The sequence below is a fragment of the Buteo buteo genome, chromosome 1, assembly GCF_964188355.1.
Source record: "Buteo buteo chromosome 1, bButBut1.hap1.1, whole genome shotgun sequence".
NCBI classification, from domain to species: domain Eukaryota; kingdom Metazoa; phylum Chordata; class Aves; order Accipitriformes; family Accipitridae; genus Buteo; species Buteo buteo.
Window position 1 is genome coordinate 36,489,352 of NC_134171.1, and position 69,756 is coordinate 36,559,107.

General features: G+C 45.5%; 2 protein-coding genes and 1 long non-coding RNA gene across 7 annotated transcripts in view; 2 read left to right on the forward strand and 1 right to left on the reverse strand.

Moving 5' to 3' along the window:
* The window catches only part of EFCAB6 (EF-hand calcium binding domain 6), a 56,056-nt gene extending 38,880 nt beyond the window's left edge, over positions 1–17,176 (forward strand). The window contains exons 6-7 of one of the 3 annotated variants that reach the window (XR_012650369.1): positions 5,993–6,200; positions 15,298–17,176. Coding sequence is in view for 1 of the 3 variants with exons in the window: in XM_075027617.1 (XP_074883718.1) it covers positions 5,993–6,073 (81 nt within the window). In the remaining 2 variants the exon portion in view is untranslated. Of the gene's footprint in view, positions 1–5,992 lie in introns of all 3 variants that reach the window. The other 2 variants (XR_012650371.1, XM_075027617.1) reach the window with 2 other exon arrangements.
* Positions 17,177–22,705: 5,529 nt separating this feature from the next.
* Positions 22,706–24,119, reverse strand: HELT (helt bHLH transcription factor). 2 transcript variants are annotated; one of them, XM_075041712.1, is made up of 4 exons: positions 24,093–24,119; positions 23,635–23,739; positions 23,386–23,482; positions 22,706–23,255 (listed from the first exon to the last, which is right to left on the reverse strand). In XM_075041712.1, exons 1-4 carry the CDS (start codon positions 24,117–24,119, stop codon positions 22,762–22,764), a joined length of 723 nt encoding a protein of 240 aa, XP_074897813.1. In that variant the 3' UTR covers positions 22,706–22,761. The 2 variants fall into 2 exon arrangements, with proteins under 2 accessions (XP_074897813.1, XP_074897802.1); XM_075041701.1 differs by having other exon boundaries at positions 22,706–23,258.
* A 4,909-nt stretch (positions 24,120–29,028) lies between these two features.
* LOC142037362 (uncharacterized) lies at positions 29,029–59,836 on the forward strand. Of its 2 annotated transcripts, XR_012652358.1 has the most exons (5): positions 29,071–29,163; positions 29,374–29,475; positions 32,260–32,340; positions 48,355–48,430; positions 58,808–59,836. It is a non-coding gene; the product is annotated as an uncharacterized LOC142037362 (long non-coding RNA). The 2 variants fall into 2 exon arrangements; XR_012652357.1 differs by having other exon boundaries at positions 29,029–29,475.
* The last annotated feature ends 9,920 nt before the right edge of the window (positions 59,837–69,756 follow it).

Below are 69,756 nucleotides of genomic sequence, written 5' to 3' on the forward strand. Positions count from 1 at the left end.
TTTAATCAGTTACCTTTGGGCCGGTTTTTATTTTCGTGCAGTACTTCCTTTGTGTGAAGCACATCAGCTGTATTTAATGTCGTACCCAGTAATGACTTCTGCAGCCAAACAGCTCTACGAAAGGCACGGTCTTCAGCTAGTGCAGACAACATCCTGGGCCACCAAGAGGTTTCAAGCAGCAGCAAGTGTCCCAAATCCAGCCCAACCCCAGGCATTACCAGACAATACAATATTTATTTAGTGGCCTCTGGCGTTTTTCAAGCCACATAACAAATTTACCCTCTGATTTTTAAACTGACTCTGTGAAGAGGAGACATTTAGCAACATTTTCAGTTGCTTAAAACAAACCAAAGGTGAGCTGGTCATGTTCATCATTGGTCGTCAGTGGTATGCTATTTGATGGGATGTTTGTTGCCATGGTATTAATACCTTGGGGCTAATTCTGCCAGTTTTAATGTTGTTATGGACCATTTATGAAGACAGCCATCGTGCAAAGTAAGAAAGGGTGGCAAAATCTGAAGGCACTATGGGAGTATTTTTGCCTCAAAGGAGCATGTTGATGGGGTAGCATCAGGAAACAGCAATGGCACAGCTGTGGGTTTCTTTCTTACAGGAAGTCCTGCTTCCTTAGTTGGAACGTGTGAAAAGACTTGTAGTTTAAACACTTTACCATTTAAAGTCTCTCTTCACAGTTTACAAAGGAACTAAAATAAAACTCCCATCACCATATCGCATAGCTCATGGACATCAGTGCAAAACCTAGGCAGAAAAAACTATAGAATGCTGGATTATAGGAAAAAGGCTTTGCAGACCAAAAGGAGAAAAAAAACCCAGAACACGAGGATCCACAAGAAATCCAACTGCCGTTTAGGGCTTCTCTCCTGGGCTGCTCCTTGGCTCTCCCTTCACCTCTGGCAGCACTTTAAAAGCTGACATTGGCTTTTTTATGATGCCAGGGTTGTCACCACTTCAACGGGATAAGCATGAAGCTGAGGTTAAAGCTGTGCGATATAGTAACTTTTGCAGATTTTATTGGTAAGATTGGAGGGGAGCCAGCTTCAGCGAAGGGCAGCTCATCTTACAGCCAGAATCCATCACCAGATCCAATGTGTTTATACAGATGGATCCTTCACTGCCTCCTCTTGCCTAACTCATCCAATGACCCTCTGTGCAGAAAAGAGGAGGTCAGCACTGGTCCCTTATGAGAGGACCATGCGTATTGCAGTCCATTAGCCTATTAGTAGGTAGGATAGCCCAAACCCTAAGCATTACACCCTAAACCGCCCACTGCCTTTTTAGGTATATTGGTCACCTTAAACCAAAGACATTTCTAAGAAATAAACATTCTTTTGAGTTTTCAAGGTGCTCTCTGCAAGGTGCAAATCTCTGCAAGATTTGGCAGCTTTTGGTGGTTTTAGTAAATGTTTATCAAAAAGTTCAGTCTGAAGATTTTTTCTTTTGCCTTCATCCTTCCTCATCTTAAAGAAAACAGTAGTTTCTCATGTTACTTCACAACGGTGTTTTTTATAGACCATTTCAGGCGTAAAGAGTGGGACAGGAGGCACAATGTGATTGACATTTCTGTGAGAAGCTCAGAGAGATCAGGGGGTTCTTAGAAAACACAAGGGGAATGACAGTACGGTGAGATTTCATGTGGTACGATGAAGATTTCATATGTTACATACATCTGTTGATGTTATCTTAGTTTGACCTGTCTTGCGATTTCGAAAGAAGAATTCACTTTAGTCTTCCCAGCTTTATCTTTGCTTCTTTTTAGGTTCTGCTCACAGAACCAGCATGTTAGTCACACTCCTTCTACACCATACACTCCTAAACCTCAAGCAAATTTCCAGTGGGACCTGAGTCATCTATAGGCCTTGTGGTGTTTTTTTTCTAAATGGCTGGAATATTTCTTTCCTGCTAAAATGATGAGATTATAAAGAGGTGCTGTTGTGTATTGGCTTTTGATTTCACTTAAAAGTCATGTTTAATCTCTACAGATTGTTGTGGTTTAACCCCAGCCAGCAACTAAGCACCATGCAGCCGCTCACTCGCTCCTCCCTGCTCCCAGCTGGATGGGGGAGAGAATCGGAAAAAAAAGAAGTAAAACTCATGGGTTGAGACAAGAATGGTTTAATAACTAGAGTAAAATAAAATATAATAACAACAACAAAAATATAATAATAATGATGACGATGATGATGGTGACGATGAAAAGGAATATTAAAAAAAAAAAAGAGAGAGAGAGAAATAAAACCCAAAAAAAGACAAGTGATGGTCAGTGCAATTGCTCACCACCTGCTGACCGATGCCCAAGCAGCAGTCTGTCCCTCCCAGCCAACTCCCCCCAGTTTATATCCAGGGCATGACATTCTGTGGTATGGAATATCCCTTTGGCTAGTTCAGGTCACCTGTCCTGGCTCTGCTCCCTCCCAGCTTCTTGTACACCTGCTTGTTGGCAGAGCATGGGAAACTGAAAAATCCTTAACTTAGGATAAGTGCTACTTAGCAACAACTAAAACATCAGTGTGTTATCAACATTATTCTCACACTAAATCCAAAACACACTGTACCAGCTACTAGGAAGAAAATTAACTGTATCCTAGCCAAAACCAGGACACACATGTAAGATTTCTGCAAGGAAATTTCTTGTATTTTGATGACATTAGTACAGAATTACAGCAAGACCACAGCGTTAGGCATTTTTGTCTGTGTTGTGCATAACAGAATGACAAATTCAAGCACGCTTCCTTTTTTATTAAAAAAAAGATGCTGAAAGCAATGGCCAGGAATGCTAACAAGCAAGAAAGAGGACGTTCTATTGAAGTTTTTTTGTGCCTTCTGGCCCTGTGACCTTACCAACCTGTGCTGAGCCACTAGCATCCTGACCATTTTGGTTACTACTGGAGGAAAAAAAGCAAATCCTTTCCTGGCCTTGGAATGGCTCCAAAACAGAGCACAGATTCCCTGCTGAAGGTGACCTGTTTTAAGGGTTTTTTTTCTCCCTGCTAGATTCTGCTTTGCCATTATTAAAACTCCAGAGCGAAGCATTTACTAGCTTTGTCCCTATATTTACAATACCTTTTGACTGAGATGTCTAAGAGCTTTAAACATATGCTTTAAACAGTGGACGGTTGGCGCTGACATTTGTTACAAATCTTTTCAGAGGGCCGTGTGGAATTGTTCTAATCCGGGAAGAGCCACTGACTCGCTGTGTGATCTGACAGAGTGACATATCACTTGACCTCAGCCACAGCAGCTGTAAAACGAGGTGGAAATACAGGGCCTGACAGAAAAGCGGAGGGTGCCTTTCGGCAGAGCTTTCTCGAGCAAGTAAGCTTCAGATCCATGTCTTGGCGTCCTTCTTATTCCTCCCGAAGTCTGTGATGAGTTTTGGATCAAAATTAGGTTTTGCAACATTTCTTACGAATTTTGACGGCGGAAGGACGCGTTACGCAGCCGCGTTGGTTGCTTGCGGTGGAACAAACCGCAAAAGGCTGTTTTTTATAGCTGAGCTGAGAAAGCGCCCTCCGATCGTGTCGGGGTTGTTTGTTTTTTTTTTTTTTCAGGAGAGGAGCAGAGACGTTTCAGACAAAAACATCCCTTCCTTCCTGCCCCTCTGCGAACCCCGGGACAGCTGCAACAGGGCAAGCGCCGGCAGCCGCCCTTGCCCGCAGAAAGGTTTGTCGCCGCTGCCGGACCCTCGCTGGTGCCGCCGCCGCCGCCGCTGCCGCTGCCGCGGGGGCTCCAGAGGGCGCAGCGTCCCCGCGGCAGCCCCGCCGCCCCGCACCGCACCCGGGACCCCGCACCCGGGACCCCGCACCCCCGGTCCCGCCGCCCCCCCCCCGCCCTTAACGGCGGGAGCTGAGGGGTGAGAGGAGAAGGAAATTGTTTTACTCCTGCTTTCTTTGTGAGTTCGGAAAGAAACATCCGAGCTTTTCCCCCCTGCGTCTTTCGGGGCGGGGAAGTGGGGGGGTTGAGCGTTTGGGTTTTGTTGTTTGCTTTGGGTTGTTTTTTTTCTTTTTGGCTAGCTGCTGCAGTACTGGGGAAGGGCTGGGGAAGGTTTGCCATGCCAGCAGGTACAGTGGGACGTGTTTTCTGTGGGATGGCCGTGGGCGCTTTAAGCAGCGGCTGAGCCGCTCCCCTCCTCGGGCGGCCGTGTTCTAACTATGGGAGCGCCCGCAGCCGGCCTGCGCGTGGGGCAGCGACACTCGCCCCTGCCAAATTTTCTGGTGTTGACATCACCAGCGTTCCGCTTTCAGCTAGCTCACGTCTGAGCATAACCTTAAGCAAGAGTCCGTTTCGCTGCCCGTTCAGCACGCTTACATTTAACCTGAAGTTTTCTGCTATTTATGCGTGTGAAACGTCTTCCCCACCTTAGTTGTTCTGTCTGCGTACGGGGCTGGATCTTGAACTGCTAAACATCTGGAAGGCCACCCCTAGGTTACACCTCGATGTCCCCTCTCTGCAGAGAAATCTCTGGTGGGCAAAGGGCCCGTGCTTGGTGGATCTCTTCGCTGTACGCTGCAGAGCCGGGGTTGGGGAGGCAGCTGGCAGAGGCCAGGGAGAACTGGGCTCCAGTGAGCCCTGCTTTGGAGAGTGACTTGGCAAGGCAGAGGAGGGGAGGGAGACTGATGAAACTGTAAGATGGACTTAAGGCTGCTGTAAGATGTTTTAACCCCAAACTGGTTTGAGTCCAATCTTAACAGGAGTTTAGGGGGCAAACTGCAGGGTCCATCCTCAGGTATGTGACATGCCCAGGCGTACAAAAACACACGCTAAGCCAAGCTGAGCTGGAACTAAGTGCACAAAAGCAATCTCATTCCAGCCTATAGCACAGTTTTCATAGCACAGCCTCTGCTAGAGCCGTCTGGCACAGCCACTGGAGCCGACGTCCTGCGTGAACTGTCCTGTCCCACTTGCATTCCTGAGCCGTCGGACAACAGCACGTGGATCAGCAGGCAGCGGTCCGCAGCACATGCCAAGCGAGTTTGTTACAAAAACAGAAACACAATAGATCTTTCCGTTTTCCAGTGTGTCTTCCCCAGTCCTTACCCTTTTTTACTGTCAGTGAAATGTAGAGGCATGGGAGGTGCGGTGTCCCAGTTGGACCTAACCTGTGCACATCTCAGGGTGTTCTGATCTAGTTTTAGTCCAGGCAAAAGCAAACAGTTTTGATTTGAGTCTGCCCAAAGGTTTGAAGCAGTCATATTATAAATGGGATGTGGGTATGGGCCTTTTCCATAATTCTTCTATTCATAATTTGCTTCATCTTATTCTCATACAAATCAAACTAAATCAGCCTGAAGGGCTGAAGCAGTTACAGACCAAGGAGCCTTAGCAGTGGCAGTCCCCAGGAAGATAAGCCTGCCACGTCCCCCTTCTTGCACTACCAGCCATCTTACTATTGCTCTCATTGCCATTGGTGACCTGGTACCTAAGGCGCAGACAGTTGCACTTGGGTGCCTGACTCTACTAATTTCAGCTGCCTCAGCAGTTGATGCATGAGAACTAGAACCACCCTGGGCCAAGAGTACATAGTGTACATCCCACACATAATGCCATCACTACCTTCGGATGGTTTCACCAACTCATACAGTTTAGAATTAGGTATTTAGGAATTACTTCAGTTTCTCTGTGACTGGTAACAACTAGGTTATTATAACTGGACAGTTCTTTAAAAATAAAAATTCATTTTCACCAGCAACCTTTAATTTAATGTACCATGAACACATAAATAAACTAGTTAGTTTCCATTTCCGATTTTCAGACACTTGCACATGAATTGCCAATAAGTGAAGAGCAGTTGAGGTCTATAAAATATTTTTTTCATTTTTATTTCATAATTTCATGCTGGTTTTCTAACGTGGCTTTGAATTACTACTGTGACTTCCTGTGTTTCTGTAAAGAAGGAGAAAGAAATGTTCTCCATCCCAAGGATATGTGATGTCATACCTGCTATTTTTTTTTCTTATTTTTCTATATTTTCTAGATGGGATGCCTCATGAGAAAAGAGTCAAAGATGATGACGGTTCTAGGCAAAACTCTTGAATCATTTAGTCCACCTTTCTGAATTGGGCAAAACACCTTGCTGTGTATTTACACTTGACTTTGAATTAACTCTTGGATGTTTGCAACAACAGCATCTCAGCAGTCAGGGAGACCTTGTGAAACCATTTCCCTTCACTTAGTAGCCTATCGTAAGATTTTTAAAAATTAATCTATAAATTTTCTTGTTTTTTTTTTTCCCCTGGCAGCTTCTAATCTGTATGAAACGTGAAGATGCCCTTTCTTCTAATCAGTAATGTATTTGATTGTATATAAATTGTATTTTCATATGCTTATCCCAGATAAAAGTATAAGAAACAATATGTATATTGTCTCCGGAAGGGGCAGAGTCTCTATAGAAGAATATTACTTCTGTTGCCTTTTTAAGGGGCTCTGTTCTGGTGGTATCCAGGAAAATAATTCCTGCTTCTGTGACTTCTTTTCCTCCATGTCTTCCCTTTAAAGTAAACCAAACCAAATTCTGTAGGACCACTGGGAAATTCTTTGAGAGAAAGGCTGCAATATGCATCTGTGCTAGCCAAACAGGTTTCTAATTCCCAGTTTCATTTACTGAAGGCACCTAAGTAGGGCTGAGCTGCTGGATGTCTGGACTTCTCCCTGCTGTATGTATTTTATCTACTATCATCTCAGACATGGTTCAGAAGACTATATACTGTATAAAAAAGCAGACAGAAGTTGTGACCAACCACACAGTAAGTATACTAGAAGTTCATCCTTCCTCTTGCAAAACATATTTACGGTTGTTTAATATTATAATATTTGAAAAAAGTCCAGAAATGTTGTGAGTTTTTATGACTAAGCAGAGCAGTGTTTCAGGGAATGGATACGCTGCTAGTTCAGAATGCTCTAGTGTCTTGGACCCTCTGACTTTTGAAGCTGGGCACTAACTCAGTGTTTCAGTGAGTAGTACTTGCACGTTTCGAGTGGTAGGGAAAATATAAAGCGTACTTGAAAACACTTCTGTGGTAGCAACTGTGATCATGGACCAGACCCCAAAGGGCAGATTTGCATTGCACTTGCCACCTTGGTGTTTGCCTTGCTGAGTGTCTGATCAGCCAAGCCAAACTTCCTTTACTCGAAGGGGGGTTCTTTGGGTCATTTACTGATGTGTTCATTAGTGCAAACTATCCGTTCAGCTTTGACAGGAATTTTTTAATAATGTCTTTCTTAACATTGTTCTGCTTTTGCACCTCCTTTTATGATCTTCTGCATTTGTCCCCCTTTACATTTAGCCTGTATGCTGAAAACTGTTCTAACAATAGTTACCATCCATTTAAATGAACTTTGTCTGCTTCTTGTTAAGAAGAAATCTTTGTGTTTCAGTAAAATCTGTGGATCTCTTTGGAAAAGTCTTTTGTCAAAAAGACAAAATTTTCATTTGAAAGGTAGCATAATTTTCTGTTTTGTCTCACTTATCACTTACTTAGTCTACCTTTTAATTGCTGAGGTTTTTTTCTCCCTGCAGGAGGTGTAAACATCCACGCACCTAGCTGAACAGAGAAACAGCACACTAATTTCACAGTGACTTTACACCTATTTGCATAGTGAAGGCTGTTATTTGTAAAATGCAAACATCCCAGAAGCCTGTAACAACTAGGCTATAGCTGCTGCACCTTGAACTTGGTGACAGGGCTTCCCCAGCATCTACCTGAACTGCCTCCCTCTGGCTCAGAGAAGAGTCTGGTTTCCTCATGCTACTTTCTGGCTTCTGAAGTTCTACCTTCCTTTTCTAATTTTCCTTCTCTGATATATTTCTAATATCTGTGGATGTTTAATTAACTGTACTTACAAACAGGTATCCCCACGTATGACTTCCCCTGCCTCTTCCTTGAAGGCTAGTGTGAAATCCAGCTGAGAAAATCTCAAGTACCATCCTTTACCTTCTGTGTTGTAAAAACAGAAGGGATTTCAACAGCTTGGCCGCCTGAACTGGGGCGTGCTGAGAAGCTCTAGGCAGAATGGCTCTGTGGATCCAAATCTTAAACCAATGGCAGTGTTAGAATTAAGAAAACTAGTAAGGGAAATTAATAATAATAAGCTGTGATACCTCTTAAATACAAAAGCAATAGATGCTGTGGTCTCTGGTTTACATGCATGAAAACAGAGGCAGGACCTGTGCCTGCACGCATCCTTAGGTGCCATGGCAAAGATGGGACTAGAGCACAGCATTCCTAACTCTGAGCTTAGCATCCTACGTACTCGTCCACACAGTCTCTGAAGTGAGAGTTCTTTTAACAACAGGACACTGAAACAAACACAAAATGTTAGAGAAGCCAGAATTCAGTAACAGTAAGCAATATGAGATCTCTACTTTCTGCTCAGTCTTGTACTCCACATGAAAGGCTACAGAAACTTCTGGTAATTTTATAATCTGTAGTTTGCAGCTGCATCAATAGGACTTGGTAGGTAATGGTGACAAGGGCATTAGTTGATGGGATCCCATTCAAGGCTAAGCTTCAGATTCTTGAAGTTGCTGGAAGAATCTTCTGTTTGGGTTGGGTTGTGTGAATGGGCTCGTTGCCCGTTTAACTGTGCAGAGCTCCAGATACAGCAAGATCTTCCTGTTCTAATTTGCCCATATTTCATTTCTTAGACTTATCATCAATCTAGTGTCTTTGTAATCTACTGTACTGCTACTTCATGAAGCGGTCTGGGCTACCAGATGCCAGAAGACATTAATGAATGGCTGCTGTGCATTCAGAGGGCAATTGCACATGCACAGAGCAAAGGGGAAGGTCTCCTGGGCATCCCTTGGCAAAGCGTACTGATGAGTGCTAGGGCAGTTTAAGCTACCTTTCACCCTTGTCCTCCCTCTGGTCCTGCGCTGAGTCCTGCCTGCAGAACGCAAGTCCGTATTTCCATTCTGCCCTGAGGCAGCTCTTTTCACCTATGTAGGTGGCCAGCCTGTTTCCCAAATAGAAAAAGGACTCACAGCCAGTTTGACCCTCCTGTGTAAAGACATTGGTGAGACATTAAGCAAAACATCCTAATTAGCAGCAAAAAAGGAATTTTAATTCTGCACAATTTGGAAAGTGAACACTGAAGCTCGAAAAAGTGGGAAATAGAGAAATCTTAAAATGAATATGTGGGGAAATAGGTGAGAGAACATAATATTGAAAGTAGAATACTTTCAATATTAGTAATACTGATGGAAATACTAATATTTTATCTAATGACTTTGACACCAAAAGTAGGCAGGTAGTGGTGAAGTTTGCCCATGAGATAAAGCTAAGAAACATTGTCAATATAGCTGAAGTCAGAGACAACATAGAAGGTGAATTGGATAGTCTTGAGGACATGAAATTCAATCATAGTACCAGATCATGCCTTTGCATACTGATAATAAGTATTTCTCTTATGAGCTGGGACTCCATCCATTTGAAACAATGAGCAAGAAGAGGCCTGGCCTGTGCTGCTTGTTCCTGAGAGGACTGAGCTCTCAGTGCTGTGTAATTCTGCTTTTGGCTCCTGTCATTTTAAAAGGCACCGTGGCAGCCTGTGGTGTAAGACCGTAGCTCAGCAGGCTCCCCTGTTACTGTGTGTCACAGGTCTCAGTGGGCTGCAGAAGGTAAGTGGTAGTGTATTAGTGACATGCTGGCATTCGCGTTGACCAAATTCATCCTCACACATTAATGTTCAAGGGAGAAAGGAGGATTTTTCAGCTCCAGGGACAAAGCAGACTTTCTAGATGACCTGTGTTTTTTTGCATGGCCTGGGAAATTCGCTCATTGAACTTTTAATCTGAGGTAATGTTTTAAATTTAGTATTGTTAAAGATGTTTGTTCTTTAAAATACCCTCTGTTTTTCTTTTTAGTAGCCTGTACTCCAAAATGACATAAAGGTGGCTGGTTTTGAGAAGAGGGCCTAAGGATGGCCAAGAGGAGGGAAATACTTTGTGCAAAGCAGAAGTCTGTAAGACAGCGTTCTGCATAAACCTGCCCGTCTGGTTTCAAGATGTGTCTCGTAGGGCAGTTTTACTATCCCCAGCATAGCTACTGATGCTTGTCCCGAAGAAAGATAATCCATTATGACCTGTCCTGCCCAAATATCTACAACCCCTTTCTGGATTTAGTGAAAAACCCTCCTTACCAGCCAACCTTCAAGTGTATCTCTGCAGAAGAACGTAAAACCCAGCAGGACTCCCTTATCACATGGCATTAACTGATGTGATGCTGTCATTTTCGATATGTGTGACTTCTTGCCTCCAACCCCCATGCTGAGGTCTCGTGTTCCTTTTTTCCCCAGGGTCATGTCGTACACAGAGTTCCCACTGTGGCTTTGCTCTGCTGGGTCAAGGGAAACATGAGATGACAATTTTTACCCTTTCCTATTAATGGTTAAATTTGGAGAAGGAAAAACAAGAGGTGTTTGTGGATTTCATCTTCAAGATTGATTTTATAAATCAGGATAAAATGTAAAGACGGACCCTCCTCAGGGCTTTTGACCTCCTGTACCTTTAAGAGAGGGGTAGCGGGATGGCATCTAACAGGCTCTGTAGCTGTCCCAGATTTTAACTGTTTTCTTCTGAATAGCAAGTATGTGATTCAAAGAGTGCCTGGCAAAAGCTTCTTGTATTTTTGCAGTAGCAGCATTGGAAATATTTCATGCATATATAAGATCCAGCATCCACGTAGACTGTTGTTGTTTTCTGCAACTTTTTGTAAGTTTGGGGAAAACTTAATAAGTACTGTTTCTCTTTCTTTCTTTCTTTAAAAAAGACAGGGAGAGAAAGCCTGCATTTTCTGCCATTTCCCAAGAGGCTTTTTATCTGTTTAAACCAACTAGGGATTTTTCACATATTGACATAAGCATTCATTTGCTAATTTGCTGGACATTAAACTGCACAGCATTCTTGAATGAGACTGGAATACTTGGGTACTTAGTGCTGCTCAGACCCCGCATCATTCCCAGTACACATATGGTTTTCCTCCTCTATCTCCTAGATAAAAGTCACTGTTTGATCGCCTTAAGGAAAAGAATGAGTTAAATGGACCAATATTCTAGCCTTGGCTCTAAAACTGGGCCTTTTCAGAAACTCCTCAGCACCTGCAGCAGCTAGGTCATTTGCACATACATAAATAAATAAATTAACAATGAATAAATAATTTAATCCCACCATACAATGCCACCTTGCAGATCTGATCCTTTGCTCCCAGTGAATTTGTCCATTCCTAATTCTTTTTGATAAAGTCCTCAGATACTTGCTGACTGTCAGTCTAATTTTCTTATTGTTTTCGCTTGATTAGTTCTGTATGACCTAAGGTCGCCCTTAAAATCCACATCTCTCGTGAAGACTCCGAAAGGCCTTCTTTTTTTCAAAGGGATGGAAAGTGCCTGCCATTTCTCCGGACAAAAGCCTGGAAGGTTTTCAGTTATTAGCCTCCTGAAGCAGCCCTTTCGCTCACCCAAGCGCAAAAAAAACTCATTAGGGGGCACCTTTCTTTCTGGCTTCTTTAACTGACGCATGTAGGGTTTACGTGTTTCAAGATTTGCAGGTCTTGGATGAATTCGGACAGCCTCCCTTTTAACCCTGCCGGCCTGCAGTTATGCCCACCGCAGATACTCGCCGTAGCTCCGTGCCCTTAACCACCTGGAGATGCTTCGTCTTTTTAAAAGCCGCTTTACACCCCGCTTCGTGGGGAACAGAAGATGCGTCAGCGTGCTGCTGCACTTTGAAGCCACGCTCCCGCGGGGTGTGGGTGGAAAGGCAGGCAAGGCTGCCAGCTGCCGACAGGCTCCACGTTTTGCACTTTGCGATTAAAATAGGAAATCAAAGTTAGTGTCTCGGTCACGCAACCCTTATTACCATCGGAGGGATTTGCAAGGCTAAGGCAGTACAGCCCTGAGAGCCTGCCATGGCTGGGCGGCATTATGCCCTGGCCTGTTTATTCTCCTTCAGGCAGCAAGGTAAATACTCTTCTCATATAGGCTGAGTTGCCTTCCTGAGCCATGCCAGGTGGGCTAGAGAGACTCCCTAAAGATGCGTCTTCCCACACGTCCATCTTGCCCTTTGGAGGGAATGTGCAAAATTGCCGGCTTCTGCGTTCGCTTGGGCTGGCAGAGGTTGTAGATCAGGACAGCACCTGATCTGCCGTACTTAAACAGTGCTGCAAGCAATGCCATACCTGTGGTTACCTTTTAAGAAGAGAAACAGCCTGAAATTGTACTGACAGGTATTACAGTAAGGAGTGTTTCTTGCTTACCTAGGCTCTGGTATATTTGTGAAAGAGACACACCATGTGATTGAAGAGAGGTAGGAGCAAACCAATTATGTTTTCTCTTTCAGAAAAGGGTTGCCTAGTCTCTTTGAAGAGAGACCTCAGTTCAGGCTGGGATCTGAGCCTAAAGAGGAGAAAGATGTGCAGAAACAGAAGGAAAATAAGCAGATCCAAAAAGTGTAGGTGGAAGATAACCTAGACAGGTATAGAAAAATAGGTGTCTTGCTCCTGCAACACTACTTCTCTTTGTCCTGAAGAGCAGCTTGTCTTCCACTGGGCTAGAACTGACTATGATCCTTCTGGGTTAAAATTTGGTAGGGAAGCTCAGGGCTGCAGCTGAGGTCCTACTTCCAAGCATGCATATTTGTGGCCACTAATTGTGGTCCCGGCTGTTTTTAGGTATATTGTCCTTGTTAGGTTGGAAGAATGCACCATTATGACCACTGGTTCTTTTCCTAACTTGCCGGTTCCTCCGAAATCCCCACAATACCAACACTTTACCTCAATGTGGTTTTCCTCTGAAATCTGAGTGAAACAGCCCTCAGTTAAGTAAAGCGAGTCAAGTGCATAAGGCTGAGCTTATGTGCAAATCCTTGCAGGGTCAGCACTGCAAACCGCATTACTCTTTCTGCTGGTATAAATGCTGAGCAGTGATTGGTTGGATATAGCGTAAAATAATGCAGAAGCTATGTGATCTACTCCATAATACAAAGTAATACTTACATTATGGTCTGAAGAATAGCAGAAACAACAAGAAATGAGAAACGAGGGGAATTTTGGACTGCAACCTGGCAGTAATGTGGTGTTTAATCTTGACTTGTGATCCTCTGTCAGTAGGGTCCTGCTCCCTGTTTCTAATCTGCCGACTGAGTAGCTGTCAAAATTCATTCCACTCTTTGTAACCTGGGTAATCTCATCTCCCGGAAAACTTCAGGACTGCAGTGGATCTTGGAGCACATCGTTGGGACCACATAGAAATTGTGATGTTGTGATACATCAATTTCGTAGAGGCTGCTGAAGGCACCAGGAGACAAATCACAAGGAGAAATTGTATCAACATGATAACAGGCAGGATCCTGTTTATAACTTTGCATCAGTTTCCTTCCCTGCTTCAAGCTATGCAGGGGTATCAAAAGCTTCCTGAATAAACACTACCCAGCAATAGAGGACGGGTTGGAAGATTTAGGATGAAATTAACTCCTGGTGTCTCACTCAGGAGATCATGTATCTTCTGCTGATGAGGTAAGACATACGACCTTGGAAATCACAGTAAAAATAAGGTAGAACCATGGTGGATGGTGATGTCCCTGGAGATCAATTCATTATCCCTCATTCAGAGGATTTTCTATCTGAGCAAGCATCATTTTAGCAGTCTGATGTCCGTTGGCATAAAACTATAATCCTTAGAAAAATTTCTGAAGACATCAATGACTTTGCTGGGAGTTTGCTGGTTAAGTACACAGTTATTTGGCTAATAATAGGAATAACTTCCTATTTTTCTTCAAAATAGTCATTATCTATTGTTGTTGCTCATTTTAGTGCCATTACATTTTGTCTTTTGGTGTTTTGAGGGAAGATTTGACATCCAGTCTGAAATAGCAAGGAAACTCTGCAAGCTTGAGAAACTTTAATGATAAATAAGGATGACACATTGGGTTTTCAGGAGTTTGTGAGACATTTGGCTACTCCTCGAGCTCTGCATGTTTTCCCAACACCAAGCATTGTCCATCCAAAAAAGGAGCTGGTAACTTAAGGTTGTGAAAAAGCTCAGCTGTGATTCTGACATCCTGGTGGTTAGGGTGTGGGCAAATGTAATTTATTTCAGTGGGATAAAAATGCTGGTCATGAAACTGTGTTCTAACATGGTGCGCTGTTTCAAAAATGGAATGAAACTGGATGAGTAGGGGGTTCAGCACCAAAATAGCACCTGGCTAAGGATAAGCTTTCTTTTTAAAATGCGTGAAGCACAAGCTTCAGCAGCAAAACTGGCTGATGATGAATCCTACAAAAATAAATCCTTTTCCTAAAAAAGGGATTAAACATTGTCTGTCCTATAATGTGTATATTTGTGATGAAATGCCAATTCCTAACTACATTCATGAGAACACAGCATTATTCTGTTCACTCACATTAGCATCCAGAGCTAGTAAAATTTCACTGACTGTAATGAAGAGGAGAGGAGAAGAGAGGAGAATTGGTTTCCGTTGAAATAATTGGCAACATTTTCCCTTAGCATGCACATGATTAAGAATATTGATTTTCTGATTTTATATGTAGATGTTTTATACATGGAGTTCCTGAAGCCCTTTGCTTCATGTTGGCAAAGGTGGCAGGGGAATAACGTGGCTGCTATTATGCAGGCATCCCGGAGCTAAACCAGTGCCGTGGAGGGGCTCAACTGCCGGGCAGCAATGAGGGTGGGATTCAGCTGCCCTGATTTTTTCCCTACTTGTATATCTGAATCTGACCTATTGATCCTGCATTCCCTTCTGATTCAAAAGGGGAAAGATACATATTTCAAGGAAAATCAGCTCATTTTTAAAGAAGAAACTAAAATCAGTCTGATAAATTGTCCTCTAGAGATGCCTGTTTGTCCCTCTTGACTAGAAAGATTGCTTAGAATGATTAATTCATCCTTAGACCTCTACCTTTGAGACATCTAACGGTTAGTTTTAGTCAGATGCTCATAAATTTCAGTATGTCCTTCTATTATCAGACCACTGAAAAGATTTTTTCCTTTATGGTATGATGTTGCTTATGACAAAATAATTTTTCCAAGTATATGAATGAAAAAATTCCCATTGGTCCCATCCCATCCTTGTATTTCAGCCTGGTAAAGGATGAAACTTGCCAGCATCCTGCCTGTGTGTTTGTGGACCTGCAGGCTCCAAAGCACACCTTATGCCCTGGCCAGCTGTGATGAGATGCTCAAAGGGGTTTTGTGCCCTACCAAATGGTTGTTGTCATTTTCCTGAAATAACTTACCACCTTGATTTTTTTCTGTTTGCAGTTACAGTGCCTGGAAGACTCTTTCAAAGGCCTTTAGGAAGCAGGATGCTGACAGCAAGGGTTACCGCTCTGTTCCAGAATGCCAGTCTCCAAATCCCCATAACTTCCTGATGAAGTTTATCATTCTCTCTCTAAATTTGATCCTAATCTGAAAAGGCAAATTGATTACAAATCCTTTTTGGAAGCAGCTCATAAAAAAGCTAGGCAATTACAGCCAAACCCCCCTTTGCAAACCTGCTATAAATTAACATAGAATAATCCCATGTCTAGAAGAACAGCATTTATATTCTCCCAGCTGCCTGTCCTTCTAGCTATGTCATATACTTCTCACAGGCATGCACGTCTTCTACCTACTTGTTGCTTGCCATATTCAATACTGTAAGTTGCTTTGTGAAGGGGTGGTAGAAGCTCCTTCTGAGAGCATAAGCAAAGCTGGATATAACACAGTTGCTAACTGCATGTAACATACAACAGACTAAGAAAATTAATGCTCCCAAGAAGATTAATTTTCTGAAAAGGAGAGACAAAGGTGCAGCATGGAAAGTTGCAAATAGCTTTGGGGAATTTGAAATATTCGGTGAAGAACAGCATGCCATTTTGCTGCTTGGAACCTCCTCACTGTGGAAAGGAGATCCTTTGACCTCATAGAGCCGGATTAGTTCCTGCATATGCACACAGGTGGAGCTTGGCCTTTCATTTCAGTATAGATTGTTTTGCCTAGTTGTGGGGTTTTTTTCTTGGAGGAATATTTTATGCACTGAGTACCAGAGGCTGTAGGACCTGTTCTGTAGCTGTTCTGTACATGACTTTACTTTCATGACCAGAGTAATTGTGTATTTAGGACCAGGTTAGGTTCTTTACTTTCCATACATCTTTATAAACATGTGGCTGCATAGCTGAATTAATAAAATGAGCATGAGGACCCACTGAAATATGTATCACTTATCTGTTTGGTAAGCTCTCTGCTGAGGCAACTCCATCATGTCTCCTCCTCATGGAAGCAGCTATAGCTTCAGGGATCTCCAGGAAGCTTTGCCCACCTGCACTAGCTAAGGATTTGGTCCACGATATATGCACATAGGTAACAAGCATGTAGGAGTCTCTTGTTTGCTTTAATATACTGGCTTTCCTGCAGAAGGTGATTTGTAACCTGCTGTAAACAGTGGTAGCTTTAATCATCATTTTACTGGTGTTCATAGATCTTTGCTGTCAAAGAGGTTATGGCATTATGCAGCAAAGGATGTACTCTTGCTCTTGCTCTTGCTCTTTTTCCAATTGCTTTCTCTCCTTCTCCAGACATCAGAGAGAATTTACAATACTTTCAGTAATAAAACTCCAAGACATGTTTTTTCTCATTTCTTTAAGAGAGCAGGAGGTACCGTATGAAAAAAGTTTGTGGCATAGAAAAATTATCATTACTTCCTATGATAAAAAGGGGTTTTATAGTAGAATATGCAAGACAGCTTATATTGATTCCCTTAGAACATTCCAATATATTGTTGTCTTATATGTAATATATATTGTCTCAGGGTTTCCTGAGGTTCTTGAAATTTTGTAATCTGTGCTCAGTGAATATCATTGTTCCCTGTTACACTTTTCTCATTTTGAAACTGAAGCTGTGTGGGGTTTCTTCTATAGGTTTTGTTGTTATTGTTTCTTCTACAGATCCCAGTCCTGAAAACCCAACAGTCAATTTGATAGTAAGGGTAAATTATTTCCATCCTACCACCTTTGGCAGAAAAACTCTGTATCCTAATTTTCACACACAGCTATAGTGGCATCACCTGTTGTAGCAAGTAAGGTTGTACAGATGTATCAAATACCTGTCTGTATCAAACCATGAGGTTGCCCTAGGATAAATTAAAGGACATTTTAGTTTGGGGGGAAAAAAGAAAAAAAAAAAAAAGACGACCAATCCTACATCTTAGTCATAAAAGACTGACCTTTAAAGGCTAATCTCTGTGAATTCATCCCTTGGAATGACACTAATGTCGCATGCACGGGATGGTATGAGGATCTAACAAAGACACATTTAAGCAAAGAACAACCAAGCTAGACTAGAAAATATTGAGAAAAAACTAAACTGAATCCAGCTGTACTACAGAAGAGGACCTGTAGAGGCTTCCTCTGTATGTCGTACACAGTAGTATACAGGGTACACGAAGCAGATGGTACACAGGCCACACACACCTCCAGAGGAGGAGAACGGAGGTGCGAAAGCCGTAGTCCCCACTCCATCCTGGAGTGGAGAAAGCACTGCAACCCTGTCACAGCTTCATGCTTGCAACTCTAAATTGGATGCCTCCTTCAACTTGATATTCTGAGATAAACCCTCTCTGGACGGACTACTGTCTGATCTCTCCTTTCAAAGGACTAACCAGGGCACAGTGTTTCCTTCAAAGACAACGGAAGTGGCTTTGTAGGGGCAGAGCAGTTATGAGCAGGCGCTCCCAAAGAGAGACACCCAGTTTTTAGCCTCGGAGACTTCAGCCTTGAGACTCGAACTTCCTAGAAGGATGTCTAAGCCTCAGGCTAGGAACTAAGGGCTGGGAGATGGAGGCGCAGGCCGTTGAATCAGAGCGAAGGCACTTTCTGCCGTAATCCTGGTCTTAGGGTTTCAGTTGGGCTGCACCCTACCCTAAATGCCTGCACCCTTCATGGGACTGAAAGCCTGATTTTGGTGCTGGAATTCACAAGAGACAGAGATGAGCTCAGAGCTCAGGAGCTGCCTGGTTTCCACAAAGCTAGCAGGAGACTGAGGTAGTCTCTAAATAAAGGACCACAAAGTGAGCTGGTGTAAATCCTTCTACATGCTCCGGGTTAAGCCCTCAGCAGGCGTAAAACTAACCTTCATAGTGCTCACCAAAAGCGTAACAACTGAGTCATAGACCCTCTCGTGAATTCCCTGATGCCTTGCAGGACTCCCTTGCTCAAAGGGCCTCATTTTTTAAATTACACAATCATTACATAGACTACGACTGCATTTTGAGGTGTTACATTCTTATAGTAATTAAAAATTAAATTGCCTTCAAACTTTTCAGAGTATATGTGCAAAAGTTTGAATTTCTTGTTAGCAAAAGCATTTTTTTCAGCCTAATTAACTGCATTACTGCTGATGAAATATAATGCACATTTCAATTACTGTAGCTTGAAAATGAATGTTAAACAATCTGTTTCCTGAGTGGAACTGGATTTAATATTCTGAGTTTGAATCTTCCAAACTGCTCCTCTTTCCTCGCATTTGTTGTTTCATCCAAATGTTGTTGGTGTTGCCCTCTCTCACCTTTTGAAAGGAGGTTGCTTTTTTTTTTAACATGCCACTCTGTATGCAGTATGGTATGTGGGTAGGTATCAGAGCTTTAACCTTATATACATATTAAAATGCCTTTCTCACACATCTCACCATAATTATGCGTTCTCTTCAATAGAATCCAGTGTTCTTTTCCTAAAACGGCCTTTACGCAATCTGTGGGCAAGTTTGCTAGAAATAAACATGACGATGTGAGAGGGATGGACTCGTCCAAGGCAGGAGGCAAGTCTGGGATGTCAGATGCTGCATCTCAGCAAATACGCAACCGGCAGCTGGAGGGGTTTTTTTCAGAAGACTGCCTTTGCGAAGGGGTTGCTGGACAAGCAGGCAGCTGCTTTAGCAGCATGTGTCTAATGCACAGACTGTTCCCAAGAGCCACAGGCGAACAAGGTTTCCTCCTCCTTATGCCTGAGTCACTTTATGAAGGGAAAACACCCATCTAGGCTTCCAGGCACTGTTTAACTCTGAGAATGTGGTAGCAGGGCAAGAATCTGATCTGGATAGGGTGGTCATTGTACCCCAGCACCTGAGACCCTCTGCTCTCCTAAGCGCTTCTGGTATGACCCTGGTCAAATCGTGCAGGCTACCCTGGGGTACCGTTGAGCCTGAGGAACAGCAGCAGCGTCCCACAGAGCAGTGGGACAGCAAGACTTACAAACGGGCAGGATCTTTGGGAAAGGGATCATATCCATACCACTAGGAAGCCAGCTATCATGTGCGTCACTACTGGAAGGGATCTGTGATTAAGAGCCTTCAGCAGTGCTGTTCATCCTCCTTCCCTCAGCTGCTTCTTCCCAACCATGGCTCAGCCCTTATAGATGTGCTGATGCAACTGGTTGTGGTCCAATGCTGTGAGCAGGGTTGCTGACCCTAAGTAAAATAAAAATACTGTTTTCTCATTAGCTGGTGACCTGATTGATAAGTTGCCCCCAAAATGACTGTGTTGGCATGAATTCGGGGACTGTGCTCTGTGGCACGGGCTCTGTTTCCAAGGCTGGAGACTCCACAGCGTGGCACTGCCACCAAAGCCCCCAGATCTTTGAATGATGCCTTCAGACTAGTGCAAAACCATGGGAAGAAAGAAGGGTTCTGATCTGTGTTATATATGCTCAAAGTTCATAAACATTTTTTACTTATTTAAATATTAAGAGTGGCACAGTAACACTTCCTTCCAGGCTTTGCTTGTTGCCTGTTTAAAACGTGAATTTTTAAAGTGGAGAGTTTGTGCTCAGGCTACTTGTGTCTCTTTGATCTAATTGATGATGTTTTACTTCCCTGAGAGTGCAAATAAATCCTTATGATAAATTAGGGAGTTGGAGATGTTTTCAATAATGCAATATTACAAAGATTGACAAACTCCTCTACCATCTGAGTAAATGACAAGTGAGAGTCAGTATCAGATACAGAACTGTATGCTCCCATTTTGCTGTCCTTTGATCCCAAAATGATTCTTTGCCTCCAGCATGAAGAAATTACTGAGATGTGACTATGCTGTATAACTATTTTCTGGGCTGAGAAGAATTGCAGTATATGTAGGATTTGGAAAGTGTGAGGAAAAGAGAGGAGTTCAGATAACAGGGAGAAGAAGAGGTGGAAAAGAGGACGTGAAAGCATGGGGAAGGAAGGTGAGGCAAAATGAGGCAAAAGAGATTCGAAGGTCTAAGAAGGAGAAAGATGCTAGCTGAAGGAAAGGAATAGGAAATGATACAGCAAGTCATTCACCATTAGGATTTTCAGGCAAGCAGGTGCATAACAGGGAAGCTATTATTTTTGGGGCTTTGGGAGTTAAAATAGTTTATTTTCAGGAACCCCCCCCCCCATTTGTTCCCGTGCTAGCTGCTGCCAGACACCAGTAAATGGCACTGCCATGTCGCAAGATGAGCACTGCCAGCCCAGACGGGCACCCCACCTGGGACCAGGTACGGCCTTTAACTGTCCCAGCACAGGTGACATCCAGCTCCTACCTCCTCCCACCAGAGCTGGCGGGTGATGCTCAGGGCAGAGCTCAAATAAGTTGTGTCTCCCCCCCCCAAAAAAAAACCCCACAAAGCTACAAATCTCTGCCCTCCAGGCACAGAAATGTAAACCAAAATAAAAACAAATGAGCTCTGCCAAAACACAGGGAGTGCCCGTCCTGGGGGAGCTCCGAGCCCCCCCGCCCCCCCGCAGTTGCCTGTGAGGATCCATGGCTCTCTGCGCCGGTGGGATCCCCTGCACCCGGGGGTGGATCCGAGCTGGGGAGGCAGCTCGGCTCCCATCCCGGGTACCGCTGGCTTTAGCGGATGCCAAAATAATTTGGGGGGCAAAAGCCGGGGTCTGCGGGGCCAGGGGCGGGGGGGGGGGGGGAGTTCAGAGCCCTGCAAGGGGAGAGGGGGGTGGGGGGGACACTTCTATCCTAAAGTCATTGTAAAGCCCAAGAGGGGTTTATCCTGCACAGCTAAATGAAAACGAAAAGGAAAAATCCAGAATAGCAACACTGGAGATACAAAGACTGTCATGGACCAGTGCGAGTTTGCAAAATTGTATGTAAATGACCCCAGTTTTGACCATGGTGGCCCTCTGCTAATCCCAGAGAGAAAATCTACTTAGCAAAGGCAAGTTTTGTTTAATTTGGTTAACAGGGACCGAAATGCTGAATATATTAATAGTTTGTATTTCCAGCAAAACGCTGTGTCTTTAACGCTTCAGTGCCAAAGGGGGTTCACAAGAGCTTAATGCTCACAGAATAAAAATCGTGTAGCATTTTCTCCGTATTCTGCACCTAGCGCTGGTGAAAATGAGTGTAGGATGTGTTTTCGTAATAGGCACCAGCCATTCTGCTGCTGGTGAATGCGGTTGGCTGATCCCATATTGCTCTGTGTACATTGAGCAAGAGAGAGGTTCCCGCTGGATTCACCATCCTAAGGGTGTCCCGAGGAAATGAGGGGTTTTTCCCCCCTCTCTGGCTGACTCATGACATTATCCCGCCGTGTGACCTTTTCCCCACTAATCTGAAATAGCAGCTTTTCCTGTATTTACAGGTTAAATGGAAGATACACATTCTACTTTTTACTCATTGTAATGAAGATCTTTTTGTCTGTCTCCGAATAAAGGCTCGGGTTGGTTTACAAATTGTGGGTCAGCCCATTCCGTGACCTGGGCAAACAACCCGGGTCAAATCTCCTCAAAGCCTCCCCACCCAACTGGAATAAGTTAATTTACCCCTCGGCGGCTCCGGCCCCGCCGGGGACACCCTGGCTGCGGGGGTGGCTGGGGTCCCCCTGCCCTCCTGCCAGAGGGTGCGGGGACACCCACGGGTGCTCGGTTCGGGTGGGACCGATATTGCCCCGTCGGGCAGGGTGGGAGGGAGCCGTGCCACGGCCCCGCGCCGGCAGCGAGTCTCGAAGGGCTGCCCCCCAAGAGCTTTTATTCGGTTTATTCTCGACGCTCTGCACCCCCGCAGCGGCCGCCTCCTCTCTGCGCCCCGGCCCGCGCCTTCCCCCTTATTCCTCCTCCTCCTCCTCCGAACAAGCTGCCTCGCAGAGAAATGCGCCGGCAAAACCCACGGGAGATCCCGGTCCCTTTCGGACGCGTGGCCCTGGGAGCATCCCCCCACGGGCGCGCGGGAGGGCAGCACCCACGTGTTGGGTTTTTTTGGGGTGGGGGCGGGATTGGGGCATCCCCCTCCCGGCGGGGCATCCCCGGGACTGCCTCCCTCCGGCGGCGAGAGGGACCGAGACCCGCCGCGCCGCGCTGCGCCCCGCCTGCCCGCGGTGCCGACCCACGGCCGCGGCGACCGGCGGCCTCCCCGGCCCTCGCGGACCGCGTTTCGCTCGTGGGTTTTGTTGTTTTGGGGGTTTTTTCCTCCCCTGGGTGGCTGGGGGGAGACTCCCACCGCCGCCCGAGGACGCTCCCTCCCGCAGACAAGCAGGGGCGGCGGGTATAAACATTTATTCCGAGGCATCGCTTGTACAGGCACCGCACCCGGAGGCGGGACGAAGAGCCGGGGGGGGCACATCCAGGCCCCCGCGGCAGAGCCGGGCCCCCGCGGGGGGCGGCCGGGGGCTCCCGGCCCTCCGGCACCCCCGGCCCCTCCCTGCCCCCCGGCGGCCTCCCCGTGCGCAACTCGCGGCGTGGCGCGGTCATAAATAGGATTTTCCGGGCGGGGGCGAGTCTCTATAGCATGGAGGGGTGCTGGCCCGGGGGCAGCCCGAAGGCGTTGGGGTGGGAATGGCCGAGGAGGTTGAGGTAGTGGCGGTCCAGCCCCTGCACGGAGGAGAGGAAGGTGCTGCGCTGCTGGCCGGGGCTGGCGAGGGGCACGGCGGCGTTGGGGAGGTGGTAGGGCAGGGAGGGGCTGCGGGCGGCTCCGTGCCAGGGGAAGGGCCCCCCCGAGGGCGGCTGCAGCACGGCCTCGCCGGGGCTGTGGCCGTGCCCGGGGCACTCGGGCCCGGGGTGCAGCTGGTAGGAAAAGTCCGGCTCCGGGAGGGAGCCCAGGGAGGTGAAGAGGGGCTCGGTGACGAAGCGCGCTTTGGACTGGAGGAAGGCCAGGATGCGGGCGTACTTGGTGTCTTTGGTCTCCATCCTCTCCACCGTCGTCAGGTAGTGGACCAGGTTCTTCATGCACTCGTGGTAGCCGTAGTGGAAGTAGTTGGCGAACTCGGAGAGCAGCTCTGCTGGAAAGGAAGGGGGCAGCGGAGCCGAGCTCCTCAGGGTCCGGCCTGGGGGGGCGGGGGTGGGGGCGAGGCGGGGCCGCCCCCACGCCGCGGGTGTCCCGGCGGGGGCCCGCGCCCGCCCACCTACCCTTCTCCCGGCCGCGGGGGAAGTCCGCCGAGTGCAGGGCCCGCAGGTACTGCACCGTCATCTCCAGGATCTCCGCTTTCTCCAGCTTCCCCGAGCTCTGCAACGGGCGGCGGAGAGGGGCATCGCCTCTCCCCTGGGGCTGCGCTGCGCTCCGCCGGGCCGCCCCCCCGCTCCCCGCCGCATCGCGGGGGGGGGGTCGCTCCGCTCCGGGGAGAAGGGCGCAGGGGCTTCCCCCCCCTCCCCACCTACCTGCTTGGCCAGAGCCATGGGCACCGTCTTCCCCAGCTCGGTGAGGCAGCGGTTGATGCGGTCCCTCCTCCGCTTCTCGATCACTTTGTGGGACACCGGCGTCCTCTGCAAAACAGACGGGGCGCGTTAGTGGCGGCGGGTGGGAGGGGGAAAGCAGCCGGATCCGGCCTCGCCGGCCCGGACCCCCACCAGTGCAGCCGGCCCCGACCCCGCTCCGAGCAGCGGCGCCGGGCGCGACGCGGCCCCGGGAGGGATGCTCCGGCGGCCGGTCCTCTCCGCGCAGCCCCGGGGGCTCCCCGTCGGCGCGGGCGGCCCCGGCAGGGCAGGCCTTTTTGGGGTGGGAGGAGGGGGAGAGTGTGGTTGGGGTTTTTTTGGGGGGGTGGGGGGCTTTCTGAAGGGAAGGGCTGTGAGGGGGCCGGGTCCGCAGAGCCGTGCGCGCAAGGCGGGCGGCCACTCACCCTCCGCTCCTTGAGCTTGGAGGCCATGGTGGGCACTGCATCCCCGCTCTCTCCGGGCCCCTTATAAAGCCATCACTTCTTGGGGGGGACCCCGGGGGGCCTCCACGGACCCGCTGATCCCATAGGATTAGGGGCAGGAACGGCGCCGGGGGAATGTATGCATTAAAGATCAGGGTGGAAGGGGGCGAGAAAAGGGACGAGGGTGGGGTTGGTTTTTTGTTGTTTGGGTTTTGTTCCCCCCCCCCTTCTTCTTCCTCTCCCCCCCCCCACCCCCCCGCCCCTTCTCGCCCCCGTCCACGCAGCCGGGGGCGGCCCAGCTGTGTTACCCCACGTGGACCTCGGGGACACACGTGACGGTCCCACAATAGCGGCGGGGATGGGGCCGGGGATGCGGCGAGCGGGGCGCAGGGCGCGGTACCGCGCCCTGCGCCCCGCTCGCCGCATCCCCGGCCCCATCCCCGCCGCCTGCCTGTAAATCCCCGTTCCCCCCCCACCCCCCCTCCCCTTAGCTTCAGCGCTGACTGCATTTTAAAGCCTGTCCAGAGTCATTAAAGTAATTAAGTAAGCCCTTAATAGGCTGTTCCGCCCAGTTCAAGGGAGAACCCTTGGAGACGGAGTGGCCCCGTTTGTTCTCAGGCTTTTCTCACACGACTTGGTGACACGTCCATCTTTATAAGAGATGGCAGCGAGGCTTTTTTTGTTTACACCGCTTTATGCGCCGGGGACACCCCGGCAGGTGTGGGACCGGGGGGCTGGCACACGATATCCTTCCCCCCCCCCCAACTCCGGCCCCGCTTTTTTTTTTTTTGCCTTTTTTTTTTTTTTTTTTCTTCTCCTCTTCTCTTCTTAACGCCGGCCCGGGGAGGCTCTCGCCAGCCTTTGGCACACGACGCTCCTTTTTTGTGTGGTGTGCGCGTCTGTGCGTTGTTGTTTTACCCCCCCTGCTCCCCCCCTCTCCTTTGGAGAGGCTCAATTTGTAGCCTATTATCCTATAGGAAAATGTCCCATTGAAAAGTATGAATAGTTTCATTGGGCCTAAATTTTAATAATGCGGGTCAAAGAAAAGAGGGGCAAATAAAGAGGGGATCGCAGCTGGTCCGAGAGTGCATTATTCGGTGTCACCTGCGAGCGGGATCGCCGACAGACCCCCTATTCATTTGCCTAATTTTGGTCAATTTAACAAACTTCAGGAGAAATTATTGTGGCATTGTTAAGGAGGGTAAAGCTTTCTGATCGAATTAACAGCATGTTTTGATCCGGTAAATGTCATTAAAAAGAAAGAAACAATCGCGTTTAAAGGGGGGCTCCGAGTTAAACGCGCCAAGTGGAGACGCCGGAGCGCAAAGCTCACAAAGGGAGCAAGTAACTGCCACAGGGGAACTTTTGTACGCTCACATTGCTGAGGTTTTTTACACAAAAAGGCATTATTTCATACTTGAATACGTCTAATCCAACAATTGTCTATTTTCTGCAAACATATTTTCACAGCATTGTTAGCTTTCCTCTCCGCGGCCCTCCGCCCGGGCAGCCGCGCTCCGAGCCCGGCGAGCGCACCGAGCCCCCGGCCCGCCCCGCACCGGCCCCGCACCGCCCCCGCCGGGGCCGCCCCGCCGCGCCGCGCCGCGCCGGGGGGGGGGAGCCGCCCGCCCCCGCCGCCCGCCGCTTCCCCCCCCGCGGCAGCGCGGCGGCGGGCGAGGGCCCCCCCGGGCCCTCTCCACGGCCGGCGGTGCGCCTCCGGGGCCGGGGCCGGCACCGGGCCGCCGGGGCCGCCTGCCCCCCCCCCAGCCCCCGCACCGGCGCTGCCGCGGGGCGCCGCCACCCCGGGGGGGGAGAAGGGAAGACCCGGGGGGGGCCGGCCGGTGCCTGATCCTGATCCTGATCCTGCCCGCCCGGGCCACGCCGGCGAGCCCCGGGCAGCGCTGCGGGGACGGCGTTTATTCCGGCCGCGCCAGCTCGGGGAGGTGTCTTCTTCGAAACCTGCGCGTCTCCCCCCGTGTCCCGCACCCGTTCCCCCGTGTGAGTTAAGCGGGGACAACCGTCCCCACCTCGCCTCCCCCCGTGTGTGCACGGCGGAGGGCACCGCCGCTCCCGCCCGCTCGTCTCCCCGGAGGCGGCCGGGGGAAAGGCGCGGGGCCGGCCCTCACCCCGCCGCCGCCGCCGCCGCCGCCGCCCCGGGCCGGCCGGCAGCGCGGAGCGGCTCCGCGGAAGGAGGCGGCAGCGGCCCCGGGGCGCGTCTCCCCCGGGCGGCCCCGGGGCGGGCCGGGCCGCCTGCCCGCCCGGGCGCCCCTGCGTGCGGTGCCGTCGGCCGCATTATTCTTCCAGGAGCCTTGTAGTTTTCGGTATATTCATTCTCGTACAATGGGATTAAACACTAACCGTTATCATCCAAATTAACTAAACTCTGAATAGCAAATGCGGGGGCTTTTATTTCTCCCCCCCTCCTCTTCTGCTCCACGGGCGGAGATGGAGTTGATCCTCTTACTGTCTGTGTTAACCGCCAGCTGCAGGCACCTGCGAGGCAACTTTTTACACGAGGGAAGTTGTTTATTTTCTCGCTGGCTGCTCCCGCACTGCGTCCCCCGCGGGGCCGGGCCGCCCGGCCGGGGCAAACCGGGCCAGCGGCGGGGGGACGCGGGGCGGCCGCGGGGCTGGGCGGCCGTGGCATCCCCGCGCCTACCGCCGCCTCGTCCGCAGGGAGCTGGAGCCAGGGGGGCATCACCCCACACCGCCACGGTCGCACTTTCACCCTCGCAGGGAAGCCAGGAGAAGGCTTTTACAATTTTTTTTAAATTTTTTTTTAAATTAGTTTTTAAGTCCCCGCGAGCGCCGGTTGGATCTCCCTGCGGGAAAGGCGTGCTCTTTGGCAACCCACGGCGGACACCCGCGTCCCCGTCTCCCGCCACCGCTTTTCTGCTCCCGCCCAGGTCCCCCGCCGGCCGCAGCCCCTCCCTCCGGGCGAGGGGCTGGCCGGGGGCCGGGGCGCGGACCCCCCGCCCCGGTAGGCGCGGAGCGGGGGATGAGCACGCCCCGGTGAGCGGTGGGGCCGCGCCCCGGCCCGGCCCGGCCCGGCCCCGCGGTGCGCGGCCGGCGCACGGCTGCTGCGGGACCGGTGGCCGCAGCCGGTGGTTCGCCGCCTCTGGGCAGCGTTTGGCCCCCGTCCCGTCGGCACTGGCCGTGCCGTCCTCTGCCCAGCCAGGGGCTCTGCCGGGGGTGTGTGTGTGTGTCTTTTGGGGGGTGTCAAGCTGCTTTAGAGCAGCATCTAGTTTTGCCTTTTTATGAAAACAGGTCGTCTGCCCGCTTTTTCTTCGCCCCTCTTTTCTTGCCCGGCTCCTATGTCACCTTGGGGTTATAGGCAATTACTTCGCCAAGTAGTTGAAGCTGTGGATATTAGGCTTGCAGCTCATCGGTGCCGCGTGCACGCAAGAAGCCGGCTAAGAGTCTCCCATGGAAAGTGTTGTCCATGCAACGGGTGGCTCGAGTGCAGAAAGACAAGTGTCACAGCGTGGCTGGGGCTGCAGTCGGCCTAGTGCCTGCCACTCTGGTTCCGCGCTCCGAGGAGTGGGACTGGAGGTCCTGCTGTGTAACGCGGGAAGGCAGTCACGCTCCCGGCCGATCTCATGGCTGGTAGGGAATGGGAGAACGCCAAAGGTGCAGCAGGTCCTGCTTGTAGGAGGAGGTAGCTTTATTACTTGGCAGTCCTGGATCTGTGAAGAAGCAGTGATCTGAACCACGAGAGAAGGCATTTCATTTAGTAGCATAACCCTCAGCTGTATGTATCACAGTTCCTGACGCTGTATTGGCTTTTGCTGGGAGTTTGTTTACTCTTGCACTCTCAGTGAGGCTAGGCTGAGCTAGCAAGTTTGGAATAAGAGTTGCCAGTCTTTTCATAGCTGCTAATGCTCTCTGCCTCCAGGTCTGAGGCTGCTTGGTCATCTTGGTCCCTAGCTGCAGAGGTACCTCTTACTCGGCACTACTGTTGCTTCCACTGTAGTCCGCCTCTGTGTCTTCCTCCTCTGTCCCAGTGGAAGGGTCACGCTCCTCTATTTTGCTCGTCTGCCACAAATGGTGGCATCAGCAGGGGCGAGGTGATAACATGACAGGACTTGGGACTCCATCCCCAGGTGGTCCTTCACAGAAGAAGCCTCCTCGCTTGTAGCCACGACTCTCCAGTATTGTTGAGTTGATTACAGGGCACGATCCTCAAAAGCCCAGAGTGCTCTAGGAAGTGCTGTTTGTGCTTCAGTAGATGATGTTCTTCTCATGTGGTGAGATACAGCAATGTATCCTAAAAACTCAAACTTTGATCCTTATCTCAGGAAGTCGTCAAGTATTTCTTGGTGCTTGTGGTGGCAGAGAGGACTCCCAGGTCAGTAGTGCTCCCGTGCTATGTGCTTGTCGTATTCCACCTCTGTGCTTGTCGTATTCCACCTCTGAGGAGGCACGTTTCAGAGTAAGTACGTTTTGTAGCATAATTTCAATATAACACACTTTGTTCTTCAGGATTAAAAGCCTTTCATAAATGTAAAATCTGATCCAGTTTGCTTTTGGATTACTTTGGTTTGTATGGACACCAGTTAGCGGGTTGTTTCATGAAGACTCACTTTCTGTAATTTAACACCTTTTGGCCTTACTGATTTGAACACATGTTGCAATCTGCAGCCCGCGTGTCAGCCTCAGTATCATTACGCTGTGGATGACTGTGGCAGCAGAAGAGGAAGATTAAAAATGGGACACTTGAAAAAGGTCCCACTTTTTTTTAAGGTCTTAACGCAAGTGTTGGTGGATGCACAGATTACCTCAGAATGCTTAAACCCACCCACTCAGCAGCCTGCCTTGGTCATCCCCCAAATGATCCATCCCCAAGGTCACACAGAAGTGGCTGTTGCCTTGCCTGCAGTCTCATTCTTTTACCGCCGAACTGACCATGATCTTTTATTGACCGTCTTTCTGGAGCAGTCCTGTTTGGCAGTCTGTCGGAGAGCACTGTGCAATCTGACAGGGCATCTCCTGTAACAATGCATTAGAAGAGAGAACTGCTGGATGGCACCTGCAGAAGCCAGGGCTTCGAAAGGTAATGATTTTTGGAGTACGGATTATTTGAGAGTCATTCTTTCGCATATGCTTCTGTAATTTGTAATATCTCCTTTCTTGGTTTTTTTTTTTGCCAGACATAAAATTTCAGGCTTATATGTAGTATAGCTGATGTACACAGAATTATATAGGAAAAAATGCTTCACTAATTAAAACCAGATGTTGTTATATCTGTTATATCCATTTACAGAAGCTGATTTACATTGACAGAAGACATGACACAGCTTTTAGCTGTCAAACGTTTGTGTATATATGGCAAAACTTAAGACCGTGCACTGTGTGCTTGTACAAGGTGAGTCCCCCAAAGCAGTGGAGAGGTGTTTGCAATTTTCCTGATGACACCTATCTTCTCAGTCATGTCACCATTGAGACAGGATGTGTTGCTCTTTAAATGACAGCCTGTCAAAACGAGAACTGAGTGCTAAAATTGATTTCAGTGGGATTTAGGTAGTCTTGAATCTTTGGTGAGGTGTAGCTTAGACTCCTTATGACTGAGGTGGTCTAAATAGCTTGAGTTAGTGGCTGCCTGGTGTGAATAAAGGCTGAAAGATTTGCCTCAGAAAGTACAAGGGCTTTTTCAGCAATGACACATATAATGCTGATAAAATGTCTACCCCCTCCTCTCCAGTCTTAGTAAAAATTAAAACCTAAGAAAAGGAAAAACTGAAAAAAGTAAAAACTTTCCCTCAGCATGGCTTCACAGAGGCAAAGTCGTGCTTGATTTGCCTGATAACCTTCTACAATGAGGTGGCTGGTTTGGTGGATGAGGGAAGAGCAGTGGATATTGTCTACCTGGCTTTTGACATCGTGTCCTGTAACATCCTCGTAGAGAAGCCGATGATGTGCGGACTGGATGAGAAGACAGTGAGGTGGATCAAAAACTGGCTGAATTGCCAAGCTCAGAGAGGGATGATCAGTGGCACGAAGTCTAGTGTCCCGTAACTGGTGGTATACCCCGGGGGTCAATACTTGGTCTAGTCACATGTACCATCTTCATTAATGACCTGGATGATGGGGCAGAGTGTACCCTCGGCAAGTTCGCCGATGACACCAGAGTCATGCTGTCATCCAGAGTGATCTCAACAGGCTGGAGAAATGGGCTGTCAGGAACCTCACGAATTTCAGCAAAGAGAAGTGCAAAGTCCTGCACCTGGGGAGGGACAACCCAGTACGTGCTGGGGGGGTGATCGGCTGGAAAGCAGCTTGGCAGAAAAGGACCTGGGGGTCCTGGTGGACACTGAGTTGAACATGAGCCAGCAACATTCCCTTAGGGCAAAGAAGGCTAATGGGATCCTGGACTTGATTAGGAGGAGTGTTGCCAGCAGGTCGGGGGAGGTGATCTGTCCCCTCTACTCAGGACTGGAGAGGCCACACCTGGAGTGCTGGGTCCCGTTCTGGGCTCCCCAGTACAAGACAGAGATGGACATACTGGACAGAGTCCAGCAAAGGGCCACAAGGATGATTAAGGGACTGGAGCACCTCACGTATGAGGAGAGGCTGAGAGAGCTGGGACTGTTCAGTCTGGAGAAGAGAAGGCTGAAGGGAGTCTTATCAATGTGTACAAATATCCGAAGGAAGGGTGTGAAGAAGTTGGAGCCAGGGTCTTCTCAGTGGTGGCCAGTGACAGGACCAAAGGAAGTGGGCACAAACTGAAACACAGGACTTTCTGTCTAAACAAAAGAAAAACTTCTGCTGTGAGGGTGGCCAATTACCAGAACAAGTTGCCCAGAGAGGTTGTAGAGTCTCCATCCTTGGAGATATTCAAAAGCTGTCTGGACATGGTCCTGGGCAACTGGCTCTAGGTGACCCTGCTTGAGCAGGGGGGTTGGACCAGACAATCTCCGGAGGTGCCTGCCAACCTCAGCCACCCTGTGATTCTGTAATTCTGTGAGCTGCCAGTGTGAACTTTCAGTCCTGAAGTAATTCAGTCCCAGTTTGGTCAGGCATAAAATAAATATATTTTATTTTTTTTACGTTACGGAGCAGATTCAGCTCTTTTACTCTATTCCCAGTAGGATGCGATTCATTTAGATTCAGGGCTTCTACACCTGTGTCAAGCAGAATAAATGGGAGGGAAGCATAGCCTTTTTGTTTATTGTACTTCACCACGTGTTGCATTGTAACTCGACTCATTAAAGACTCGTTAACACCCATTATACTTATGACTGCTTTGTAAACAATGCTAATTCAATTGGACTTCAGAGCTTAATTCCCTCTAGAGTCCTTTGTAACTCCTAGCCATGACTTTCTTTCTAGCTGAAGTGGAAAAGGGGACCCCTGTGAGAGGTTTACGGACTCTGCAAAGCCTACTAATTTAGTAATGCCATAGTTCAAGCATCCTATTATTATGAACCCTCAGTACTGAGCTTATTGCGTGGACTAGGAACTTAAAGGACTTCTTTTCAGCAAAGCAATAACCTTTGGGTCAGTCCAGCTTTGCTCTGACTTCCCAGAGATCGAGTGGACTAAACACTACTCCCTGTTACATTGGCTTCCAGAGAATTATTTCAGAAGTGTGCCCTCGTTGCTAACTCTGAGAGATTTAGGATGTTGTGATTGCGTTATGGACAGGCTGTGCCCAGCTTTTTAAGTTTAAATGTTGGGCTTGTAACAGTCATGGCACAAACGCAGAAAAAGAGGCTAGAGGATGGGAACCACCCCTCCATTTCCCTTCCTCTGTAGAAACAGCGAGGTGATATCGCTGGTCTTGCACGTTACACTGATGGTTGGCTTTTGTGAGGTTTAACCAGTGTCAGCTTATGGCAAGCAGGATAAATGTAAGATCTCAGAGACTTTGTGAAGGCAGCTATTGTAAAGTTTATACTGTGAAATAAAAAAGAGAAGAAAGGGACTGATGCCTCCGGGTTCCTGCAGAGTCTGTTGTGTCTTCCAGGCAAGGACTGTGGCCCCATCCAGTTGCCTTTTGCAGCTTCGTTATTGCTGGGCGGGGGGTGGCCTTCCTGCTGGCTCTTTTTCTTGGATGCCGAGGGGTCCTTGTTGCTGAAGGCTGAATCATCACTTGTTTCTCTGAGTGCTGCAGTAGCTTTGAGTAATCTAGTGTCTCGTTTATTCAAAGGGAGAAGAGATGGACACAGCCAGAAAGGGAGGTCTGGGACATGCAGCTGAGAGGCACTGTTCTGTTCGCTGCTGGGAAAAGGTATGTTACAAGAGTTAAAGGCTTTCCACTGCTAACTGCAATTCTGTTCTGTGAAAGTCCTGCCTTTCCGGCGAAGCACTGAAAAGTGTCCTGCTTCTGGAAAGTTTAGGCTGTCCTTCTTCAAGTAATGTTCTTTGTCTTTGAACACTGTCAAGAGCCCTCTCCTGTTTGTGAACTCAAGGCCCGAAGGCAATCCCAGAGTTAATGATAACATGTGAAGATCCCACAGATTTCTCAAAAACAAATGTGATATTAGATTGCATGTCCTGGCTTTAAAATAATCACTTCTTGCATATGCACACCTTTGGTGATAGCAAGGTGAGACCTCTTCTGCTACACAGCAAAACATAACTATTAAATACGAAGACCTCCTTTAAAGGCTGTCAAAGTATTTTGGGTAAGCATCATCCCCTGCTCACCCTGTTCTTTGATTCTTCCCTAGTGCACCACTATCTAAGGTCAGAGAGAGGATAACAGAGCTCTGGTCCAACCTCGTAGGGCCGTTCTTCTGCCAAAACTGGGTAGATCTGACATAGGGGTATCAGATTGTGACCAAATATTTCTCTGATAAATCCCCCTTTATGGGTGAAGTTAAGGGTATATTGAAACCCCAGCATTCATAAGTCATGAGTCAAGCCCCCCAAACTGTTAAGATGAGTGAAAAGTCAGGAGCTTAAAATTGTCAGCAATAATAATAATAATAATAAGCCATCAGAAAGTGGGTTATTTCTGTGGTTGTCTGTTGTTGTTTTTTCCTTCTCCAGCCTTTATGGCTCAGGTTTTCAAGCATTGCCCATAACCGTTAGAATAGAAAAGTAATTTTTATGAAATCCGGGGATCCTGAAGCAGAAGTATAAATGACCAAATACCATTAGAACTGCTAAATGAAAACAGGATGTTTTTAGGAACACTAGAAAGGGTATCTGTGCTAGATACGGTGCCACTGCTTTTAATTGCATCTGGCTCATTTTCTAAACTAACTACACCAGGCCAGGAAGAAGTACCCATGTCCCCTCTGGCTTTAATGCCATGTCTGTCCCCATGGAGCATTTGATGGAAGGTTACTCCACATGCCATAAGAGTGTGTAGCCACCTCACACTGGTCTCAGGGTCCATTCGTCCTTTATATTCATACCCCACCCCCTTGATGGCAGAGACAGGAGTGTGGCCGGGCACCCAGCCTGTTGTGAAGCTTCGGGCATTAGTTACTGCTTTTTCTAATATATTCTGTTTTGGGATGCAGTTGGGAAAACGAAGCATGAAAGTGCCAGTGCCAGAAAGGAGAGCGGGGAAGAGTTTGTCAGTGCCAAGCATTGGAATCACATACTCCGTTCGACTGATCTGGCATTGTTTCGCCGAAGCAATTGTATATGTGGCCTTGATATAAAAAGTACTATTTTCTGCACTGTTATATACATATATGAAGGTTGATCTAAAATGCAGATTGGAATGTCGTCACCGTGCCCCATGGCAACGTGTGGCTGACAAGACAGGAGGCAGCGGAGAATTAGTCCCACGGCTTGCTCCTGGCATTTGCAAGGTAGAAACGTCCCGATTCATCCACAGCCTGTCTGTGGTGCTAAAGGCAGGCCCCATTAGATAAAAATACAGCATGTCCTGTATTACTTGTCACCAGGAACTTTTGAAAAATAGCTTAATGCCGAGGGGTATGAACACTCTTAGCAAACAGGAAGGTTTCTTTTTCCCCTTCCAACACTTGAGCATCTTCACTAAGGAGGCTGCGCAGCCCTTTCCTGGTGTGTAAACCTTCAAAGCTTTGTGAGAAACTCTGGGGAGATTAAGGGTTGGCTACTGCCCTCTAGTGATCTTCACCATCATCTAAGGTTTCTAACTCGCCTTTTCTTTTTTCTAATCGAGTTGCTAAAAATTAACTTTGTGTGTGATCAGATGCATGAAATTCTGTGTTATGAACCAGTGCCTGATTCTCGAGATCTCAGGATTTACACCAGGTGACAGTATGCACTGTCCCTAGTGTGGACACCAGCTGATGTGTCTGTAAAAATACAGTTAATGCAATCCAAGCATGCTATGTTAGGCATTTATATTATCACCCGAGTTAGTTCTTTCCCAATTCCTTACCAATTGATATATCTTGCTTTGAATAAGCTTATTGATAGATTTGTTCCTCAAATAAAAACATCACAGCATTTTAAATACCACCTTTTCATAATAAGCTACTCACCCTCCTTTCAAAATAACAATAATCATGATAACAATGACTACTATTGGGAAACGTTATAGCATATAAATCGTTGAGAAACAGAATATTTGGTTCAAGCACTAGTTACGTAGTAGGTTGCGTACTTCTTCGCTCAAGTTATTGATTCAAAATGCTAGGTTTCCTGACTAAGTTCTCATCAAGTTTTTCCTAATGCAAGTGCTGTCTGAGCAGAGTTGTGCTGTTGGCATTAGAGGGCAGTCTTGAGGGTTTAGTTGGGTTTTTGCGTCACAGTCTGGCTAGGATCTAATTTAAAGCAGGCTAGCACACGGCTATTTTTGCTCTTTTACGCAGGCTGAATGCAGTACAGTCAATTAAGAAAAACTGTCTCATTAAGTCTAGTGCCTGGCTGTGTTGCTCATCAGTGAACGTCAACAACCACGGGTTAGGGACAGCTGAGTAGTTCTGCAGGTAGACGGGCTGCAATTATGACACCCACGAAGCAACAAGCGTGTTGATCTAATTGGCCTATGTAATACGCACACAAGGAAAGACAGTCACCTTTACCTTTATCCTGGAAGACTAATTGAGTGGTTAACAGCTTTGACTTGTTTCCAGCAACACAACTTAGTGAAATGAATGAGCTTAAATTCTCTCCGGAGTGACACAGACCACTCCAGGTTTTGATTCAGGCACATGAGACCGTCACCACACATAGGAACTGTGCAGCTTATTTGCTCTGTCATGCCTTTCTCGCTCTTGCTTCTAGGCCAATGAACACTGCTCACCATCATCTTTAGGTACAACAGCTTCATATTTAATCACTTTTCCTTCAGAATTATGTAGGGCGAAGGTTACAAAAGTTCTTGGCGTCTGCCATATGATGTAGGAGGAAATCATCAGCAGCAGAGTCTCTTGTGTAATCTACTGGTATTTTTGGAGATATGTTTGGGTAATAAAATGTTCGCTTTATCTACTGATCAGACTGCTTCCTATAGAGTAAAAATCGCCTGTTGTAAAAAAATGTCTTTGAGGCAACTTTATAAAATCAAACCTTACAAAGGCAAGAGGATAATTTGCAAATCCTGAATTTACATGACGAATAAGGATACATTCTGGAGCAAATTGAAAGCAAATGACTTTTCCTGAACATGAGATTGTCAGAGGACAGTGATTCACGATTCAGCTGAGGGAAGGGGAAGAGTAAAAAAATATGGGTGGAAAAAATAGTGAGCTAGGGGAGAGCACGTTTCAGATCTTGAATCACTTCTGTAAAAGCCATGCTGACGGCTACTCTGTTTTTTGAGGATTGTTCCAAATTCAACATCAGTTATCTTGAAATGATCTTGAATGGTCCTAAAAATAGCTTGGTACTGGAGATGCCAATTTTTCCAGTAGTTTCCCTAAGACGTCAGCAAATTATTGGCTATGAGAAGCAATGCTCTACCCTCATCTCCATGGGAAGACTATGTTTGTCTGCTGCAATACAGTGCTTTAGAAAACTGCATCCTCTCAACTTCTATGATTTTCAGCGTGTCCTAGATATCTTTGAAGATAACGCCATTTATGGCTGACAAATGCAGAGGCAGGAAAGTCTCATGTCCTCTAACCTGACAGCTGGGCCGTTCAAAAAGGTGAACAGGGATCTCGCCAAGTGCTGTGCCAACAGAGCAGATTTTTCCAGGTAATGGAGTAAAGTGGCAGCTTTAGGGTAACTTCAGGATCCCTATAATCTGGCTAAACCTGAGTCAGGCTGCTTTTTCCCCCCTGGTCTCCTGACAGCCTCCTTCCCCTGCTGCAGCACAGATCTGTGCAGAAGGAACCTGACAAGAGTTTTTCCCACTCATAACAGAATGATACTGATTCCAGCAAAAGCCAGGAATCTGGAAAAAAACAATTTCCACTAAAACCAGCCCATGGCAATGCCTTCTGATACTAGATAGAGAGGAAACTCTTAGGTATCTTTGGGAGTGCAGCATTTGAAATGTGAAAATCCTGGTCCCTGTTGGACAAATAGCTGCTCCAGATGCATCAGTCAGCCTGCAGCATGCGTAACAGCTCTGAGAGCAATGAGAAAGTCCAAGGAGAATTGTCCCAAACCTGTGGAAACCTAATAAATGGCAGCCCAACGGAAGCAATAGACTCTGCTGCTGCCTGAGCACATCCCATGCTATCATTTCTGTGGAGGCACTTGCAGGTGTTTGGCATACAAGTCAAATGTACAGGACCAGCGTACTGCCCTTCAAAAGAGCGTGCGCTGCCTCCTAAAACCACACAGTGGAAGGAGGGAAAGAGTTCATCTCAGGGAACAGCATCTTAGCAGCTTTCTCCGGTGTTACAACTGGTTTCTTCCTTCCTTTGGAGACTGTGGTCTGCAGAGCCCCATGTTTCTTCAGGCTGTCTTCAGATGGCATTCCCTCTGCCCTGCTCCTGTTGCCAATGTGGACCGCCTGGGAAGAGAGAACCTTACAGTGATTAATAAGCGGCAAAAATTAATTGACTCTAATCCTTGCACCTGAATCGTCACAAGTTATCCCTTCTGCCTAGTTTGACAACTGGCGATCCCATGTGAAGAAACCGGGTGAGGAAGGAGTCCTGTCGCAGCAGGTCGGATTTACGGGTCTGGGCTGGGTTGCACAAGCTCCCACTTCACCGGAGATGGGGGGAGGCAATGGGACCCACCAGCAGCTCACCCCTCTGCTCTGGCGAGCAGGCTCCTCCTCTCAGCTAACGGAATAGCAAGGGAGAAGGGTGATGAGAGATAAAAATTAAAGCTGGGAGAGTAACTGGTGATTAAACAGTGAAGGTTTTTCTCTCGCGTCTGCTAAGCACTGGGCTGTGTAACAGCAGTTTGTATGTAAATGGTGAACTTGCCTGTCTGCTTGGTAGGTGCTAGCTGCTTGCTAGCTTCTCTTAGCACAGCGTCCCAATCTGAGGAAACTACCAAACCACTGCAGATCAGCAGAGAGGAAACGTTGCATTTTATTAACAAGGCATTCAGGGAAATTTTGACAACCGTTTTATACTGATGGAGTAAATCATGTTTAGCACCATTCACAGGTACATAGGATACCCAGTGGCAGCTGAAGAAGGATAAGAGGTGGACTGGGAAGAGAAGATCATCAAGTCTCCCAAGAAGACTATTTTCCTAGCATCTTTCTGTCATTTTCCATTCACTTTCTGTCCTCTCTTCTGTGCTTTGGAATCCCTCCCTCCACCTCTTCATCCTCTTACCCGTGGCTGGGATGTATGCAAGCAGTCTTCTGCATATTGCCATTTCCTCTTGCCAGTGTTTTCAGGGAGCTGGAAGTCACAACCTCCCCTGTTTGTGTTGGATCTGTGATCAAAAACCTATAGCAAACACATATTCGCTTGATCATTAGGGATGCTGGCTGTGGAAAGGCCATGTCGTAGAAACAGGTTATTAACTCAGCATGCCCCTTTGCAGGTTGTTTTTACTTACAGCGTGTTCACCTGTGTCTATCTGAGAAGAGTTTGGTTTGAAATAATAATGGGAAAACGTGTGGCTGTCTGCTATGATGGTACTGAAGAGTGAATGCGCAGTGAAGAGCACTGGCAAGCAGCACAGACAGGTCTGCAAGAGATGCATTTCAGTGCATTTGCTGTGTAAAACAGGAGCACTGCTTGTGGGTTCAATTCTGTTCTTAATCCCCATGTGTCGGTATAAAGTCAACTGCAAAATAAACAGAATTTGACATAAAATCAGAAGGGGAACGTGAAGTAACGTTGACCTGTTTTTCCTTTTTGAGATATTTCTGTGGTGTGCATCAGCTGATTTTTCTCACAGAACTTCAAACTAGCTGAAAGCTAAAAGCATTAATGAAACTGCAAGTGAAATTAGGAGAGTGCAGGGCTTTTTTTTTCCTTTTGGTACCTCCATCTGTAATAAAAGTATCTTAAAGTATCTTTATTTAAAATGCCATGTTAGCCTGATGACATTGCTCTGTAGGATGGGAAGGAGACTGTCAAGAAATACATTGATGAACTAATAGATTGATGATCACTAAGGGGCTATGAAGCAGGATTAAATACCTAGGATATTAATTTTATATTCAAGGAAATCAAGGAAAAAAATCTGTGCTGTCCTCTTGACCATTGTCACAGGAGTAGGGGACAGGAGAAGTGGGTCCAGGATGTACATGAGAGGCTGGATGGACACAACTGTACCTGATGGCACCTGGAATGGGGTTGTTTAAATTAAAACTGTGCTGCATTTATTAAGCAGGGATTTTCATCCACAGTTTTGTAAATCCCTGCATTGTAAGTTCTGTTACTTGGATCCTCACCTAACCTTGGCCTATGGATGTTTTCCTTTTTATAGGATAAACACAAATTCCAGCTTTTCATTACACCATATGTGTAGACTAAATACACTGACCAAGTCATTCCACTACTGATGTCAGCACTGGAGCCTTTAGGTGTATTTTGATCATGGTCGAGAGAAGTCCTTTACTGTGATCAGCAATGTCAGCCATTTAAAAGATATATACTGAGTACCTTTCCAGAAGTACAGACTGATTCAATACACATTATGTGCTAGTCTGTATTGGCAGGGGCAACCCCAGTGTTGTCTTTTCAGGCGGGGTTTCTGGTTCTATATTTATGGTCTTTTTTACTCTTTCTGTGTGAGCCGGCCTTGCCGCTGCTTGCCTCTCTCTCGCTGCTTCTCAAACCATTCCCAAGCTGTTGCAGAGACCGTCTTACGCATCACCCTAGTCATGGCGTTCACTTTTACAATGTAAATGTGTGTGTGGGTTATTATTATATTATCGTTTGAGACTTTCTCTGTGTGGGGATGTTGTCTGGGTGCCCCTCTACTGTCTACAGAGGAGTACTTGGGCTCGGCAGCTGATACTGCAGGCGCTGGCGCAGGGGTGTAGGGGCTGCACTGTACAGGGCAATGAGCAGCAGGAGGCAAGGGGCCATGGCTACTGTCCCTCGTGGTCCTGGGTGTTCTCTTTCAGAGCAAAACTAATTTTATTTCACAATCACTGTGCCTTTTAACTCCAAAACAGCCCATATGAGCCTATTGGAGTCATTCCATTAGCACCAGAGGGCATTAAATTATGTCTGTGATGGCACTCAAAGCCTCTGTTTTCACTTGTTGGCAGTGAAAGCCTATTTAATGTTTTTTCTTTACACTTGCCTGTTCGTCTTCTTGATTTTCTAAATACGGAGTTAAAACACTGAAGTGTCAATACAAACTTTCTCTGTTAATGATGATACTGATTTTTGCATTGAATAAATATTTATTTCCAGGAAAAATGCAACTTTATTTTTTAAGGCAGCTAACGTCCAAAGAAGGCTGTGGTTTTTCAGATGTGTATGGAATCAACAGGTTAAATTCACCTCTGCTGTATTGCTTCTGAACTTAGTGAATTTGCATTAGGGATAAATTTGAGCAAACATTTCCAGACAGCTGTTGATCTGTTCTGATCTTTAACCTCAGTGTTACAAAAGCTCTAAAATAGGTCTTGGGGATCTGTTTGGTAACAGAGAGAGATTTCTTCTTTGTTCACAGCTACTGAGTACATAAAAGACTGCCTGAGCTGCAAAAATACCTTCTAATGCTTATGTTCAAGCACACGCAATTGCCAGATAGGTGCCAGAAGGAGAAAGATCCGTAACAGATCCGAAAGCCCAGGAATGTATACCACGCAGCCTGGATGGTGCAGGGAGCCCACAGCTAGCACCAGCTGGGAAGCTGGGATGTATGTTCTGCAGTGCCCTATGGAGGCACCAGCTCCTGTCTGGGAAGCAATAGAGCCTGTTGGCCGGGTCGGGCATCTCAGTGTCGTGCTGTATGGCATAGTCGGGACATACCTGGGAACATTTAACGTGGTACCACTCAGGGACAGCAATGCAGAAGACCAGCTCGTGGTCTTTTGGAAGTGTTGTTGCAAATATTCAACTGGGTTTTTTTTGTTTTTGTGAGGCTATGGGCGTCCAGGAAAGAAAAAGAAGCAGCTTTCATTCATCACTTTTGATACAGACATTCTTCACTGGACGTTGTTGTCTTGTTTACCAAACCATGGGACATACCTTCTCTTTCATTCAAAGCACCTTCTGCTAGCCGTGTGCTGCTGTCCTGTTATCAGGCAGTTGGAGAGGGAGATAAAGTGCGGCCTCAGGCAAAACAGGTAAAAGGAGAAGGCTGAAGACATTAAAAGAAAATTTAGGAAGAAAACCAGACCAATTTTCTTAATTTCATCTATTATACTAAGGCACAATCTTTCAAAGAAGCTGCATTAACAGAGTCACCTTTAAACACCCTGGGCAAAAAGCTCAAGGGAGCACTGTAGGGAATTGTCCAACCCTGGTAAAAGGGAGAAGTAAATTTCTTAATAAGCAATTCTGCATTTGTAATCCTTATTAAATTTCACCCTAATCACTGAGCATTAACAGCAGTGGCTGTGATAGCAGGTCATACATTTTTTCAGGTCAGACAGTTCTCCTTCTTTTTCTGAGAACTTCATTTTCCAGAACTATTTTGGGAGTTTGGGTGCCTTTATTTAGCAATGTAAATTTTAGTCTCCAGACACACAAAAGTGTATTTTGTAATAAGCTTGCTGAAGGCAAATTGCCAGTGTTCAGTATCCATGAGACATATTGTCAGAAAGTTTAAGATTTCTAGAAATTTAAAGCCAGATAAGCTCAAGTACTTGTTTAAGTATTTTGCCAGATAAGACTGCATTTAAGACCATTTCTTTTCTAGTGGAATTTGTACTCTTAAATCAGTGTGAAATGTTCCCCAGTGAAGTGCTTAACTCAATAAGCAAATAGCCGAACAACTAAATAAGCTGTTAGTGAGTGTTTTTTTGTTTTGATGTGGTTCTTGGAAAAGAACATGCATGAAAGGTGATACAATCTGACCTCTACACATGCTGTGAAGATTGGTAAACAATCCAGGGTATCTCCCACAGAATGAGGAAAGCTCTACCAACAGGTATAGGCTTGTTGCAGCAATACTAGGTTTAGAATAAACAGTGGATTTGAGTTTTTCCACTATTTGACCTAATTTTTACTGTCTTTTTGGTAGAAAACCATGTTTTCTCTATCTGACCTTTTTGGTATTTGTGGGCTGCATTTGAAAAGGAGCTTTGAGCCTCACCCCAGGTGTCCCGCTGGAGAAGCAGAGTCGTGACCCTTCAGTTAATCACAGGGATGCCCTGCGCAATGCTTGAGGTAGCTTACATCCCTCAAAGCAGGATCCAGAGTTGAGACACTTCTGTACCGCAGAGGTTACTCTCGCCAGGCACATAGGAAACAGTGGCTACCTTCCTTCTGACACCAATGCACCAGTGCCTGCTTTCCTTTGGGTAGCTTTTCCTGTGTGTTTCTTTTGTTTTCTTTGTTGGGTATGTTTGCTTCTACAGTTCCATCAGTGTTGCATTCCAGCTGAGGCATTTCACTGAGATTTTTCAAGTTCTGCACAGCTGACATTCATCTTTTCTAATGGAACATGCTAAGAGTTAGCCTCCTGGTGCCTTCAGATGAAACCTGGTTTAATTCTGAGACTTCTTCTTTAGATCTGTGATAAGGCCCCCAAAAATGCTGGCCAGACCATCGCAGGCTAGGAGATGTGATGGCTTTCTTCAGGGTTTGGTCCAGAGTAGTTCATCTGACAGCTGCAGTTCACAGTCCATGAGAGACCAAACAGTGTTTATTTGACTTGGATTGACATGTCAGCTCAGCTCTGGACTTTGCCCTTCACTGGTCTTTCATTCTGCATGTTATATAAGTTTGTAGTCTAAATCGCAAATCATCTATTTGGGGATTTTAAAAGTTAAGATTTTTCAAGGGTGCGGGGGGAGAGGGACGCTCTTTCGGCAACAGCTTGGTGTACTACGAGCACAACAATGCTGACACGTGCAGTATAGAAATAAACTTGGCACTGGCCATCTTTCCAGAGTATTCTCTGATTTCTTGTGGACTTTGGCACTGCTCTCCTTCATGTCTCTCTGATTCACATCTGCTTTTGTCTGCTACTTTAGATTCTCCTCTGTGATCGCAATATCAGGGTACTGCTGTACGCTGTGAGGTTGCTCTGTGTCAGTGTGATGGGGGTGCCTTTCTTTGGCTGGAAAATTTTCTTTGCTTTGTCCCAAGTTAATTCTGAATCTCCCTGTAGCATCTTGCTAAACATCTTCTTGTTCCACATCTGAATTATGTCTCCTGCTAGAGGTTCACTGAGCTTCTTGGTAGCTCTTTACCTCCCACCAGTCATAGAGCCTCTTGCTGCTTCACCTTTCTTTTTGTACTTAAAAACATGCTGCTTGCAGGTCTCAATTTTATGAGGCACCTTACTCTTCATCCTTTTGTATAATGTTTCACAGTTGCCTTCATCTGCCTTGGTTCGCTGCAAGCTCCTACAAAGTGCTTTTGAGCTGTCTGTTACCAGAGGTGAGGTTGATTTCTGATTGCCTGCCTTTTTGCTGGGACTCGGGGCCTGTGGATAAAACATGGGTTAAGACTTCTCCAAGAGGATTCTCCGAGTTTCTTTTCCTGAGTTCAGTGAACACTAAACGCCAGGACGCTGACGGAGATCTGTGTCTTTTGGTGTCTGAGCTGTACCTGTGCAGCACTAGGACTAGTTTTACAGCAGCCTAAATAAAGATCTGTTTCCCTACAAGAGCGACTTGCTCTTGCCTTCTCGCTCTGCACGTGGATACGAGGACCAGAGAAAAGAAAGGAGATGTGATGGCTCAGGAGGATCTGAGCTGTGGAGAAGGTGTGGCTGGACTGATGTATTTTGTTTGGTAGCACGGTGAGCTTGGCAACCACTGGAAGATGTTGATGAAACTGGTAGATGTTTTTAGTGGGGCAGCGTATTTTATTCAGGAGGACCTCCAGGAGCAAAGCTGGGTTATTTTGACATTTCAGCACTGAAAATTAATATTGATCCACCTACAATCATACCTCCTTATTCTGTTTCTCTTGTGCTTCAGATAGTTCTTTTCTCAGGTGTGAAAAGAAAGAGGAATACTAACCCAAAATGTAGTGTAAATGTAATGTCTTAGGAATTACTTGAGGTGGGACGGCTAAAAGTATTGCCATTTCTGAATTTTCTGCCAGGTGTTTCTTTTGATCTATGCCTTACAACTAGAGACTCTCCTGGTAAGAAAAGTATGGTGATCTTTAGTTGAGTTTGTTTACTTGCTTTGAAAGTAGCTTTTAAGCTAGGTACTTAGCCCTCTGCTGTTACTCAAGAAACTCTGTCATTGAAATCAGGAGTTTTAGCTAAATACATATTACCATGATTGAGTCAGTCTGCACTTTGCATTTTAGATAAAATAGAAGTGTTTTAACCTGAAATTTTCACTAAAAAGTCTCTAAGTATAATAGGGGATTTTAAGAACAAATTAGTATTTTTAAACCTTAAATGTGTTTAAGAAAAAAAATGTTTAAAAATGCCATCACGATATCATGCTAAAGCAGCTTTGGGGCACCTCTGCCTGCATACTCGCCTGCAAATGTGTGAATCTCTGTTTTATATGGAATTGTAGCATTGTTTACAGATTTTTTACAAATAATATAATACAAATAAGCTTTACAAGCTGTAGACCTGTATGATGTATTTCAAAAGGATAATTAAGTTAAAATTGTATAAATTGGTGTGATGTGCATGCTTTTCCTCAGTGACACATTGAGAACATTTTGTGGCTTGGGATAAAGGCTGTTAGAAGGATTTCAGTGGGACCAAAGAGCCACTTTAGCCACCAAACAGCTGCGCAGGGGCTCCTCCAGTCTTTGACCGGGTTGTGTAAATCCAGGCTGATCTGGTTAGCCTTTAGATATATGGGCCCACCTATAAAAACAGATATCTATAATTATATTTATGTGGCCCCCAGGCCAACAATGAGAAGCATGGGTGAGTTAGCATGTTGAAATGTGTGGATATTAATATTAATATGCAAGAACATTAATGTTTCTGTGTCTTTTTCATGAAAAACTGTGCTTGCTGTATTCCCAGGAGACCTGAGGTGTTGTTTTGTTGTTTTTTTTGTTTTGTTTTGTTTTGTTTTGTTTAATGTAGAATCACTTAATGTGCATCCTATGTAGGTTGTACCGTTATTGTGAAAATGAGAGTCAGCTTTTGTAACCTCCTCCCTTCTTTATTAGGTTGTCTTCTGCCTCAGTGATCCTCTCCCAAATAACCCCTAATTATCAGTTCCAATGGGAGCAGAGCAATCCTATTTTGTCCCCTCAGGGCACCTCAGCATTTGTGAATGGTTAACTCTGATCTCAGATAACTGGTTGCGTTCTTGCGGGAAGCCCAAGCCAATGAAATTACTTTAACCTTTTACCTACATAACTTTTCCTATAACAACTTCGGTTCCCTCTGCTCTATCTACCTTGCAGACCGAACAAAAGGTTGAGGTGTATTCCCAGCAAATACATAACACTTGTCACGTGCAAAGGACGTACACTTGCTCCCTGCAAAATACTATCTTCCCCGACACATTATTCTGCAGTCTTTGCTGCTTAAGAAACTGCAGAGATGACCACTTTAAAATAGCTTTGCAGTTTATGGATGGGTACATGGTGCTCCAACATGCAGTGTCACAACGGGATTGGCAAAGACAGCCTGAAAGAGAGTATGGGCCCAAATTGCTACAACTGTCTGACGAAATGCTGTGCAAAAAGCGGTGTTGCAAGTCAGGCAGAGGTAAGCCACAGGCACGGCGCTGGGAGCACGGAGAGGATGAGTCCAGGCCCCAGGAAACTCAGTCTGCTGGGGCCTCAGAAGGCGTAAAGGTCATGAAGTCTACTCAAGGGTGGGAAGCCGTGCCTTGCCCCTCTTGCCCATGGTGCTGGTGACCCTGAGAAAGGAGCCCAGCTTAGCCTAGCTGTGCAGATTTAGTGTGAGCTGCAAGGCCAGAATGCACCTTAGATGTCTTTTGCTGGTTGGTGTGTTTAAACTACGGCTTGCATCCATGCCAGGCTTCATGGACCTGATCTCGCCTGCTCACAGAAATTAGATATTGTACTGGATTTTCAGGTCAGGGTACATTTGTCTTTGTAAGTCTAGCTGCAGTGCTTGAAGGCAGAAGCCTTGAGTGTGATTAAGCAACCCTTGCTTGACTCATTTTCAAATACATTGATCCTCTTTCAGCCAAAGTGGGTTGGATTTTGGCATAGTTTTGGATCACTTTAGACTTTAACTGCAAACAAAACAAAGTCTGGTTTCCGTTTCGACCTCATGGTCCATAGTACAGTTTTACGCACTTAAGTTTTTCCTGCTGACTTGTGAATCGTAAACAGAACAGGTATTTTCCCTTTGTCTCTCTGAAACCAGTCTCCTACAACTGTTTAGGGAATAAAATAAATGCGTAGATGCTAGCTGTGAGACAAAATATACCTGTGGTGACATGTAAGAGAGCCCTACTGTTGAAAACACAAACACTGACATGTTACACTCAGTTTTCTTTGAAACTAAAGTAAACAAATAAGATTATGCAGTGAATTAGAGTTAGTTTTGCAAGAATACCCATATAACCATTCCATAAACCTACTTAACAATGCAAACAAGATGCAGAGAATGATAATAACCTAGCACTCCCTTCCCCTTCTCTTTCTCAACCTCTCTTGAGATGAAATCTGATTTAATAAAATAGTATCTGCTAATACATAACAGCTCAATAACTGAATTTCTTTGTGTGAGTACTCTGCTGTTGGCATATGATGTGATGCCAGCCTAAGTATTCTTAAACGCTTTTAGTAATATCCACACAGGAGGGTTCTACAGATTCATCAGATGAAACTGATTTGAAAGCTATTTTAGCCTAATTAATTTGATTTCTTTGTGCAGACAAACTTTCAGTTTTCATGCAGTGACATGTCTGTTTGCACCATGCTATGTCAAAATGGTTTGAGACTGGTAAGTACAAAAAACACGTGTAAGCATAACATTAATGTCACACCCAATCAACTACAAAGCCAATCAATACATCAGGAAAGGTCATCCCTCTTGAATACCAGAGTAAATACATGGTATTTCTGTGGACTTGGATACCAGTTTATCAGAGTACCTCATCACTGTTAGGTAGTACCAGCACAGGTCTGCAAAGAACTTGATTGTTACTTGATTTTAGAGAAGGGGAAAACTGATACTGAGTGTCTTGGTCAGGAGTCCTGAGATAACTCTAGGTCTCAAGGTCATACCCTAATTCTGCCTCTTTATAGTATGTTAAACTATTTGGTAGCGTCTAAATCTGGCATTAGATGCAAACAAAGTTGACAGTTGCCCAAGGGTAGACAGACGTAGGTGGAAAAATGATGTCCTGAAGAAGGAGTTGGGGAGGACACAACACATGAAATTGTTTTTCCCTTCTCTCTTCTGCCCAGGTCGGCAGCACCATATCTATGTATTTTGCAGGTGATGAGGAGGGGAACAAGAATAGGCTGAATACTGTGGGCATTTATGCACGCAAAGAGCTGAACTAGGCTGTGGCCTCCTGTTCCTGGGATCAGGGAGCTCACTTACTTAGCTTTAGTACCATGAGCCTCTCTGAGGCAGCAGTGTCTGTCAGAGCCCTTCTGCCACCGTGGTTCCATTGAATTTTGACCCCTCTGAAGTGGAGAGCACAACCTGCCATTCTGCTTCGTCCTCAGAGCAAGCACAGTTCAGCTTTGCCTGGACTGCTGAGAAATGCTGAGCACTCAGGACCAACGATGTGTGATGGGTACAATGGGGCTGCCAGAGCAAAGTCAAATCTCTGGCTATACGTAAGAAGGAAACAGATACCATTGGACTTGCAACATTGGACTTCAGCACTGTACTTAGGGGTAATACTTAGACTAGAGACTTAAACAGGCAGAAAATCCATGACTTAAGCAACCTTAGTTGGCGGAGCTCAGAGGAAAATAAACCACGTTTTGGGGCATTGCCTTTGAGAGCATTTATAATGGCTTATTCTGCATGTTTCAAAAGACAGGCAAGGCATTTAAATGGAATATTTGTTTTCTGAGGATATTCAGGATCAAAAAGAAGTCATGAAGCAGTAAAATAACTTCATAAATGAAATATCTCTAGAAGGTATGCAACATAACATAAAAGCTTATCACCCCGTGTAACATAAAAGTTGTCAATAACTGGTCATCTTCAGAAATTTAGCATTCTTCTTTCAACAGAAAGAATCCTTCTGAACACAAACAGATTTGAGGACAATGTAAACAGGTTTCATGACAGCAGTAGGTGAGGAATAGAAGCAATTTCCCCTCCTACTCTGAGAGTGTTACAATAACATGCCCAAGATGCGACAGTTCATGTCTTTGGAAGTGGTCCATGCCTCATTTTATCTAACATTAGTTGATCAGTGCCATCCATTGATCAATCTGTGCCACCCTAATGCAGAGCGGATCAGGAGAGCCAGGTATCCCATGCCAGCTGAGCTCTGCTGGACTGCAGAGTGGTGTGGCTACCCCACCCTTTTCACTCACTGTCCTGGAGCTAATGGCAGAAGAATCTGAAAAATCTACATGATGGATTTGATGACCTGGATGAAATATAGTGTAGGATGTCTACGCATAAAATGCATGGATTCTGATGATTCTGTAACAAGAGAGAGTGGCTTATAGATAAAACATATAGCCAAATGAGAAGTGTGCTGGAGGGGTTCCATTGAGAAGTCTCCTCAAAGCCTGTAAGATGTTCTCCATGAGGTCAGGGCTGGCTGTAGGTGAGAGTACCCTGCCTGGGCAGCAGGCGAGGGAGCGCTGAGGGGCTTCAGGTCATGGAGGCATAAATTGTTCCTTGTTCAACTCTGTAAGCCTCTTTCAGAGCTACAGGAGCTGTCTTGTCCTTTCTGCAGACTCTTCCTCCCGATGGCTGAAGGGACAAGGTGAGATCAAGCAGCTGACGTCTGGACACAGCTTCTGTGTGCCCAGGTAGGTAGACTTTGCCTCCCACAGCTCGCCAAGGAGATGCTCAGTAGCTATGAATTAACTGTGTTTGGGGTCGTAATGAACTCTCTTCAGTTCTCAAAACCATGAGGGGCTGCGTGGCTGCTTCAGTATTCCTGTAGTAGCTGCAAGTGATCCTAGAGACAGCTGGGTAAAACTGTAATTATGAAATTGCCTATAGGTTGCTAAGTATAGCCGTAGCACAGACAAAAGGCTTCAAAGCAATGCCTAAATGACTCTCAGTCATGCTTAGCCTTCAGTAACTAAAACCCCTGCCACGTTCCCTGCCATACGTGTGTGTGTATGACAATTTTCATGCCCTCCCAAGCTTGGAACAAAAATAACCTGGAGGCAAACGGTCTCTATGTGTTAATTTGAAGTTATTTTCTCTACACCTGTTGGTCTAAAAGCTGTATTTCAATCATGTAAATTACACCAAGATATCTTAAAATGAAGTTAATTTTCTGGAACAAGTGGCTATTACAACACTTGTGAGGAGGTGGGGAAAGAGTGGCTTACTTGAAATTCAGAGTTAAGATCCAGTTTAAATTGTTGGTGGTTCTGTGGGAGGGAGAAAGGGAGGGAGGCAAAGACTGGGTGTGAGACAGGCTTGATCAGATTTGGATTCAAATCAGATAGCAGCGTTGGAGCCCTGGTAGCAGTGCCCTGTGGCAGTGACCGTGGCTTTCTAGGGTGATATCGGGCAGGCATGCACACCAGTTCAGCGCGGCTCAAGCAGACTAATGCCGCTGAGCCAGTAATAGCAGAGCACAGATCAGCTGAGGACATGCAACTGCGTTTCCATCCAATGCACCAGAGCAGCTGACATGGAGTTCGTGCCATCTGTGCCCTCTGACACCAGCGTGAAAGAGGAGGGGACAGTACCTGAGCTAGCCCAATGCCTGCCACTACAGTGTTAACTTGTCCAACTTCTTACAGAAATTTGACTTGGGAAACCTTAGGCTGCCACCACCTGATGCGAGGTAATTTTTCATTCAATAGCAGGAGTTGTGAAACTAGATTTACTGTTGTGAAACCACAACAATATCTATAGAGTCTAATATCCAGGGTGGTGACAAGCAGGTGTTATGAAAAGCTTTTTAACACTTTGTATGGAAACAAAGATGGGATCAGTGCAGAGCAAGTGTTCTTGCAACTACTGGGGCTGCTACTCCACCGCATCCAGTCCTTGCCGGGCACAAAGGGTGGATGCCCAGCTACATGCCGGCCTGGGTAGGGATGGAGGGCACTCCTTGGGTGTCCCAGGCGAAGCAAAGCTGGCCAAATACTCTGCTTCAGGGAGTGTTTCACAGCTGTGCCAGCTCTGCTTTTTAATTGCCTGTGATTTCCAGGATTAGACCCTGGACTGTGTTCTTGCTGACTTCAGTGAGAGCGTGACTGCAATAATTCACCAGCAACAGCTGCCCTGGAGAGCTCCCTGTCTTATAGCCGCAAGAGCAGTGCAGTTCTATACATCATCTGCATTTTAAGTACGTACCTGTGCTGTACTGACTGGACAGAAACCTAGGTGTCAGGTAAGAGTGTGTGATGTCTGAAATGCAACTGCAGATCAAGGCTGCAGTGTAAGCAGACAGAGGAAAAAGCAGGTAGAATCTCTACGTAACACCTGAATTTACCTTGTCTTTAGGAGCCAGGAGGTTAGAATTACATCTAATACTGGCAAATAACTTATTATAAAGGACGGTCATCTCCATAACCCGTCTTATATGAATGAAGCATAGCTCACTCAAATGGCAAATCAGCAGTATAATTTTGAATTAAATATTGAGCGACTTTATTGAAAATAAAGTCCAAAAGCATCCAAGAGGCACGGAGCATGTGCGGTGCGTGGGGTGCGCTTGTATGCATGGGCACGCCTGTGCTGGGGATGGAGAGGGCAGCAAGGAGCAGGGAGGGGCAGGCTTGATTGGATGTGAATAATGGGCTTGATTTCCAAGCTTTTCATCACGAAGCCTCTTCCAGACTGAAAACTTTCCTGTTCTTCCTGTCTAAAAGCAGATTTCATGGCAAAACAATTCCAAGACTTTGGCTGTCATCCAAACATACTTGGAGCTGTAGTATTTTAGCTGATCAGCAGGCTCCTTTAATTTTTCTGTCGTGCAGCCAAGATCTTGCTGTATAAAGATAATCCCCAGTTCAGCTTTACCATCTGAAATTACTTTTCCTTAGGAAGGAGTGCTGTAGGAAAAATAGTGTTTGACCTTAGTGAATCTGGGATGTCTGTAGACTGCTAATGGATATTACAGAAACATAAGTCTGATTTTTATATATACATATATCAGCTAGATATATGTGGGTATATATATGACTTTTAATAGGAGTTTAATGAACTGATAATAAGTTCTGCCTAAAAATAGCAGGTGACTGATATTTACATAAATTTCTGTAGGCAGCAGGTAGGGAGACTCTTCCTCATAAAGGGTCAAGTAATTATTAAGAATTCTTGTTTATTAAACTGTAAATTATTATACACCTTCATTGTAAGCAATAATAATGTGGGCTTGTGGGAAGAAAAGTCATGTGATGGCAAGCCATGCAAAATGAAGTTGCAAACTGTACTGTCACTACTCCACTTTTTGGTCTAGTCTGCATGTGTCTCGAATCGTTTTCTGTTTAACGGCAGGATCCAGAAACCCTTATTCATAAAAGTAACCTGACTGCAGGCAACAGGATTGCTCTCTGTAAGCTATATGGTCTGCAGGAGCAGGATGCACATACCCTGAAATTAGAGCAGATTAGTTGGATGGTAATGTATTAGAAAGTACATTTTGAATTTATTTGGGTCTTCTTAACTTGTTTTTGGATTCATTGAGCTCAACTCCCTTGCTCCTCATGATGAAAAACCGGAGAGGAGACAGTGTGGTGAGCACAGCTTTGCAGGGCCGAGTACAGGGGGCTGTGCCTATGTGCTGTAAGAGCTTAGACCAGAAGAGTTGCTTCTGCTACTAAACCCTGATGGTGCTGGGCAGATGTTACACGCCTGCAGTGAAAACAGAAAATTCCCAATCTTTTTCCTTCCTTTTTTTTTGGGTGGGTGGTGGCAAGAGGGGAGCTCATGTCACTAAGACAAAGAGTAATATAAAAGGATCTGAAATCATTTTATGAATGACTTTTTCTGGATGTGGATTTTACCCCCTCCTCTAACTACACTGCTCAGAATCTCAGTTAGCTTTTGTGTCTGTTTTGCTCCCTGATTATTTTGCAAGGCCTTGGGCTTTGACTGTCAATGCATGTAGCTTCCAGAAAGCAATAATAATTGAACAGTTGTAGTGTCCTGGATTACAGGCATCTTCATTAGCTTGTGTTGACGACTACTTTATTGTATAAGTTCCTATATAGTGTCTGTCCTTTTCAACGACTGGCTGTGGGGAGACTGCTTTGCCTTCAACAGGGTGGTATTATTTTCTGCAAAGCAGTAAAGTTGAAGTGTGTCCATGTCCAAAATGCCTTCAGGCTATTTTTTTTAGAATCCTAGGATTATTGTATGCTTCCGCTAATTTCTCCTGATGGATTGTACCAAAATGGCTTTATCAATGACATTCAGAAGATACAGCTTTTTTTTTTTTTTTCCTCCTCTTTATTTTCTTTTTTTTCCCTATCTGGCCATAACTGTTTCACATTCAAAAGAGTATTCCTGGCTTTCCAATGATAGCAAGGTTCCCACCGTGCACACTTAATTGGGTGAAATTTCTGCACTTACTTTTAACCAGTGTTGTTACTTTGCAGATTTTATAAACAGTGAATGTCAAGTATGTGAGAAACTGCCAACAATTGCATTGTACTAACTTAGAGAGATTTTCACCGTCTCCTGAAGGATATGGATTTTCAGTTCATGATCTTCTCTTTTTTCATTAGGCAGTTTGTGTGTTTTTAGAAAAATAGTATTTCTGTTCAAACTGAACATAACTCCTATTCTGCTTGTGAGAAAACTAGCTCAGGAAGCAGCACTGTGTGTATAAACTGAGTTTACATTTACTTGCTTTTACTTCACATCCTGTGGGGCTGCATTTGGCTTCCTTCCCACTTTCCTGGGCACCCTCCCCCCATATTTTTCAGGTAAATCTCAAATCTGACAGGTTTTTCCCAGGATTCTGTTGCTCCAGGTCATGGAAGGCACAAAGGTCTGAGTATCATTTTAGAAATAAGAGGTCTCAAGGCTGACGTGTGAGTAAATAGGGAAAGCCCAAGGGTTAAGTTCATGACCTTGCTGCACACTTGAACATGAGACTTGCTCGCTTTGATGCTGAGTTGACAGTGTGATTCAAGTTGTGGTGTTCCTACCGCATGTCTAAGGATGTCTGCAAGAAGAGAAATTCAGGCAGGAGTTTGTCAAGATGTGAGCAACAAGAGAGTAAAAAATGTCAGTGCTATGGTTGCAACAGGAAGACTAGTTTTTATTGACTCCTATTGTAATAATCTTAGATATCAAATACAGTTTATACAATGGTAAAGGTCAAAGCTGACAATTGCAAAGTAAATTAGAGTACTGACATTATTCTGCTTTGAAAATTGTTTTATCACTTTTTGTGTTCTTTAAGAAAAATACTTGGTATTGGGAAATGTGTAAAAGAACTTACAGAGAATGGGTGGGTGTTTGTTTTTTTTTTAACTAGTACTCAAGAAGTGACTTTAGCACTGAAGGGAGTTATGAAAATATCATCTGCAGCAGTCTATCCTGAGTGCAGCAGCACAGCCAAGTCTGGGGAAGCAATATTTTGCCAGGGCACTTACTAACCAGTGTGGACATGGCAAGATTCCTTGGTTTTTTGGGTGAAATAAACCCTGCCAGCTCTTTCGAGTGTCGTTGTGTTGACACCAGGGACACTTGCCAAACTGCATTGATATGGGATTGTATCTTTTGCCACCTTTCCCTGAATTACATTAGGGAACTTTTGCAACATAGATCTGATCTGTTTAATTTGAAATATAAGTAAAGATCCTTGGTTTTTCAGGCTTATTCTCTAATGAGTGGTCACTGGAGTAACAGAGAATAAATACATACCTTTATCTTGCAACTATTCTTTGAAGTCTTAGTAGCAGGCATAGAGCTGGAAACATTTTGGGGCTTTGCTCTTATTCTTGGTATTCATTTTGCTGTGTGGGCAAATCAGTGCAATTCCCTTTACCCTTCTTTCTCAATCTGTGAAATGGAGATAACACTGCTCTGAGATTGGAGATGGCTGGGCAGTGCCATTGCGCGCTAGATCCCAGGGCGATTTCAGAAACCTAAAGGAGTCAGCATCACTGTGACTTAGTTGGGAACAGTCCTGGTTTGGTCTGGGTATGTGTCAGCAGAAAAATTGACCTCAGGAGGGTAAGTCTGAAACTGTGACTTTTCTACTAGTGATGATTAATGCCGTGAAATACGAGGAAAGACCTGAATTGTTAAAGGAGATGTGTTTTTAATGTAATCAAAGATGTAAGTGTCTTGTGGTTGATTCTGTGGTAGCTGTAGATCTGGAAGGAAATTAGGAAATGTGGTTGTGAAAGAAAAAAAGATGTTGACGAGAGCACTAGGAGACGATTACCATCTTTCCTGCAGGACAACAGGAACTGACTGCTTTCTTTAATGATTGGAAATAAGATATGTCCAACTTCAGAAGGAGTTCTTGAAAAGGCTGGCTCAGTTATACCAACCTCTCCTCAGTCACACTCCAGCTTGCCTTCTGGGCAGCCCTGTAAAGTTGTCCGTGGTTTGTTTATAGCCCCACCACCTCCCATTTAAGACTCGGAGGAGATGCTGGAAACATAGCTGTACCCGCAGGCAACACCTGCACTGTGGGAAATTGTCTTTCTGCCAGAGTGGAGGCTCTTAAGCTCCCGTACTATTACTCTCATTCCTCTCTGCTTTGAAGGGAACGGAGTGTATCTGAATGATTCCCTTTCAGGTTATATGCAGATTGTATCTTTTTTCAAAACTACCCTGGCAGGAAATAGAGATCAGAAAAAAATCTCTGCAGAAGAGATTTAATGTACTGTAGGGCTTTGGTCTAACGCGACAGGTTACCTGAAAAGTAAAATCTCAGTGAGCATTTATTGGAGTGGTAGGAGACTGGCATCCTCACAAGTACTTGTTTCTAGCTCTCCGTTCCCCATGCAAGCCCTGCAAGGACTCTGTGCCAGAGCTTGTGCTGTGTAGCCACTGGCTGGTGTAGCTGGTATACTCTCAGTTTCTCTCTGAATGGTGCTTGGGGTAGGAAGAGGTCATTAGAGAACTGATGCATACAAGGAGTGAAATTATAGCTGAAAACCGTCTCCTTTCAGCTTTAAGCCATTAGGATTTGCAGGCTCCCATTGACCTCAGTTGGCTGGCTGCACAGCCCCCAGGAAGTTTCTTAACGTACCAGAAACTTGTGCTGACACAGAAAGGGTCCAGACTTCCTCTTCTCTCTTACTGCATCACATGCGTAAGAGGCTGATGATCCATTGCATCATGCAGGTGGCTTCTCCTGGCAGCTGCTGCTGCAGATCCGTCCCCAGAAGTTAGTCCCAGACTTACCCCCGGCTTGTACCTCTGTCCCAGTCAGAGCTTGCCTTGATGCAGGGCAGTATGGGCCAGAGCCTGTCCTTGTATCTCTCTGAAAAGGGAGGAGGGGAAGGTGTAACCTCATAGAATATAAGCCATAGCACAAAGGAGAACCAGGCTCAGGGAGCACGCTGCAAGGAGCGTCATGCTAGTGCTCCCACTGTGGCTTCTCCCCACGATGTCCTCAGGGCTTTGACTGGGGTGTGCTCGGTCCCTGCAAAGTGGAGGCTGGAGCTGGTGCCGAAGAAGTGCGTCATACTGATGTCACCTTTGCTCCCAGAAGTTTGTTGTTCAATTTCTAATCTGAAGCAGGAAGGGAATTAGGGATCTTTTTCTTGGGTGTTTATTCTCCCCTCTGTAATGTTCGGACTGCTGCTTAAAGCAGGGGAAAAAAGGGTGATGGCAAGTTTGTGGGTTGTCTCCGTGAAGCTGGGGTGTGCAGAACATGCTGATGCTGTACTTGGGAGAAGAGTTGGGCTTGGGAAAAGAGGTTAGGATATGTGTGGGGGTTAGCTGACTGGAGTTTCAGAGGGAGAGCAAGCAGGAAAACTACAGCCAGGAGAGAGGAAGGGTATGCCTTGGGAATAAAGGACAAGGAAGAGGGAATACTTGCCGAGAGAGGGACACTGGAGCAAGGACCCCTTGGTGTAGAAATGAAATTTGTGATCACTGATCCGACATAGCACCTGGGGGTAAGGGAGCAAAAAACTCTCTGCTGATGGAGAGCCTGCCTGGAAAGATGCATGCAGGCTCAACAGCAAGGTGGTTTGTGTTCACAGGCATGATGGGTCTGAGGGAAAAGCCAGACTATTTCTCTGCTGCTATCTGGCCATTGGCCATATAAAACAAATAATCAGTTAAGTCACTGACCAAGTTTTATAGCCTGGACTTGTGCAAGGGTCAGGTACTGCCCCATCTCCCAGATTCCCGATTTCTGCAACAAGTGTTATTTCTGCTCCTGTTTCAGAACTGTGATCAATACTTTAAGATACAGAGTCTATGCACTTATTCTTCAGGTTTGTCCAAACTTTTCTGACCTTACTGCACTGCATAGGAGTCTTTTGCTTCTTAACTCCGTTCATCCTTCACTGATGGCATTGAAAGCTTTCTCCCTTCCTCCCACACTCATGTAAATTAGCTGAGTTTATCTGAGTGCTTGAAGCCTAGCCAGTGCAGTTTGGTCTCAGGATTGCTTTAGCACAACTTCATCCAGTCAGACCTCAGGCCCCTGCCTTGCACCACAAGAGCTCTCCGAAGAAAAAGGAGCTCCTACTTAAAGGCAGCTGCAGTATTAGGATATCTTTGTACTGCAGAGGACAGCTCAGGACTCCTTGTTTCTCTGACACGTCCTTGAACAAACATGCCAGTGCATGTATAAACCTGAACAAATACTGTTTTTCTTGGACTTTCACAGGGAGCACAGATGAATGCGTGGCTCAAGCCCTCGCTGTATCAGACTGCTCCAGCCTGAAGTGCTTCCCAGCAGCACGGCTGTAAAGTGGCAAAGCTATGAAACACCACTGCGGAGAGAGGCAGTGGGCTGCTCCGTCCTTTCTGAAGAGGTGTCAGCTCTATAAACAAACCTTTCAGCTAAGTTCCTCTCTCCAGCCAGGAAAGGGAGGAAATAGCCCGCCTGGAAACAAATTAACCCTGAGCCCTTTTCCCCTTCCCAACTTGTTAAGGTAGAGGGTAGGTGTCAAGGCTTCAGTGGACTTTTACCACTATTGTTGAATTCACGTGGAAGATGGTCTGGTTTTGATGGCTGCAATGAGTAGTGCAGAAATGTGAGATAGCTGCCTTGGATGTGGTGGATTTAGAGTTGGGGGCTAAATCTCTGATGGAGTTCCTATCACTATGTGCACCTGTGTTAAGGAGAAGGGGAGCAAGAGGTACGTAATTACCAGACAGTTACAGTTAAAAATGGAAAATAATTTCCAACCCATCATCTTTAAATTACTTTGTAAGTCTTGCAGGTTCCCAACTCCGCTGTCTGTAGACACCATGCGTGTGTGGTGTGGATGTGAGTGGGTAACCATACAAATGAAGCATTAGCAATCCACACTGAATAAGCTGATAAAGCTAATCCAGGGGAGTAGGAGCTACTTGAATACCTTCTTTCAACATATTACTGTAGCTAACATTTTGTTGGGGTAGTCACGGAGTTTTTCCTCCTAGCCGAGCTAGTCAGGAGGTAAGAGATGGACTACTGTGTATGGAGCCATGTAAGAGGATAGGTCAGAGTTGTGGTTGCTACCTATGGAGACTAAGGGCTCGCCTGGAGATGTAGTTACAACTGTCTTCACTGTCGTGTTCTCCTCTCCTGTTGTGCTCTGGCCAATTCTGTGTGATGGACTATGACACAGCTCTTAAAACATTGCTCCCTGTCTCCTTGTGGGTATTCCCTCTCGGTTTTTATGGTTTTGCAGTGCTGTCTCCCCCAAGGGATAGTGATCAAGTGCCCTGCCACTGCTGAAATGCCACGATCGGCTAAAAATCGGCCTTGCTTTTTATCTTGTTGATCTCACCCAAGCCCCAAGTGCTCTTCTTCCTTTGTGCTTGAGATTTTTATTTTGTTTAAAGTGATAAAGCCTTCATAATAAAATCCAGGCTTGCATTTTAACCTGTTAGGACCTACCACAGAAAGGAGGTCCTAAATAACTGTTAGGATTATTGATGGCTTACTTAAATGTAACACTGTCAGAACAGCCCTTCCTATCAGTCAGAAAGTATCTGGGGCCATCTGTCATCAGGTCCAGCCTAGCATTATATTACGCACTCCTGTCTCACTGAGGGTTTATTACTGATGCTTGCAAAGTGCTTTGATGGTAAAAGACTGTAGGTGTTTGAGATATAATATTATACTCAGAATTCATCAATCACCCATCTGTAGATGCTTTGCACTGGTTATTTCCTAATGAAAATGGAAGGGCATTTCCTGGAAAATGGTAGCATAACTGCTAGGAGAGTAGGAAAGGAATAAGGAAGCTTGCCAGCAAACCTCGTGAGTCCAGGGGTTGTTGAGCCTGGCACTGTATAATGGAAGTTGATGCTAGTTTTGGGTGCGCAACTGAACGTGACCTTCCACAAACACGTGAGGAACATAAGGTAGCAAAATATAAGTATTCAGATGAGCTAATATTACAGCATGTCCATCAAAATAATGCTCAGACACTTGGTCTTTCAACAGGTGATGTGTGCGAGCAGCACAGCATGCTTGTGCATGTATGAGGTTTCAAAAATTAAATTGCTGTGTAAGTGAAGCTGGGTAGGGTGTTAGGGAAGAGTAGCCTGTTACAGCAAAGGGTCGGTGTGATTTCATATGTCTTTGGAGGCCTAAGGGTGACTGTGTTTCACTTTGGGCTCAACTCATTATGTAGAAGAGAGGATTGCGGAAAGAACAATTATTGATCCTAATTTCTTCCAGAACTTAAAGGTTAAAGGAGAAGTTTAGCCTGTCTTCACATAAATGAAGCTTGCAAACTTTTTAGGAAGAAAACTGCTTGCTTTCTTGAAGGAATTGGGGAGGAGTCAAATGCACTGACACACAGTATTTGGCATTTGACTACGCCTGAAGTCACTGCAAAGTGTGGGATGATGCAGAGGGTAGACAATGTTGGAAGAATTCCCCGGCATTGGAGACACCTCTGCTTTTCCCTTCCTGCAGGATGGTAGGGATAGCACTGACCAACTTCCCATCTTCTAATGGCCACAAACGATAACGAACAGCCCTCTATGGTTGTGCAGTGGCACTGGCTTGGAACCCAAAGCGAAGGCAAGTCTTTGCTCATTGCTCATCCGCTGCCATTCCCTTGCAGGTGAGCCACGCCGAGTCCTGCGCAGCCTGCTATGAGGAGTCTTGGATCTGCTGTATTGGATGGGAATAAAGCTAAAGCATGGTCTGGGGCACAGAGACTGTCTGAAGAGCTGCACTGTGCCGTGTTCTGCTGTGACAAGGAGATAAATGGCTGCTGAAGGCTGAGCCTCTCCAGCTCCTAGTGACTGCAGAGAGGGAGTTGCATTTGTTGTGCTTCTCAGGTCATGCTCGTTCTATGCGACGACGCTGGATAATCAGCTGCTCAAAGCCATCTGGACTCGTTCGCCTATTGAAGTACAGTGTCAGCTCTTGGCTAATCTTGCCAATTATCTAATCGTCTTCTACCACTGAAAGCACTAGTGCAGAGATATCTCTGTAGCCCTTATTCATTTGGGTGGTTTTTACTCAGTTTATACCTATTCTTCCTTTGTTTTGCTGCACCGTGTGAGGATGCATGTGAGCTGTCTGCAGCGCGTGGGCGAACTGAATGGAGAGGCTCTGGAAGGCTTCACTGGGTTGGGGTTTTGCACCCAAGGCGCTGGGTGGAGGCTTTGTCACAAGAATGATGATTTTCCCCTAGCTTGCAGAAAGGTCCTTGTTTTTCTTTCCTTATAACCTTGCTTAACCCAGCAGCTGCTCATGAAGGTGTTAATTTCTGATTTATCTTTCCTGGCTTGCAGCCATGCTCCTGAGAGCCAAACTGGGAGTGATTCCCAGTCCAGATGTGATAGTAGCTCTCTGGGGGACTCTGCTGCCGAGAAAGAAGCGGAGTATATGACTGGTTTTAAGTAACCCAGTGATGTTGGTCTCAGAAGTCCTTGCTGGCTTGCTCTTTTTATTCAGTCTGCAATTTCGATTACCCAGCAGTGCATGTGTCAGCTCAACCCTGTTACTGGTTACATACCATAGTCCCCTACAGGAGCCTCAGATAGATGTTTTAAACACTGCATCTTTCAACTTGGTCCGCAATTTACCGTGACATGCAACCTGTGTAAGACTGATAATTTCTAATGCTATAGAATAAATGTTGATGCCAAGACTGGCCCATTGTCCTGGTGTTGGAGATGTGGAATAACTGTGCTGGGGTAGCAGTGTAGTGGAGGAAAGGGCTCCTCCTGGAAAATGCAGTCGTGGTGTGACAACAGCATGCAGAGTGTCAATGCGCTGACTCTGGGTGGAACAAAAAAGAAGTTAGGAAGTAATGATTAAGATATTTAAACCAGTTTTCATCATGTAATGGCATCCTGACAATATCTTCTTCCTATCCACAATCCAAAGATTTTGCTGTCGCTATTGACTTTACCTGGAAAGTGCTCGGGATATTATCAGGTCAAGTAGCCTGATGAAATTTAGGATGGATATGCCATTAGATGCCTGGTGCTTTAGTTATGATGTTAAAATACTGATAAGGTGTTGTGGTGGTGCAGCCCCTCCCGGGCCACATTGCAATGTCAGGACCAGCCAACATTGTGCTCTTGTGCAGTGAGTTGGCACAACCCGGTACTTTCTTGCCCTGGTTACGGTACAGTGAGTCAGGACAATTAGGCAGCCCCTATTGGCACCTGAAACTCCTGTTGCCTGGAACCATACCTGAAACTCCTGCTGCTTGGATCACAGCCCACTTTCATGGTTGCCTGACAAGAATTATGGCCAGAATGGAATTACACTGACCAAAGTCAGTCATCTTCTAAACCATAAACAGCAGTCCCAAGTGAGGCCATTTGAGCTCTCCTGGACCGCAGCGGGCTGCGACTAGCATCTCCCTCTAAGTGGGAAGCCTCTCAGAGCTCATGAACTCTCCAATTTAAAAGTGAAAACTGGAGGACTGTCACTGACAGCTGACAATGGGACCTGGGCTGATACCCTCCACTCCTTGAGGCTCATCACTTTGCTCATTGAGAAAGGCCGAGACATTTGAAGTGAATATTTAACTGAACTTGAGGGGAATTTTTAACAGGTATACCTTTGTTTATCTATATATCTCTAGATCTATCTACCTACCTATCTATATATCTATCTTCGTGTCTGTGTGTGTGCATGTGTGAATTGAATCTATAATCAGGTCACTGTTGTGACTGTAGTAATTTCTATAGAATCACTTTGTAAGTGTTAAATTAGTCAATGATTAAGTGTTGCTAAATCTTGTGATTCACCTTAAACTATGAATGAACCTTAGACTGCTGCTACACACATATAATCCCTTTAGACATAAACTGTTGACCAAGTCTGGGACTAGGAGGGGTTCCAGCCGCACCTAAGCTCCACCAGGTGTTTAGAAAGCAAGGGGGTCTTCTCTGAACCTCGTGACTCAACAGGAGGGTCTCCCCTACCTTTTTGCATCTCTGATCTCTGTGCAAATCATGAAAAATCAAGTCTAGCTCAATTTTCCTTTATAAGTTTCTCCCTTATCCTTTTGCATCTTTGGTCTCTGTATAAGTCATTCTAGTTTGTTTCTAACTTGATTTTCCTTTGTACGCTTCATAGGTAACAGAGTGAACCTTGCCATTGAACTTTGTGAAGTTGCACTTTTATAAACTCCTATTAAATCACTTTTGCTAGTCCCCTTGACGGTGATTCTTTAGGCTACTCAAACCACTCGTTCATGACAGGTGTGTAGTCACTACGTCCTGTATTTATTTGCAAGCCCATTCAGTCCGGATAAGTTACCGATTGCATGCTTCTCAGTTGTGCAGAGATCTTTTGATTAAACATTTCTCCATAATCTTTCCAAATTTCATTCACACTATGTACTTTCAGGTGCTGTACATATAAACGAGACTATTCCCCACTTTGTCGGTCCCTTGACAAACCGGGATATTGATTGAACTTTTTTTTTTCTTTCCACTAAACCCAAGTATTCTTGTTGCTTGTGAGATTTGTAGCAAGTCTAATATTATTAAACACATGTAGTTTTCTGAATAGGTCTACTTCAAATATATGCACGCAAACTGTATATGAATAAAACAGATAAAGGAAAATGAAAGTCTGCAAGATAGCGTCATGTTGAAAATGAATATTTTGTAATCATCCTGAAACACAGCATATGAGTTCTAGACTTATTTCTAATACTTGCCAACAGGAAAGAGAATTACTAATCCTGACTAATTTATCCCAAGCAAGTGCTTTTCTGTGACCTGAAGGACTGAAATAAAATCCATTTGTTTGCTTGCTTTGGAAAAGAATCAGTTTTTCTGCGTGGAAGGAAGCAGGACAGAAATGTGGCTCCTGGGGAAGAAAGGGGAATTTAACAGGGCTGCAAATCCCCCTGGTTCTCCCCACTGACCACATCTTCTCACTCTTGGCCCTCTTCCCACTTTGCAAGAAAAAAAAAGGATACTAATACAAGGGTTTGTAAAAAACCCCCACACTTTCCCTAACCGAGAAGCTGGAACACTTTTGTGCCAGAAAGCTACTGAAAGAAGGAGCAAGGGTACATTGAGCTGAGCAAGGGTGTCTGAGGAAGAAGAATGAACTCTTTTTTTTTTTTATTAAGGATTTAGGTCTGGATTTGGAGTTGCTAGTTCAAAGAGGAAACATTAAGCAAACTGGAGACAGCCTTCTTTTTACCAGAGCTTACCACGTGGAAAGCCAGGGGAATCTTGTCCTGCATTTCAGTGGAAGTAGGGCTGAGAGTCAAACTAATCTGAGAGTCCCTCAGCACCAAAAGTTAACTTGTTTCTGTTGGACTGGGAGTAGTTTACAAAGAATTTTGATGCACAAAAATAATAACATAAATCTTGAAATTGGAGTGTTATCTGAAAGATACAATTACCTTCCTATAAATTTGAAACAGTATTTTTGACCTTTCACTTTGAATTTGTTTCATGTTTTAATTTCTTAAAGATAATTAACTAATTACTTTTACAGTTGTGGTCTCAAATGAGTAAAAAATAAGACCCTCCCTCCAAAAAAACATGTCTAGAGTTCTGCTACCCAAGATTTAGACTGCTCTTTTTTCTAACCAGAGGTGCTATGCAATTGCAGTCCAGTGAGGAGGCCCTTTCATATTTGCATGTCCTGCAGAGAATTCACTGCTCGGCGGGACAGTGCTGCTGCTCTGCCAATGCGCCACACGCTCTATCAGTGGAAAAGCTCTGTAATGGATCTTTTGTGAGAAATTTTTTTAATACCATGAAGAGTTTGGATACTTGAAGTTTTTAAATTGTCAGAGACACTTTGGTCAAACCCATCTGCTTCGGGACTGTAAAACTGTGGGAATCCTTTATGGGTGCTGAAGGGAGTTTTTTACTTGCTGGAGAACTTGCATTTTAAGACATACACATTCTTAAGTTATATGTGCGTTTAAAATCTGATTGTACCAACGGTAGGTATGAGTGTGGGAAACCAGTGCCATCTTACTGTAGCTAAAAACTCACTAAGCAGCAATAGATCTTCTAGGCAGTACACAGCACCTGCTGTGAATTATTAATATCCTAATCTAGTCTGTTGAAGCTAGGGGACAGATTTTCATCAACTCCAGAAGAAGTTGAATGAGGCTATTATCTGGCCCCAGTATTCATGTGCATATGTAATCATGCTAAACGACTGCTAAAAATTGAGTGCTGGCTTATTCGTTACTATAGTGATAAGGAGGAGACCATTACTGTATATGGCCTGTTTGGACTGGTTGAAAAATGTTGAAAATGGTCTCTGAATTTCCCCCTGGCTCTTTTTATTTCCATTTCACAATTCTTATCAAATTAACCTGTCAGAAATGTCCTTGTGGTTTGCCACCCTATGCTACAGTAGGCGATAACAAATTTCAGGAAACATCCATTGCCATACTTTAGTTGGGTAGATTTTCCTGAAGTTTAGGATGATGCAGCTTTTACTTTGTGTTTTGAATGACGGCACGATGCTGCTGGATGGTGACACATTTTTGTGGCATTCTAGGCGAGCTCAGACCGCCTTCTCATGGGAGGCAAAACTCCTTCTGTGCGGGGTAAAGCCATGCCCTCCACTGCTTTCTGGGAACGTGATAAAGGTCCTTTCATCCCTGTGAAAGCAAGATCTCTGATAACTCAGCATAGTTTGTGACTGTGGCTGCTCCAGTGTTTATAGCCTGCGCTTTGAAAGGTTTTTTTTTCTGTGCTTAGTGGGGTAGATAACAGTTGAGGGGAAGTTGCATTCGACAAGCCTTTGAAGGCAAAAAGAGAATATTGAGTGTACTGAAGGAAAACAAATGAACTCATATTTTTACAAAGCTGAAAGATGCCTTTCAGCTTCAGCACTTACCACCGACGGTTCAAGATGAGCCTGTGCTTGGTAAGAGGGACTTGCTACAGGATGCACCAGGTGTAACGTTGCTTTCTTCCCAAAGGGGGTACAGAACATGGGGATCACGCATGGTCACCTGCAGGGTGCCCTGCAGCCCCGGGCAAGGAGGCCATAGGCCAGCTGAAGGCAGAGCGGAGCTGTGCCATTACAGAGGATAAAGCAGTTACCATGAGGGGAAAAATGTTATCCCACTTTCTGGAAAGCTTACTAGGTCTTGGATTTTCTTTTTTCCTTTATTTTTTGTTAACAGCTAACTTTAAATTTCTAAATTTTCTAATTTGTTACCAGCTAATCTCTAAATTGCTATCTAAAGGTTACCTCTGCTTTATATTGCCTGTTAAGGTGCGTTAGTCAAAGAGAGCAGATGGAAGTTTGCATTTGCACTCTTGCAGTGTGAAAGAGCCTACTCAACCTGCACATTTGCAATTCTCTTTTTAATGTCAAAACCTGAAGGGGAAGTATAGGATGCTGAATTTTTTTACCGCATTTGAGGTTTGCTAAGTAATTGTTTAGTTTGTGTTTTCACTCTAAGACACTGTGGGTTTACTGGAAAAAGCAGCACCTGTATTTAATCTTGTAGGTGTGCAGTTAATAACTTAAGCATAAATACAAGTAAGCAAAAATTTCCTTATGTGGTCTTATTAGGTAATTTTCAGCCCATCATTAACTCAGTCAAGCCAAACTGATGTCTGTTGCATTCCTCCATGATTTCTGCCAAATCATGTGTTTCAACCCTTAGTAATTTCAGCTGGAAGTCTATTTTAAACTTGCTTTTTATTTTTTTTAAATATACTCAGCACTCCACACTAATACCCCTGGGTCCTCAATCTCCATGGTCACTTCAGACAAAAAAAAGTTAAAAAAAATAATTTTGCCCTAAGTGTGTGGTTTTGTGAAGTTCTGTCAGCAAACCCTCATATAACGGAAACCGCGTGTGTAACTACAGCGGTACTTGCTGCCACGCAGGTGGGATGGGAATGCAGGGCAGTTCTTGTGCCCCGGCCAGCGGGGAGGCATGGATGGGCTCCTCCATGACCTTGGGGAGGGCATTGCCACCTGTTGCCCTTTTTACACAAAAGCAGCCTGTGCCAGCCAGCAAGGGCGGGCGCTGACCTCTGCGGGGAGAAGCCAACAGCGCCCAGGAGGGCAGCGAAGCCCCCTGGCAGAGCAGTCTGGTTTAGAGTACACGACGTGCTTGGGACTGGCAGGAGAACCCTGGGCTTCAGGCACTGTCACCGCTGCTAAGAGCCCCTGCCTGATGGCCTCGCAAGTGTCTGCGGCCAGCGCTGCTGTTACCACAGCCAGATACTCCAGGCAGCGCTGGCTGCTATTGCAGGGAGCATGGCTTAAAATTGCTCTTTCATATTGATTGGTTGTATGATTTCTCTTTAAATGCCTTTGTAATATTAATTACCTTCAAAATACAAACAATGAATGGGGGATCAAATAGGAAAAGAAAGTCTAAACTGTTTATATATCTTGAAGTAAAATAATTGCTTTTAGTTTAGCTAATCTAAACTTAAGTTTGGCTTAATCAACTGAGATAATTTTTATTTAACATTAAACTTTAAGTCTGAACTTAAAATCATTGCTCTTTTCACCGGTCATATTGATCTATTAATTTCTTAGCTCCTAACTCTGTTTCTCTTTACAGCTAAGGAGAATATATATACGCTGCCATGCTGTCTTTGCCTTGTGGGAAAAAAAAAGGCATTATCTATATAGTGACCCAACTGCTGGGGTGTTTTGCCTATATATCAAAATTCAGGCTGGCCACTTGTTTTCAAAGGTGCTATATGGTTTTGTTGAGCACAGGTCCTAGCCACTGAGAAGCAGTGATTGTACTGGGTTGTTTGGTGGCATCTGGGACTCACTAGCCCATTCTAGAGGCTCCAGTTCCATTTCCTTAACTGATATCCTGAAGTTTGTTAGAGGCAAGGACCATCATCCTTACTGATGCTTACAACAAAAAGACTCAGGTATCATAACGGTAATGAAAAAAATAGTATGGCGAGAGCCTGGTGAGGATTTTGAGGTGCTCGCACGTTGCTCCAGGCAGAGGCTGGCCAGTGTTGGTCTGTGGGCAGACTGCGTGGCACTTGCAGCCAGCGGAAACCTGTCTGTGTGTTCTGTAACATCCTGTAAGTGCCATAGTACTTCATTTTAGGGTCTTTATGCACTTTACAGATTCCAAATTTACGGTAGTGATTAAGAGACTCAGATCTCTTAATCTGAGTGATCTCTTAATGTGGTAGTGGTTAAAGCCTCAGAAATAAATAAGAGATATAGGTCACGTAAAGTTTGTACTATCATAGACAGGTTATACAACCTTGCACTAGGATCTGCTACTGTTTCATAGCAGAAGATATAAGGAAGGAACCTAACGTAGTTATTTTTGGGATAGAGAAAATTAGGGGGTTTTGTGTCTTGTAAAATTTTGTTACTGCTAGATATTTCCAGAGAGAGATTTTGGAAAATCAGTTTTCTGAAGTAGCAATATGTAGGTGTCCATGAATGTTACATAAAAATAAAGCTAAGCACTTCAAATAATAATGTTTAATATCATTAAGCGGTTTGTTACATGAAGTAGTACTGAATATTCCTCCAGGCCCATCTCTATATAAGAAATAGGAATTTCATTACCAGGATGCATAGTAAAAGATATCTTTCCAAAGATAAATGCCTACCCGTCCCTTTAAACAGTGTTGGATGTAGCTGACTGGAGGAGGTTTGCATCTTAAAATATAAGAAAACAAAACAGAGAATAAACTTAGACCATTAAAGTATCCCTTGACTTGTTCATGGAGCATGGCAGTGGGGATGGGCTGGGGAAGCACCAGGTCAGAAGTGAGGGCTTGGCTAGCTCGTGCTGTTCAGGAGTGGAATAGGGAAACTTCATTTCCAAGAACTACTCTGTCTCCCAACTCTAAAGCTTGCTTGGGTCCATGCACGATGGCAGAGTGCATGCTAGCCAGTGCTCACCGGCAGGGAAACGGTGCTAATACCTCATAGCTATTTTTTGTAGACAGTTGGATATATGCTCAACATGTAATTTCATTAATGGTGATTCCTGGTAACATAGACATGGCCAAACAATGCTTATTTTCCACTTATTAACACCATTTTACTAAGGAGAGGCACATTTAGCCTGTTTTTCACATCTATTTCCTATGAACACAAGTTAGCATAGGAAGGTTTGTTATTCACACGCCAGACCTATTTGTTTTCCTGTGCAGCAACAACTCTGTGAATCACCCCATGGCAGTGCGGAGGGTGGAATTGTTTCCACCCATTTCCAGAGACAATACAGGTGATTTATGATGAAGGGCCATGACAGGTTGTTCTTTTAATCCCTGGACTGGCTTTTCTCCCAAATGAAGATGTCGTTTACTGACGTATCTTGTTGTGGAATACTTTAATGGGCTGATCTTATCCACGTCCTACGATCCTACAAGCCTTTTATTAAAAATATTCCCAGGGCTCGTCTTCCCCACAGCGTTAACCTGTGTGTTGGCTTTAGCTCTCGCCCTGTCTAAACACAGCCTCGCACCGAAGCGTGAAGGAGTGTGCAACCTCAGTTTTGCAGCCAAGAAGGAGCATTAACTAAAGCCTGAGCTACTCCGGCTGCCAACCTGGGCTCCCCGCCCTAGTCCCCCTTTCCCACAGGAGCCAAGCACTGGAGCAGGGCACTGGAGCGCTGTGCTTCAGCATCTTTTTGTGCTGGGTGGCTTACGTGAGTGGCTCCTGTGGATCTTCTCCCTCTGTGGAAGCTAGGCAGCTGATAACGTCCAAGGCCTGCTCGCCCATCGTCCTGGACTGGCATCTGCAGGCTCGCCTTGTCTGGCACTTGATGGGTTCAGGCAGATAAGGTGTGGGGCCGTCCTTTCAAAAGCAGAGCTCTGTTTACACACGTGGTTTGAGCGTTGAGACATAGGTGTTATATGAAAAAGCAAATGACAGAATTGATGTACATGTTCCAGTATGCAGGTGTGTTTTGTAAGAAATAAGGGTCACTGGGGCTTTTTTGAATACTAGACACTAACTTAAAATCAGAGCATCAAAATCAATTATGTACAAGCTCTTTGGCTTTTGGAAAGGGCTTGGTCCTCATTAATTCTTTCCGTGTTCCCTTTCTGACCCCTGTAGGCACTAACGTTTAGTTGGAGGAGCCCAAATGAATCCTTGCAGCGCTGAAGCATGCTTTTTAGCTGGCAGATTTGGGAAAGTGAGCGTGCTCAACTTGAGATATCCTTTAAAAGCAGGTGTTCCTTGTCATAACATCAGGCCTGCTCCTGGGGCTGAACTTGTGCACCAATACCCGTTAGAAATAATTGCAAGGAGGTGTGGGTATGTGAAGAATGTGAAAACATGCTGTGCATTTGAAGGTCATTGCTGGCAAGGGATGTTCAATATGCCCTAGTCTGGCACTACTTGGGGCTCTGCTGTTCAGTTTTGTGTTAAATGTGTGCTGGTGAACTGTAAACTCTACCAAATAAAACAACTTGCTGTTTTCTGTCAGCCAGAAAATATTGTGCTCGGGATATGTTCCAGCAGCAGAGATGGTATTTTATTTTTTGACACAGACACTTTGTTTCTTAGTTGGAGTTCAAACATAATAAATATTTAACTTCTGAGATTTCTTGCTCTGATTATCTCTGTGTAATATTTTACTTAATATTCAGTTAAGCAGATGGAACACTATTGTCAGTTTACATATTTGTGTAATATAGCTTTTTACATTGCAGCATCTGTTCTCAAGTAGATTTTAGAAGTAAAGCATGTAAACTTTATCTTTTTTTGTGTAATGCCTTTGACCCTCAAAAAGATAGATGTACAGAGGAACAGTGATTGGGGAAAATATTTTACAAGAGGAAAAGTGAACAAGTTGGCTTGTTCATATTGCACTGGCAGAAAATAACCAGCAGAACATCCTTCTTATGTTTGTGGTTTTACTTACTTAAATAACTCTCAAATCTGAAAAGCTTTATGTTGATTGTTTGGATGAAGCAAGTAGTAAACTTGCTAGTAAACTTGCACACATGTACAGCTTGGAGGAAGAAGGGAGGGAAATGCAGCCTGTGAACTGTTCAGAGAAAGAAAAGGGACTGGTGGCAGATGAACTGGCTTCAGCACAATTTAATCCGCTGTTGCTTTATGCTGGTTTTTCCAGTCCCATGTAATTACATAGGTACCTTGTCATTTGAGGAAATAACATTTTAATTAGCCTGACATAAGCAAGCTGAATCAGTTATGACCAGGTTGTCTTCTTTTTACTGGACAGAATACTATTTCCATAGGACTCCTCTATCTCCTTCGTATCTTCTGGTATTCAAACTCACACCCCAGTGCTGTGGGAAGGGCAGTTCTATGGGCTGAGTGTGAAGTAAATGGGCATTTTGTCAGTTCATACAGCTGCTGGTCATCAGAAGATCCCAAACCATAAGCTACATATTTATCTTCAAGGGGGTAGGGAGCAGGAGAAATATTTGATAAACAGAGACAGTAACAGAAAGTGGAAGGAATAGTAGGCATAACTAAAAAATCCTTCCTGTATTTAAAAAAAAACCCACAAAATCCTCAGAACCCAACAAAGTCATTACATGTTTAAAAAAATGTAGTTCCTATTTAAGTTGGCTTTCTAGTTTTGTTTCTATTTTTTTTCCAAAAAATCTC

Bases quoted from the DNA above. Each gene is read 5' to 3' on its own strand.
- HELT (XM_075041701.1), bottom strand. From the start codon at position 24,119: ATGGCCTCCAAGCTCAAGGAGCGGAGG. The intron at 23,483-23,634 runs GTAGGTGGGGAG...CGCCCGTTGCAG, and splicing joins CCATGGCTCTGGCCAAGCAG to AGCTCGGGGAAGCTGGAGAA. The intron at 23,259-23,385 runs GTAGGTGGGCGG...CTTCCTTTCCAG, and splicing joins CCCCCGCGGCCGGGAGAAGG to CAGAGCTGCTCTCCGAGTTC.